At 46.8% G+C, this 56,681-nt stretch overlaps 1 pseudogene across 1 annotated transcript; it reads left to right on the top strand.

The window, feature by feature from the left end:
• The first annotated feature begins 9,881 nt into the window (after positions 1-9,881).
• Positions 9,882-49,104, top strand: LOC308607665 (myosin-13-like; annotated as a pseudogene). The gene is made up of 26 exons: positions 9,882-10,084; positions 12,376-12,517; positions 12,603-12,759; positions 14,580-14,607; positions 15,641-15,748; positions 16,790-16,937; positions 17,772-17,842; positions 19,916-20,055; positions 22,781-22,899; positions 23,611-23,760; positions 23,879-24,049; positions 24,844-25,155; positions 28,964-29,037; positions 29,133-29,220; positions 31,512-31,629; positions 33,233-33,356; positions 34,439-34,575; positions 36,514-36,773; positions 38,862-39,097; positions 41,168-41,293; positions 41,684-41,809; positions 42,452-42,655; positions 44,731-44,829; positions 44,924-45,019; positions 46,652-46,786; positions 48,940-49,104. The product of its transcript is annotated as a myosin-13-like (transcript).
• The last annotated feature ends 7,577 nt before the right edge of the window (positions 49,105-56,681 follow it).

The following is a 56,681-nucleotide window of genomic DNA, read 5'->3' as shown; positions in this document are numbered from 1 at the left end:
ATATATACGTGTGTGTGTGTGTGTGTATATGAATCTCTTTGCTGTACACCTGAAACTAACACAACATTGTAAATCAAATATACTTCAATTAAAAAATAACATTTAGAAACTGAGCTATTTGTAATGAGGTGGATAGACCTAGAGTCTGTCATACAGAGTGAGGTTAGTCAGAAAGAGAAAGACAAATACCGTATGCTAACACATATATACGGAATTTAAAAAAGAAAAAAAAAATGTCATGAAGAACCTATGGGCAGAACGGGAATAAAGACACAGACCTACTTGAGAATGGACTTGAGGATATGGGGAGGGGGAAGGGTAATCTGTGACAAAGCAAAAGAGAGACATGGACATATATACACTACCAAACGTAAGGTAGATAGATAGTGGGAAACAGCCGCAGAGCACAGGGAGATGAGCTTGGTGCTTTGTGTCCGCCTGGAGGGGTGGGATGGGGAGGGTGGGAGGGAGGGAGATGCATGAGGGAAGGGATGTGGGAACAGATGTATATGTATGACTGATTCACTTTGTTATAAAGCAGAAACTAATAAAAAATAAATAAATAAATAAAAATAACGTTTAAAAAAAAAAGAATGGATGTGTTAAATGGCCAATCTTATGTTTTCCGGAGATTTCTGAGCAGAGGCGCACACCACCTCACGTTTACGATGCTGGGTAAAGGAGATGTAGTTAGTATCCATGCTATTGATCACCCATTGCTGGACAATCCACCCTGTGGCTCTGCCCTTCACTGACCTTCTTAGCACAATCTGCCCCAGTTCTGCTCGGCCTCTAGGACTCTCTAAGTCTCAAAGATCTGTGTCCAACGTCAAAATCCCTATGCAGCTGACTTGGCATTTTACAGCCTCCGCTGGTCATTTATCCAAGTAACTTAACAAGAGTGAGAGATCAGGGCTACGACGCATTTACATCTAAGGAGTAAATGGTAATCCCCCAAATACAGCCAAGTTAGAGTGCTGGGCCTGCACATTTGGGAGTGTAAAGGGAGCTGGGGGGGCCACACTTTCAAAACTGCTTCGACCGCAGCATCGCAAGGTAAGTGCTCACAAGTGCCTGCTTTTTTACTCCATGTGGCTGTGATTATACCTGATCAGGTTACCTGGAGAGGAGAGAAGGCAACACAGCAGGCTTTGCTGAGGGCCTACTAAGCGTAAGGAACTGTGTTAAGGGCAATATGGGAGACAAGATGGCAAGGCCTTTCAAGAAGCTTCTACAAAGAGTAAAAAGACAAGAATATAAGCAATTATGACACCAAAAAAAAAAAAAAAAAACTAACCTGCAGGATATAAAGCTGAATATAATGCATACTTACCCCTCTAATTGTTTAGGTCAGTATTATAACTGCAGTTAGCTAATAAACATGCTAATTTGTGATATCTCTTCTGCAATTGCCTTGAAGTATTATTTGAATTTTTTGTGGTTATGTAAATTTTTTTCTTATGTCAGGATTTCTGGGAGATGATTGCGGGAAGAAATCCTCTCATGCATTTTATCCATCTCAGAATGCATCCTAGTTTGCTTATTAATGACCAGTTTCCAGACTGCTCATGCATGGCATGCCTTGTGGACTTTGGGCTGGGTCATGTCTGACACTGCAGGAGCATCCCTCAGAGGGGTTCTACAGCTATAGGAGACTTGCGATGCTTTGATTTCTGGCCACCATCTTCACCAGAACACCTTCTGTCATACATTCACAGGGCTAAGAGAAATCTTGGGGATTTTCTGGTCCATCTGCCTCATTTTACAGAAGGAAACCAAAGCTCAAAGAAATTACAACAGCTACTTTACAGAGCTGGCATTAGAAAACTGAGGTTCTGCCTCCAAGTGTGATTTCATTTGAACCAAGGATTCAGAATATGATACTTAATCATTTAATCTTTTCCTGAGAAGGTTGTGAGAATTTTAGGATATAGCTGGAGATTATTAGAGACTCATAAAAGGAAGAGACCAAGAGTAGGCAACCAAAGTAGGAAAGCAAGTGTTGAAATGTCTCTTCCTGCCTAAATGGTATTTCACGACATGTTCCCCAGGTTCCATAAAAGTACTGTGTGGTAAATGGGAAGTTTAAGTTAAATTTGATATTGAAAATTATTCAGACTCTTATGGTATCCTGAGATCTTCATGTAGGTTACAAACTTCTGGACTGAGATTCCTTAGTCCCAAATAAGTTATCAGCTACCCTACCTTCATCTTCTCCAAGAGAATATAGGATATTTAAGAGAGTGCCCTTCCTAGACCTATTAAAGAAGTCTTGCCCATAATTCACAACTTTTCTCTCATTGCCAAAGAATTCAACCTCTGGTCTAAAAGCATCCAAGTTACAATCCGGATCATCCCCTCCCTCCTTCCTTTGTTTTTTGACCCCTCACAGCCCCCTACCCTCAGCCGGAAGCATCATCTCTCTAAGTCCCCATAACACTTCATTTAGATGCTTACAGAATTTGTATTATTCTTCCTTGTTCAAAGATTTATTTGAGCATTTCTCTTAACTGTTCCTATATTTTGCATTCCTTTAGGGTAGAGACTGTCTTTATCCTTTTTTATACCCCTTAAGGAGCTGACATGGTACTTTGCACACACAGAAGATACTCAAAAAAATTGTTAATCAATGCTGTAATTACCCAATTATTTAAAGAATGATGATTTAACTGAAGGGAAAAATGGAAAATTTATTTCCAGCCCACACCATCCACTGTGTACTATTTAAATGTAGCTAAACTTAAAAAGTACAATTTCTAGATTTACTTAAACTCTTCGTAGTTCATTTGTTCTTTGTTTGGTTTGGTTTTGATTTCTGGAATCACTCTCTCAGAAGCCACTTCATTCCTGAAGGACACTAACCATTGCTTTGGAAACCAAGAAGGTAAGAGTCACTTTCATCTTGACTGGGAGTACAATCATTGAAATTAGCAAACAGTGTTTTACACATTCTCATTCTTGCCACCCTCATAGGAATCTGAAATTGATGAAATTAAAATCCATTACTTAAGTATTTCTAAAGACAGATTACAAAATATGCAGCTAAGGAAGAAGGGCTTCCCAAATTTGCTCATCACGCTAACAGGAAAAAAACACACTGCAGAACTGTGACACACAAGCTCCAGGTCAATATACTTAGGTTGGCCCCAAACATGATGTTCGTAGGCTCAACATTCAGTCTTCACACAAGTCTAACTTTGCTGTTTTTTGAGCAGAGTCCACAACCCTGAATCCACTCAGCTGTGTCTTTACTCACAAATAATGCTGAGAGAATAAAGGGAAATGGATTCAAACCTATGTCCACTGTAGTAATAAAAAAAAATTACTCCCCCACCTCAAAATTTGTGTTTATTGGAAGTAATTCTAGATGAATTAGGACCAAGGAAACCAAAGTATAATTAAGTAATGACCACACCATTGCTGACAAGATGCAGTAGCTGAGAAATTCCTAGGAGAGGGATGAAAGTTGAGAGCAGTGACATAGTGTACTGACAGCAGAAAGAGGGGTTGGGGAGCACTCAGAAGGTGGTGCTGGAGGTTAGGTAGACTGGGATGGCCATCCCCATTGGAAGACCCCTAAAGACAGGAACAGAGGGGATGGCTGGAGGGACACAGCTGTGTAGGGTTGGAAGGAGGTCAAGCTCTCAAAACCAAGAAGAAGATAATTAGGGGACTTTCTGGGGGTAGAGTTTCCAGGGACACCATGAGTCATGTCAAGAGAGTTGGATGAGACCTAACAAGGGGAAGTTTTATCAGCCAAGAATAAATGGTTTTAGCCCTGGGTCCCAGAGTACAGTTGTATAAATATGGGGACAAGATCTGACTTAGCAACCGTATGCACGCAGCGTGCATTGAGGGGCTTTGCTTGACAGTGAGTGGTGAGTCATCGGTGTGATGAGGCTGCCAGAGGGCAGTCACCACCTCGGGCATGACACCTAGGTCAGGAGAGGTGAGGGCACATGCTGATGGAGGACAACATGTGGTCTGGATGTCACCCTTAAGAGATTAACAGGAGTGAGCTCACTGTGATGGTAAAGGAGATGCAGAAGCATATCACAGAAGAAACAGATGAAGACAGCACTGGGGCTACTTAGCCTGGAAAAGAAAAAGCTAAGGAGGGACTTCCCTGGAGGTCCAGTGGTTAAGACTTTGCCTTCCAGGCTCAATCCCTGGTCGGGGAGCTAAGATCCTACATGCCTTGCAGCCAAAAATCCAAAACATAAAACAGAAGCAATACTGTAACAAATTCAATAAAGACTTTAAAAATGGTCCACATTAAAAAAAACAAAACAAAACAAAAAAACAGCTAAGGAGAACCCAGAGCAGCCATCAAATGGGTGAAGAGTTGTCTTGTGGGGAGAAGGTTTGAACTCTTCCTGTTGTTACCAAGAGCCGAAAGGAGGATTAAACATCCTGAAGTCACAGAGAGCCAGATTTCAGTTTAAAGCAAGAAGTATCTTTGGCCTGCAGAGACTACTCCAAATGATTTTCCAAAATTTCCAAAACGGAAAAAAGTCATCTTGAAGGCATTTGAGTAGGCTGGACAACACTTTTGCAAGAATATCACTGAGACAACTCATGCATCATCTAGGCAGTAAAACTAGGAGATACTGGATTCTGAGTCATGGTTAGAGCTGTGGGTGGAAGAAGAAAAATCTCCACCTCAACACACGCAGTGACTTGAATCCCAGATGGAAAGTCTTGTTTTTCTAAGAGACCTAAAGGTATAGTTTGACCATGAGTCACTGTAGTCTTTCCCCAACTTCAGACTTCATTCTTACACTACTATCACAAATTTTGCAAGACCCATTTAAGACCAGTACTGCTAATTCGCTTAATATTTTGATTTACCTTGATTCCTTTTTCTTCTTAGATGTGTTTTTCAAAGTTACCCTATATGCTTGCTATGAAAGTCTGGACCGTCTATCTCAGCATCAGCTGGGACATTTAGATATTCAAAATCTCAAACTCTACTCCAGATCTGCTGAATCAGAATATCTATTTCAACAAGATTCCCAGTTGGATTCCTATGCCCACCAAAGTTTGAGAAACACTGCTTTATATCACTATGATAAACAGATATTTCACTGTCTCTAAGTGGTTAGCACATATTCTTCTATTTTATTCTAACTTTCTTCACATTTTTCACAAAATATTATCTCTAAACTTGGGATGCATCTTAGAATCAATGGAAGGAGTACTGTAATTAGCAGGGTGTTCTCCTTTATTAGTGGGACACAAAATAGTTTATCTTACAATCGATGGCATCTTACATTTTGCTAAAATAAGGTAATAGACTTTAATATAACTATTAAAATTAAGAAACAGTTGCCTAAAATCATTTTGTATTTGACCATTGGGACCATGCCATGGTTTTGGAAAGAGTGGCTTTATAAAAGCAAAATAATGCTCCCAAACTCTGTTTGAGGCCCTTGAGAACAATTCCGTTTCCTCAGTCCCAACCACAGAGATTCTGTTACAGATGATTTTGATGTGGATCAGCTTTCAACACTTTGGGTAGCAGGCTGAACACTAAGTCAAGCTAAATGACATCAGATCATAAACTTGCAGCCTGACGAGATTCCCTCACACTATAGTGCAACCATTCTCCAACTGTGGCCCATGGATCCTTGGAGATTCTTAAGAACTTTTCAAGAGGTACATGAGGTCAAAACAATTTTCATAATAATACCCAGATGCCATGTGCTTTCTTCACTGTGTTGACTTAATGATGCAAAAGCAAGGATGGATAGAAGTTCTGACGCTTTATTACAAATCAAGACATGGCACCAAGCTGTACTAGTAGTCATAGTATGCTTCACAGCCATACACTGAGAGTGAAAAAAAATTTTTTTTAATTTAAAAAGCCAGCTTCGGGACTTCCCTGGTGGCACAGTGGCTAAGAATCCACCTGCCAATGCAGGGGACACGGGTTCAAGTCCTGGTTCGGGAAGATCCCACACGCCGCGGAGCAACTAAGCCCGTGAGCCACAACCACTGAGCCCGCGTGCCACAACTATTGAAGCCCGCACGCCTAGAGCCCATGCTCCGCGACAAGAGAAGCCACCACAATTAGAAGCCCGCGCACCACAACGAAGAGTAGCGCTCGCTGCAACTAGAGAAAGCCCACACACAGCAACGAAGACCCAATGCAGCCAAAAATAAATATAAATAAATAAATAATTTTTTTTAAAAGCCAGCTTCATTGAAAAATGACCTAAAATTTGCAGCAGTGGAAAGTATTAATTTTATTACATCTCAATTTTATCCACATCTTTATAACATTCTACATGATCAAACAGGAAGTCCATGAAAAGCACTCCTTTTGCACACTGGACTTTGACATTTGTCTCAAGGAAAAACACATGTGCAGTTGTCTAAGTTGCAAGATGAACCAGCCACTTGATTCATGAAGCACCATTTTTACTTGAAAGAATGACTAGCGGACAAACTATTGTTTCTCAGACTTGGATATCTGGCAGACAGTTTCTCAAAAGCAGTGAAGTGTGTTTACCCTTTCAAGGAAAACTACTGACAGTATTTTTACTAATGATATAGTTGAGTTTTCAAGCAAAAATTAAAATTTTGGAAGACTTGTATCTACTATCATTAGCTTGACAACTTCCTAATATTTGAATTTTCTAATGAGATCAGTACTGATATTAATGATTGTGATTTTTTATACTGTATAATGAAACGTGCCAATATTTGGAAGTTCTGTATAATTCAGTGAACAATATTTTCCAAATGATCAATGTATGATGTTTACACATGGGTAAAAGTTTCATTCAAAGTTCAACACAGACCAACAGGTCATAATGTTTGTTGATATGGTTTCAGATTCCACATTGTAACTAGTCTTTAAGGAACTACCACAGAAACTACCATGTGTCAAGTTTTGGAATAGTATCTAAAAAGAATATCTGCAATTATTTGAAAGGGCAATTAAAATACACTTTGCTTTTCCAAATTATATATCTGTGAAAGATTTTCTATATCTACTTTAACCAAAAAAAACAAACAAGCAAACAAACAACCATACAGCAACAGACTGAATACAGAAGCAGGCATGAAAATCTATCCATCTTCTACTCAGCAGACATTAAAGCGAGTTGCAAAAATGAAAGACAATGGTAGTCTTGCCACTAATTTTTTTGTTTTGGAAAATATAGTCATTTTCATAAAAATATGTCATTAATGTTAACATGCAATGAATTTGATAGGAATTTTAAATGAATTAGATTTTCTCAATTTTGACTTCTAATATCATAAGTATTGGTAGATATGACCTGGATAAACCAAACTCACTAGGTTCTCAATGATTTTTAAGAGCGTGAAGGGGTTCTGAGAAAACAAAGTTTGAGAACCGCTGCTGTCGTAAAACTCACTTAAGCCACAAAAGTAGGGACTATCTTCACAGATGAGGAAACAATATGGATGAATTCTTCCTCTCCACCAGGCAGTAACTGAGAAAATTTAAACCGCATGAAGCCTGCAAGCCAGAGGTCCTCTTTGTGATGCTATGTTGAGTTCCAGTCTCTTAACTATGAAAACTTAACCACGAGCACACAGATGGTTCAGCAGAGCCGCTGGCCAAAGTAAAATCGAAATGCAACTTATCCTGAATAAGATCCAGAGGGAAGCAGTTGCTCCCCTTTCTGTAGGACTAGATACCCCCAGAATCTCAAGGAGGGATATTGAAACAACAGTCAGTTACCAATGAAGAGTAATTTCATCAAGTGTAAGATTGGGGGAGGGGGAAGTTCCAAGAGACAACTATAAAATGTTCAATTTTCCCACTTTTAATAGGAAACATAAAAGGCCTTATTCAAAACATATGAACTATTTCTTTTTTTTTAAGCTTTCTTCTTTCTTTTCTTTCTTTTTTTTTTTAGAGAGCTAGGTTCAAGTATTGACCTAAACATTCAGCTTATTTATTTATTTATTTATTTAGATGATGGGGGTAAGAGTTTATTAATTAATTTATTTATTTTTGCTGTGTTGGGTCTTCGTTTCTGTGCGAGGGCTTTCTCTAGTTGTGGCAAGCGGGGGCCACTCTTCATCGCGGTGTGCGGGCCTCTCACTATCGCGGCTTCTCTTATTGCAGAGCACAGGCTCCAGACGCGCAGGTTCAGTAGTTGTGGCCCACGGGCCTAGTTGCTCCGCGGCATGTGGGATCCTCCCAGACCAGGGCTCGAACCCGTGTTCCCTGCATTAGCAGGCAGATTCTCAACCACTGCGCCACCAGGGAAGCCCGAAACATATGAACTATTTCTTAAGAGAGATATGGGGATACATGTGTGTAATTGAACTCCATTTTATGGTCACTTACAGAAGAATGTATGGAAAAGAAAAAGCAGAGAAAGAAAGGGAGAAGGGGGAGAGTTATGGGGAAAAGAAGTAGAGGGTCAGGAAGGATGCGGGAAGAGGTCCCGAGGGAACAGGAAAAGCAAACGCAGACGAGGAAAAGGAACCAGAAAAGTCACACAACCTGCAGGGGCCTTAGAAATGAGCTCGGCTTGCTTCTTCATTTTAAGTGAAATTAGTGGCCCAAAGAAGTTAAGTGGTTTGACCAAGTTCAGTGCCGGGACTTTAAGCTGAATTTTCTAGCTTCTAAGCAAGGAAAACACATAAAGAGAAGGTCTGTGAAAGGGGATGGTTTGGAAAGAAGTGACGGGAGGGTGGACAGAGAGAGGCAGAAAGATACATAAACACACCATACACGCACATGCACACACACACACACACACACGCGCGCGCGCTAAGCACTGAGTTCTAAAACAGGGAGGGAGACTCAAGAGGGAGGAGATATGGGAACATATGTATATGTATAACTGATTCACTTTGTTATAAAGCAGAAACTAACACACCATTGTAAAGCAATTATACTCCAATAAAGATGTAAAAAAATAAAATAAAATAAAAATAAAAATAAAGCAGGTATTTAATTAAACACTGTTTGTCACACCCCGACACTGCTACACATAACTAAAGTTTGGAGACCCCTGCCTTCAGCCCAGTACTTCTCAACTCTACAATGCCTAGAAATCACCTGGAGATCTTGTTAAAGTGCAGATTCTGGTTTTGTAATGCTGGGTGGTTCTGAGATTCTGAATGTCTAACAACTCCTCGTGATGCTGATGCAACATGTTCAAGGACCACACTTGGAGTCAGAAGGCCCTACACCAGCAGTTCTCAGAGTGTGGTCCCTGGACCAGCAGCATCAGCACTGCCTAGGAACTTGCTAGAATGCATATTCTCAGGCCCCATCCCATACCTACTGAATCAGAAGCTCTGGGGGTGAAGCCCGGAAATCTGTGTTTTAACAAGCTCTCCAGGTAACTCTGGTGCATATTAAAATTTGGAACCATTGCACTAGGCCATAATGTCTCCTATCACCTTGTTGCCTGTAATTGGCTAAACAAGTGTAGCAGTACTTTATGTTCAAGTCATTACTTTTCACTGGGCTATCTGAACTTTCTACTAGGAATTATCAACATTCCAATAATTCTTTTCAGACACCCTTAAGATTTGGGAATGACACCAAGATCATGAGGCTCAAATGTGATGTGTAATTAAGGAAGTATTTTCTGAGGCCTCCTTTATTAGGCTCAGCTTGGCTTCCTCTAATTGGTTTAGACTTCCACACCTGGAGCTGGACTAAGAGACGTCCCCTCAAACTTTTTTCTTGGAGTAAAATATCCCCGTTAGCTCACCCCCGCTTGCCCACTCTAGGCCCCTATACCAGGTCCTGGATTCCTCAGAACATAGGTTAATCCCAGGAACTTTTGAATCTGGCCCCGTGTCTGAATGGAAATAACAGGATGGAGCTCCCCAAAGCTCCAGACTCAGCGGCCCTGGTCTTCCCAGCCCCTGCAGTCATGAGCTCCGATGTGGAGATGGCCATTTTTGGAGAAGCAGCTCCCTACCTGCGGAAATCAGAGAAGGAGAGAATCGAGGCTCATAATCGCCCATTTGATTCTAAGAAAGCTTGCTTTGCAGTGGATGATAAGGAATTTTATGTGAAAGGTATGATCCAGAGCAAGGAAAATGACAAAGTCACAGTCAAGACCCCGACGACCAGGTAAGTGTTGATCTCAGATATCCTTGCTAACATGGACATCCTCCTTTTCCTTTGGAGTAGAATAGTAGAAATTGCACGCTGGTCCATAGGAATCTGAAGATAGAACAAGACTCACATGGATCTACTCCGAGTGAAGTCACAGGTAAAAACTGCCATGGCACATACCTTTGCTCTGGCTCTTTCCTTCGAGGACTTGGGCTTTGAGAGTTTTTATGATGTTTGCTTTGGAGAAAGGGGAAGGTGGTGGTGGAAGAGTTTGGACTGTTTAAGGGAGAGGTTGATACAGATTGCTGCTGGATGGGCGAATATACCACATAGAACTCTCTAGACTGCAGAGTGACTTACAGAGGGAGCTCCAGAGGCAGTGCCTAATTTAATGCAGAGAATTACAGAGCACCATTCAATTCAATACTTACTGGACACCCATCACGTCTAGGTCACTGTGTCTACCACTTTGCAGATATGAGCAGATCTCAGTCCTGCTTCCCCAAAGTTTATCATCTAGTGTAGGAATCAAGAGTACATGGTGGGTATGGGGACTTCCCTGGTGGCACAGAGGTTAAGAATCTGCCTGCCGATGCAGGGGACATGGGGTCAATCCCTGGTCCCAGAAGATCCCACATGCCACGGAGCAACTAAGCCCGTGCGCCACAACTACTGAGCCTGCGTTCTAGAGCCTGTGCTCTGCAACAAGAGAAGCCATGACAATGAGAAGACCACGCACCGCAATGAAGAGTAGCTCCCGCCGCCACAACTAGAGAAAAGCCCATGTGCAGCAAAGAAGACCCAATGCAGCCAAAAAGAAATAAATAATTTTTTTTTAAAAAGAGTACATGGGGGCCTCCCTGGTGGCGCAGTGGTTGAGAGTCCGCCTGCCGATGCAGGGGATACGGGTTCGTGCCCCGGTCCGGGAGGATCCCATATGCCGCGGAGCAGCTGGGCCCGTGAGCCATGGCCGCTGGGCCTGCGCATCCGGAGCCTGTGCTCCGCAACGGGAGAGGCCACAGCGGTGAGAGGCCCACGTACCGCAAAAAAAAAAAAAAAAAAAAAAAAAAAAAAGTACATGGTAGGTATGAATCGCAGTTCACAAATTCAAGCATACGAGACAGGTGATGGTGATGATGATGAGGATGATGATGAGGATGATGATGATTGTTATTATTAAACTTAACCTCTGGTGTCAGCCTCTTTTCACAGGGCCGGAAATAAATTTTCTGGAGTTACTATTGGGGTCCCCTCCCCAGAGCCATGCCACATTTTCAGTAATACCACATGGGGTGTCACTGCCCCCCTGAGGGATGTGCTAAGAAACAAGCCCCAGTTTCTGAATCTTCAGGACACACAGATTTTTCCGTCTCCCTTATGCATTTTGGATGTCTCTCTCTCTCTCTCTAGTTTAGGGCAGTGGGGCAGAAGGGCTTCCTTTCCTCAAGAGACTTGGTCTATATCAACAAATCTCCTCCCTTTTACCTTTTCGGTAAAACCCTCAAAGCTCTTCTAAGGATTGGGGCTTTTGGAAAACAAACGCTAGAAAGGCTTACAGGCTCTCTCGCTTTTATGCCCTATTTTCTACCTTTCCTGAGTAATGGAATGCCAGTTGTATGCTTAAAGGGAAGGGAAAGCAGAGAGGGGAAAATTAGGTAATAGCCTCAAAATACTGTTCAGCCATGGGCCATGCTTCAAGTCCAAATGTTTTAACTATTAGAGCAGTGGTGCAAGGGATTCTGGAAGCCTTGAAAAGACTGGGGAGAGAAGAGACAGGTCATGGAAGAGGTGGCACTTAAGACGAGCTTTGAAGGTTGCTAGATGTAATTTCAATGTAGATATATTCCAGACAAAGGGACCCACATGAGCAGAGGTATTGAGGTGGAGATGCACAGAATACACTGGAAGAGTTTTTTCCAATATTCCAAGCTTGATCTCATTGCAGCACTCACAGCAAATGGGGTAAACAGAGGCAAGCTGCTGTGGCCTTGGCCATCCTGAGTTCCACCTGGCCACCCTGAAGCTGAAGGGCTCTATAACTTTGCACACCTGTAACCCACTTCTGGCACACAGAATGGCATGCTGACTTGGGGGCATCAGACCAGAATTGGTTATACACTTTGACCAGACTTAGATTTATCAAGAACAGTTATCTATGGAACATCTCTGGGCACAGAAATGATCCATAAAGTTAACCACAGTAATGGGGTAATCTCACCACAGTATCTCACCATTTTCACCACACTGGTAGCTCACCACATCGGCTCTCCCACTCATCATCATGTGATTTTCCTCTCAATATCCAGACACTCACTCTGAAGAGTGACCAGGTGTTCCTCATGAACCCTCCCAAATGACAAGATCGAGGACATGGCCATGATGACCCACCTGCACGAGCCAGCAGTGCTGTACAACCTCAAAGAGCGTTACGCAGCCTGGATGATCTACGTGAGCGCCCTTCAACATCTCTTTATTCCATTTCCTTCTCTGAGTAAAATCAAGATCCATAGGTTGAATTTTCTGATTTTCTCAGACCTACTCAGCCCTCTTCCGTGTCACCATCAACCCCTACAAGTGGCTGCGAGCATACAACCCCGAGGTGGTGGCTGCCTACCGAGGCAAAAAGCGCCAGGAGGCCCCGCCCCACCTCTTCTCCATCTCTGACAACGCCTATCAGTTCATGCTGACTTGTGAGTAATTTCTTTAATCCATATTTTAAAAAATAGTTTTAGTGAAGTATTCAAGTCCTTTAACTGTACTGGTTCTTAGTTAATTACTTGAGCCCTTCACAGGCTTTGGTCATCCAAATGGTGCAATGACCAAAGTGACCTCAGGAGATTCAGAGGATGTCAGGATGGAAAGCCAGGGGCGTAGTATCTTCCATTACCAGTCACGGTTCTTAAGCCAGAGCTTGGGACTGAAGCCACACTGAGTACATGCTTCTCTGGGGGTGGATGTGGAGCACAAGGACATGCGCTGCCCCCACCTCCAAAGAAACCCCCAACATGAACACACTTGGAAGAGAGACTATATTAGTAGCCACTTAGGAATGCAAAGTTGGAGAAACGGGCACAGCAACTTCCCTTCACCTGTCTTCTCAGGTTCCCTCTTTCTCCTCCTTAAATTTCCAGGATAGCAGATGAAATAGCAGAGGTGTGGTAACACTGTCGCCCTGTCATGCCTAACATTACTTCAGTCTGTTCAACTTTCACCTGATTTGACTTGGTGCAGAGAGAAGAAGTAGAAGCCAGCATCTGTGATCTGAAGATGATTAAAAGTCATCCAGGACAATGTTGCCCAAACTTCAGCCGTTCCAATTTCACCGTCGCAATCCCGGCCATTTCTGCATATTCAAAATCTTTCCTTATAGTGACTGAAGTTCCGTCCATTTCAAAAAGGAAGAATAGGGAATTCCCTGGCGGTCCAATGGTTAAGACTCTGTGCTTCCACTGCAGGGGACACAGATTCGATACCTGGTCAGGGAACTAAGATCCCACATGCCACGCGGTGTGGCCAAAAATAAAAATAAAATAGGAACCAAACAAATCTGCCCTTTGATCTGGAGGAAAACTATTTTTTAAGAAAAGGAAGAATAATATCACTATTAATATTAGTTTCTTAGGACTGCCATAACCAAGTACTACACACTGGGTGGCCTAAGCAACAGAAATGCATTGTGTCACAGCTCTGGAGCCTGGGAGTCTGAGATCAAGGTGTCAGCAGGGTTGGTTCCTTCTCAGGGCCGAGAGGGAGAATGTGTTCCAGGCCACGCTCCCAGCTTCCAATGGTTTGCTGGCCAGCTTTGGCATCCCTTGGCTTATAGAATCATCACCTTGATCTGCACTTTCATCTTCACACTGTGTTCTCATCTGTCTCCAAATTTCTCTTTTTATAAGGACACCAGTCATATTGGATTAGGGGCCCACCTACTCCAGTATGACCTCATCTTAACTAATTACATCTGCAATGACCCTATTTCCAAATAAGGTCACATTTTGAGGTACTGGGGGTTAGGGCCTCAACATATTAATTTGTTGGGGGGAACACAATTCAACCTATAACACTCTTGTAAATGGAAAACCACGGTCACTATCCACAAGTAGAAAGTAAAGGTGAAAGAAAAATGCAATGACAACAAACCAGTGTCCATAAATTCTAATTAGAAGCTGTGGCTTCTTACAAGTTCTAAGTCTGAGACTTGCTTTCTTTGTTGAAGAGGGAGATAAGAAAGTGCTAGAGAGGAGGTAAAGATCTGTGAACATGAATAACTTTCACACTGTGGGACTCACCGTTCACTTCCCATGCTGCCCATGTTACACATCCAGCATTTGGGAAATCTGCACAAATTGTCTCAGAGAAGACTAGACATGACCAGATCATCACACCACTAGTTAATGGCAAAGCCAGAACTAGAACTCATGGGCTCTATCTACCCCCAATGTTGCCTGATTTGTATATCCTGCCTATATGTTGTTTATTTACTCTGTCCTGCTTCCTTCTGCATTTCTAGATCGAGACAATGAGTCCATCCTCATCACGTGAGTCACCTGTGTTTTTGCCATGATGACTTGGAAGGGGCTGTCCATTCCTTCTGCTCTCCTTTATCTCACTTACTTTTTTATTTTTTTTTATTTTTTAATTTTTTAAATATTTTTTATTTTGCAGTATGCGGGCCTCTCACTGTTGTGGCCTCTCCCATTTCAGAGCACAGGCTCAGTGGCCATGGCTCACGGGCCCAGCCGCTCCGTGGCCTGTGGGATCCTCCCGGACCGGGGCACGAACCCGTGTCCCCTGCATCGGCAGGCGGACTCTCAACCACTGCGCCACCAGGGAAGCCCTCACTTACTTTTTAAAAAAAATTTATTTTATTGAAGTATAGTTGATTTACAATGTTGTATTAATTTCTGCTGTACAGCAAAGTGATTCAGTTATACATATATATTCCTTTTCATATTCTTTTCCATTATGTTTTATCACAAGGTATTGACTAGAGTTCCCTGTGCAATGCAGTAGGACCTTGGTGGTTATGCATTCTATATATAATAGTTTGCATCTACTAATCCCAAACTCTCAATCCATTTGTCCTCCATTCCTCCTTTCCTTGGTCCCCTTGGCAATTACATGTTCTCTATGTCTGTGTATCTCACTTTATTTTATTTTATTTTACTTTATTTGATTTGATTTAGTTTTGGGTGCGTCGGGTCTTAGTTGCAGCACTCGGGATCTTTTGTTGGGGCACGTGGGCTCTTCATTGTGATGCACAGGCTTCTCTCTAGTTGTGGCGTGCGGGTTTTCTCTTCTCTAGTTGCGGCACGCAGGCTCCAGAGTGCGTGGGCTCTGTAGTTGTGGCACACGGGTACCAGAGCACGTGGGCTCTGTAGTGTGTGGCACGTGGGCTCTAATTGAGGCGCGCAGGCTCAGTAGTTATGGCGTGCGGGCTTGGTTGCCCCGCAGCATGTGGGAACTTAGTTCCCTGACCGGGGATCGAACTCACATCCCTTGCATTGCAAGGCGGATTCTTAACCACTGCACCACCGGGGAAGTCCCTCTCACTTACTTTTAAATCAACAGCCAAGAATCCGGGGCTGGGAAGACAGTGAACACCAAGCGCGTCATCCAGTACTTTGCAACAATTGTGGTCACTGGGGACAAGAGGAAGAGCAGCCGGGCAAGATGTAGGTGAGCAGCTTCCTGCACCTGGAAGGCTTGCTGGAATAACTTAACTCCCAGGTGAGCACCAAGTGTTTGCAGGGCTTTGTGCTCAGCAGAGATGCACAGCATGAGGTCCTGCCCCAGGGGGTGTTTACAGGGCAAGGCAGGAAATGGCTCCACCTTGCAGACTCAGGCTCTAGCACCAGCTCCATCAGCAACAGCCGAGTGACCTTGAACAACTCCACATCCTCCTTTGGAGAAGGAATGGTTTAGGCCAGTGGTTCTCAAACTGGAGTGCGCATCAGAATCACCAGGAGGGTTCGTTAACAACTGATGGCTGGTCCCCAGGCCCAGAATTTCTGACTGAAATTCCTATCTCACATTCAAAATCCTGGCATGTTGCATTTCTGTCACGTTCCCATTGTTTATGCTGCTGGTCCAGGGATCACACTTTGAGAACCACTGGGCTGTCAGTAGTTTCCAAACAGCTCTGAAGTCAGAAAGGCAAGCAATCATGTGGGGAAGGGGGGAAGGTGAAAACTCTGCTTTCCATAAGTGGATTTCTACGTAATAATTCTCACAAAATATTTTATGCAACTTAAAAATTTTTTTGAGAACCACTGTTTCTATCATATGGGTCACTTTCATTGCTCACAGTCTATTTCTACTTCTGAACCCGAATATCTATACAAATGGGTCCTGGTGCATGCAGGAACAGAGGTCTATATTTTACAAATCCATGATTTATAATAAAATGTTATCAGAGAAGAAAGGCCGTCTGGGAGATTGAGATGTAGCGGGTAGTGCTCCAACCTGGAATCTGGTGTGGCCAGAAGCCACTTTGATGCTGTGCTAAGACCCCTTCTACGATGGGACCTTGAAGCTTCCTTGGGTGGGGTGGGGATGGGCCTGTGGGTACTCAGCACAACTGTACCTGCCACCAGCCTGAGCTGGGCGACATCTCTCCCTGGGCCCTTCCCAGAGCATCCGATACACTTTTGAGTCACTGGGAAGTGACTTCAGAAGACGTCCAAGGTCCTCTCTTTTCCTCTTCTCACTTATTATTAGGGAACCCTGGAAGACCAGATCATCCAGGCCAACCCCCTCCTGGAGGCCTTTAGAAATGGCAAGACCATGAGGAATGACAACTCCTCGAGATTCGTAAGACTCAGTCCAATTGTCAATGACGCCCAGAAAGAAAACCCTCTCCTCCAATGCTGAATATGAAAAATGGCCACATAAACTAGCATATACCTGGCCTTAGTTTACCCCCAAGTGCTTCAGATCAAGCTGCCCAACCGGGATATTCTGATAACCCTTCAAAGAACATTGTGTCTTATTCCCAGCCGAAGGAAGATTTAGCCGTCCTTCCCTAACTAATCAGCATCACCTCAGAGCATCCTGAAGTCACAATGGTTCAAGATTCAAATTCCACAAGTACAAAATGACTTCTCTGTGGTAAAATTGGTCTCTTCAGATGGAAGCATTTTAAAATACGTAAGTCCATTGAACAGTATCCACTGACTTATTAGTCATGAAAACCATAGTGTGAAGTTAGTTAGCAGATCTGACCTTCTCCGAGTCAGGAGGTGCTGGGAGGAGGGAAAACCTGGAGGCAGCAGAGCTCAAAAATTGGGAAGAAGCTGATACTGAAGATATTGAAGGATATGTCCCATCCTTCAACGTTTCACTCAGGTTTAGCTCAACCAAGATATTGAAGGATATGTCCCATCCTTCAACGTTTCACTCAGGTTTAGCTCAACCAAGATATTGAAGGATATGTCCCGTCCTTCAACGTTTCACTCAGGTTTAGCTCAACCAAGATATTGAAGGATATGTCCCATCCTTCAACGTTTCACTCAGGTTTAGCTCAACCAAAGGGGCATTTACTTCCGACACTGGCAAATAAACAAGTATCCAGTCTCCTATCTAATTTCACTGGCCAGTAGAGCAAGTACCCAGAGGCACTTCCATTCAGCAGCTAGAACTCCTGAAGAGCGAACACATAATTCACATAAACCTCCACTGGTCCTTCATTAACTCTTCTTAGGCTTCATTCAGAAAATACTGAGAATACAAAACCTCTGGGATCAGCACCACTGTTACCCCCGTTTCATAAAGGTAGAAGCTGAGTCTTAGAAAAAAAACACACAATTTGCTCGAAGACAGTTTGTAAACGACAGTCTGAACCCGGATCTGCCCAACCCCAGAACTTGCATTTTTAACTAAAATACACCGTCTCAGTGCAATTAATCTCTACCCCGCTGGCTCTGCCCTCACGGAAGCTGTAAAAGCTTTTGGCAAGCGGTCTCGCCCAACACCCCAGGGGCTCCTGCCCAGGGCCCAGCTCCCTGGCCTTCATTTTGTGACATTCCCAGGTGATGCTGATTGTTTTAAGGCAAGGAGAAAATGTTCATGTTCAAACAAACTTCATTTTACATTAGTCTGGCTATTATAGATTCTTAACCAGCTTTCCCCAGTCTTTACCAGCTGGGGAGGAGGGCTAGTGACTGATACAAGGTCTCCAGCCACCCTCCCCCACCCCCCGAAAGGCCCTCCTAAAGAATTCTAAAAGTCCCCGAAGTATCTCAGGTCCTCACCAGAGATCCCTGCCACCAGGGCTGCTGTTGCTCCTTCCTCCCACGGAGCTTCTCCAGGGTGATGGTTTATGGCCAGATGGAGGGGGATTGGTGCCTCCAAGTGACTGCACCCCCCAGAAGGCTCCCCGGCAGTCGCGCTCTCACCTGCTTCCTTTCAGCACTTAGCGAAAGAAAGTTCTTTCTCTATTTTCCCGCAGCCGCCCTTCCTAGGACACAGATATGTATCAGCTGGGATGGGATACGGATTCGGAGCCTCAGAATCTCTCCTCCCCTCTGTCAGCTCCTGGCGTGGACTCTCCCTCCCCCACAAGGGGGCGCCACCCCAAGAGTGCCTCACGCTTCAATACCATGGTCTGTCCCGCCCGCTTACCTGACACATCCAGACATGTTTCAACTCCACCCCTGGGCATTGCTTAGGCTTGGGCTGCAAACCCTGCTACACAATCATATGTATACCCCAGAGAAGGATTTTCCAGTTTAAACCATTGTGGTAGAACAAGAGGTTATAAAACCAAATCAGCATCTGCTATAGGCTTTGAAGGGACCCAGCGCTGCTCCAGTCCCCTTTTTATCACATCCTCCCTGCAGGGAGGTCCCTCAGAACCTCAGTGCTTCACCTAGACATTTGGAAAAGTCTGCACACCTATAAGGTTCTCATAGGGACTTAATGACATAACACAGGGATGGTGCTGTCGACTTAAAAAATATTCACAACCTAAAAGTTGAGAGTTATGTTTTATTTGGTGGGGATGTTTAGGACTTCAAGCCCAGGAGGCAGCATCTCAAGTAACCCTGAAAGAAGTGCCCCGAGGAGGCGAGGGGGCAGCCAGGTTATACAGAAGTTTTGCCACAAAGGGCAGGTAGTCTGAACATCAAAAGATTACTGTTGGTTAAAGAAAACCAGCAATCCCAAGTTAAGGAATTCAGCACTTTTCTATGTGTGGGAAGATGCCAGAGTCTGAGCTCACCGAAAGCATTCCTTTGCTTTGCATATGCATATTCCTTTGATATGCACCTCAGCCATCTGGGGCCAGTATCCCGTGTCTTCACATCCTGAGTTTCCTCAGGGCTGCAATCGCTGATGACTGTGACATCCTTTGTTTACTGATATGGCAGGAAATATTCCATTTCTCAGTGCCTAGCCCCCTACCTAGCTCCCTTCTCATTTGAAAAATATCTTCCCTTCCAGTTCTAATAGTCTCCGGTGCTATATTATCTCCATGATGAACTACACTGTAATTCCTGGGTTGCAATGCAAAGTCCGCAAGCTCTGGTATGGTGCCCGTAAAAGTACATCCTCCCAGCATCACACAGTGTTCCCCAGTGTTCTCATCCAGAAAACAGTGCCCACATCTATGCACGGTGGAAAAGGATTCAAATCGGATTATTCACATTTTCTTCCCATAATCTTCACCCACCCACACAAACATGTTCAATTAAGACATGGTTTTTAAGCCCTAACTTGTCATACCCCACCTGTCATCCACTTACTGGGGTAAATGCTGTCTCACGTGCTATACAAAATGCCAGGGAAAAGTAGCATTTGGGTCCCTGAGGCCTGCTGTGACGGCTGTCCTTTTTTTCTAATTCCAAGAATGCCACGGACATCCTGGGCTTCAGCTCAGAGGAGAAAGTTGGGATCTACAAGCTCACAGGCACCGTGACGCACTACGGGAACATGAACTTCAAGCAGAAAACAGCGGGAAGAGCAGGCAGAGCCAGACGGCACCGAAGGTACCACATCTGGGAAGGGGCCAGAGGATTGCCTCTCCCCCTGCGTTCACGTGTGGACTGGGCCACAGGAGATAAACTTTGTGCTCATCTCAAGGGCTGCTCTTAGAAAACCATACAAGCTGAATTTGGGTTGTCCAAAGCTTTTTGAACATGCGCCGGGGAAGTCCATTCACTTGGTCAAGGAATCATTTAGTGGAGATGCCTTAGAAAACAAGAGCATCATCTCATAAGTGAATAATCACTGTGCACTCTCTCTCACCATCTGTTTACCTGGTATCTCAGGGTGGACATTTATGAGAGGTTATGGTTGAGTGAATTTCACTTTCTTTCTGCGCTTACGTATCATCATTAATATCCAGAATATTGTCCTACTCCCTGAGCCTAAAATAAGAACCTTGGTTAGGTAGCTATTAATTTAGGTTAATAAATTAATTAACCTAAATTAATTAGCTGCCAATTTAGGTGGCAGCTGAATTTCTCCCTCCTATCACTTTCTCTTCCGCCTCCTACATCTATTGAACTGACCCTGAACCAAGGACTGGTGAACAAATCTTCCTCCCCGTGACTCTCACCTGGATGATCTCACCACCTGCCTCTGCCTCATCCCAAAGAGGCCTGGAAACAGAGCAGAGGGCAGTGTGGGGGCTGACCGACGGCCAGACCCATCGCCATACACCCTGCATGCCTCATGCCTCTAGTTCTTCATCTTACAAGCTCCCAGAGTAAAAGGCTGGTTTATCCCTAATAATTCTACCTTTTGATAACATCCCCACACTGCATGAAGCAGTGCGTCTGGCACCCCAGATGAGAAAAAGGAACAATAGCCATGAATTAAAAGGCCAGGAAAATATACATGACTTTATCACTGTCCATAAAGGCTCTCCTGATCAGCTTAGGTTTGTCCAGGATGGTCTCCCTTGTTATTAACTCACAGTCAACTGATTAGTAACCTCATCATGGGAGTGATATCTCATTACATTCACAGGTTCCACCCACACTCAAGTGAAGGGGATTATACAGGAAATGTACACCCACGGGTGCATTGTCCTCCCAATGGTGCATGCGAAGTAACAGGAGAAAAATTCAAAGTGTTTAGAGCAGGGAGCACTTCTGACTGGGGGTAATCAGGGAAGACTTCCTGGAGGAGGTGAGGGACATTGACTTGGACTTTGAAAGATGAGAAGGATCCTAAAAGGTGGGGGGGCGGGCAGTCTAAGCAGAAGAAATGATGAGCAAGGGGGCTAAGGAAGGGATGTGATGGGGATAGAGAATAGAGATAGAGAGTGGTCCACTTTGGTTATAGAAGACGATACGTGTAGTGGATTTGTAAGAGATGGGAATTAAAAAGCGATTATTTTGGCATCAGTTTGGAAAGGCCTTGAGTGCCAGGATACATGGTTTAGAATGTATGTGATAGACACCAGAAGCCGCTGACGCTCCAAGCAGCAGCAGAGTATGTGTGACAGCCTGGAATTAATCTGTCTGTAGTCATGCTCACCCAGAGGGTGGAATGTAGGAAAAAAATGTATCAGGCTCCTCAGCACAGGCGGACCATATGGATATGTATCACGGCAAGGTCCCAGACCCTCTTCCAGCACTGGCAGCCACGTGTTCAGTGTTTAGAAGCAGAAAGAGCCCGGCAAAGGGGAAAACGGTGGCTGTAACCGGGGCCTGAGCTCCTCTGATGATGCTACCAACCCAAGTCGGTGTTTGCTGAGTGCTTACTATATACCAGGACTGCTTCACAGCCACCCAGTAACATAAGTACTGTCACTGTCCCCCAGTTGACAAATGGCAAGCCTGAGGCATAAAGGAGCAAAGCCTGAATTTGAATCCAGGCTCTTTGCCACTTTACTATTCTACAGTCTTAGAAACCATAGAGAGGCAAGCTATTTTTAAGGTGAAATGAGCAGGACTTAGATGCCTCTCTCAACACTGCATGTCAGGGGTGAAAAAGAAGGATGCACCACCCCAAGCTTTCAAGTTTAAGTAACCAGAAGAATAATGGTAAATGGGCAAAGTAGGAAGAAGGGATGGTTTGAGCAAAGAGTAAAACACACAATTGGTCTCTTACTAAGTCCTTCACAAACACTTCCCTGGATGTTTATTAACTTGGCTCCCGAACCAGCAATGAGGCGACGGTCCCAACAAAGGAGGAGCTGTCCTTGGGAAGCAGCATTTCTTTACCTTTTCTATGAGCTCAGTGCAGGCAGCCCGGTCCATCCCAAAGTCAACTGAACTAGTGAACTATAGGAAATTGCCCATATTCAACTGAGCTTGACCATCTCCAAACACTTGCAGGTGGGGTGAAGGTTTCGTACTTCTCTCTCAGCTGTTAGCACGGCACTTTGCAGAATTAGGAAGGTGCCTAACTTATATTAACTGTCCAAATGGTGCTTCCTTTACTCATATCCCATGTTGCTGTATTATCAGACTCCAACAATACTACGTAACCATATGTTTTTTAATGAAATTTAAATATCAGTCAGTCAAGATCAACCTATTTCTAAAGATTGTATCTAGAAGGCAAAGTGAAAGTTCTTGAAAACCCAGGACCCTGGATTATGGGGTTGAAACTCCATTCGTCAAGTCCAGGCCTGGGGCGTGTAGGAAAACATAAAAACATCCAAAAGGATTATAGGAAATACTTCTAGGAGGACCCAGGGCCTAACTGGCTGTTTTAGCAGCTGCTGACTGTGTGACACCATTTCTCCTCCTCCTTCAGTGGCTGACAAAGCTGGGTACCTGATGGGTCTGAATTCTGCAGAAATGCTGAAAGGCCTGTGCTGTCCAAGGGTGAAGGTTGGGAACGAATATGCCACGAAAGGGCAAAATGTCCAGCAGGTAATGGAGATGCTCTGAATCCGAATGACTCACGTATTTTGCTATTTTAACCGCCATCCTAAAGTTCTTTCGGTTGCAGGAATCAGAAACACATATGAAACTGGCTTCACCATGAAGGGGGAATTCATTCTTAGGCCTCAGGGGTAACTCAAGGAGTGCCTTGGGTGCCATGAGGGTCTGGAGCCAGGAAGTGAAGAGCCGTCCAGAGCCAGGCAGCCTCTCTCCAGCTCCTTCTTGGGGCACCGTGGGCTGTCTTCTGTCTCCTGCTCTGTTGTGTTCTCACTAGGTGGATAAGCTTTCTCCATCTCTCCTGCCCGTGGCCACCCCAGAACTCCCAAGTTTACATCTCCGTGGTTCCAGCCTCACCCTGAGACTGAGACCAGCATCTTTTGATCCCAATTCCAAATTCTCAGGAGAGACACTCCGTTTAGCCCAACTTGGACCAAATGTCCACCTCTGGTTCAATTAGGTGTGGCCGGGGCTAGAGTCACGTGTTATAACCAAGGTTGGTAGAAAACGATCTTTGTAAATGGGATACACCTCATGGAACTGAGCAGATGTCTCAAGTAGATTTAATATTAGACTGAAATATATGAAATTGCCAATCTCCAGCTGCTTTTGACTTTCAAGACGTGAACTTTGTATGTTTCAACTTAATACAATCATAAAAACATTAATTTGAGGGTTGAGTGGGTGTTCTTTTTTTTCAAGGTGACCAATTCGGTGGGCGCTCTGACCAAAGCCGTCTACGAGAAAATGTTCCTGTGGATGGTCACCCACATCAACCAGCAGCTGGACACCAAGCGGCCCAGGCAGTACTTCATCGGGGTCTTGGACATCGCTGGCTTTGAGATCTTTGGTGTGAGTTGTTTGCATCAATGACAAGCCTCAAAGCACCCTTCCACTTTGTGTCTGCTTTGCTGAGTCTCCACTGGATCTTCCAAACTCACTCAAACTCTTTGGTATTCGAAATACCCAGTTCAACAGCCTGGAGCAGCTGTGCATCAACTTCACCAACGAGAAGCTGCAGCAGTTCTTCAACCACCACATGTCCGTGCTGGAGCAGGAGGAGTACAAGAAGGAGGGCACTGAGTGGGAGTTCATCGACTTTGGGATGGAACTGGCCGCCTGCATTGAGCTCATTGAGAAGGTCTGCTTCCTTTTCTCAGATCACAGATCACACTGCTGACCCATATTTAAAAGAAAATCATAACACTCACTGTATACTCTGGTAAGAGATTTCTACTGTAACTAAAATCAGGAAAATTCCTTTGCCAACTCCAAGGTAGGTATTCTGGTAAAAGGAGACTGAATCTTTTCTAGAGAGTCCAGAACTCTACATTTCCCCACAGTATGCAATGCAAGCCTGATACTTAAGCCATCTTTCCTTATAAAAGAGCTCTGAGGAGAGTATGTTTTACTTCTTATTTCTTTGTCAGCCTTGAAGTCATCACTGCTGGCATTTGAAATTGGAATTTCTAGTGCTTTAAAGAAGAGGCTCTCAGTTGTGTCAAAGACTTGCCACAAGTACTTTTAGTAAAACTGCACATTTCCCTAATCTCACTCCTAGAAATACTTTTGGGTAAGTGTGGGGTGGAGCCTTGGAATATCTGCATTTTTACCAAGTGCTTCTGACACAACCCATCTGCAAGTCACACCTGGAGAAATATTGCTCTAAGGCCTTTGGGGCAAAGACACAAACTCCACCAGAACTCCTTCCTTGTTTATCTTACTCTCCATCATACCCCGGAGCCCAACACCACACCCGGATCTTGATAGGTACCTGATAAATATTTGTGATTTAACAACTTCTGACCAAAGAAATGAGTTTTCACTAACAGTAAAGAATGAAATGATGAATTTACTCAAATAGGATCATTGTGTTCCACATTATTTCTACAGGCAGACAAAATTCAAGTGTCATGTTTCTTTTCATTCTCTCAGCCTATGGGCATCTTCTCCATCCTGGAAGAGGAGTGCATGTTCCCCAAGGCCACAGACACCTCCTGCAAGAACAAGCTGTATGACCAGCATCTTGGAAGTCTGCCTACTTCCAGAAGCCCAAGTGGTTAAAGGCAGGGCTGAGGCCCACTTCTCCCTGGTGCACTATGCAGGCACCGTGGACTACAACATTGCCGGCTGGCTGGACAAGAACAAGGACCCCCTGAACGAGACCATGGTTGGCCTGTACCAGAAGGAAGTCTTTGCTGAAGCTGCTGTCCTTCCTTTTTGCCAACTATGCTGGTGCAGAAGCAGGTGAAATTTTTTTTTAATTCCCCCTGTGGAAACTCTGTGTAATTACTCATAACTCGTGGAGAACCAGTAGTTGGACATGAGCTTCATGTTGAGCTTGATTTATTTGTCTGTCTCTGATCTCTGTTTTTCTTTTTCCTACTTCTATTCTTCCTGTTCCTTAAGAGATTAAGCTCTAACCATATGACCCAGCAATTCCACTCCTGGGTATATATCCAAAAAAAACCCCAAAAACACTAATTGGAAAAGATACGTGCACTCCAATATTCATAGCAGCATTATTTACAATTGCCAAGGTATGGAAGCAACCTAAGTGTCCATCACCAGATAAATGGATAAAGAAGATGTGAGATATATATATATATATATAAATATATATATATAATGGAATATTACTCAGCCATAGAAAAGAATGAAATTTTGCCATTTGCAGCAACATGGATGGACTTGGAGGGCATAATGCTAAGTGAAATAAGTCAGACAGAGAAAGATAAATACTGTATGATATTACTTATATGTGGAATCTAAAAAATACAACCAACTGGTGAATAAGACAAATAAGAAGCAGACTCACAGATATAGAGAACAAGCTAGTGGTTACCAGTGGGGAGAGGGAAAGGGGAGGGGCAATACAAGGGTGGGAGGGAAAAGGGTTATTATGGGATTATATGAAATCATGTTGTGAAACTTGTGAAAATTGTAAAGCACTGTAGAATTTAAAGAAACTTTCATTCAATAAAAAATAAATTAATTTTTTTAAGTCAAAAAAAAATTTTTTTTAAGAGATTGAGTTCTATGGAGGTGAACAGGGCCTCCCAGTGGACACAATAGCCAATACCACATTCTTTAATAGTTTTTTTTTTTTACTGAGATATAATTCATATAGCATAAAATTCACCCTTTAAAAAATTCAGTGGTGGGACTTCCCTGATGGCGCAGTGGTTAAGAATCCGTCTGCCAATGCAGGGTACACGGGTTTGAGCCCTGGTCCAGGAAGATCCCACATGCTGCAGAGCAACTAAGCCCCTGCACCACAGCTACTGAGCCTGCGCTCTAGAGCCCGTGCTCCGCAAGGAGAGAAGCCACCGCAATGAGAAGCCCGCGCACCACAATGAAGAGTAGCCCCCACTCACCACAGCTAGAGAAAGCCCGTGCACAGCAACGAAGACCCAACACAGCCAAAAATAAAATAAATAAATAAATTTATCAAAAAAAATATTCAGCGGTTTTTGGTATATTTATGGGTTGTGCAACCATTACCACTACGTAATTCCAGAACATTTTCATCACACCAGTAACCCTTTAGCAGTCACTTTCCACCTGCCTCCTCCCCAGCTTGTGGCAGCTGCCAAATTACTTTCTGTCTCTATGAATTTGCCTATTCTGGATGTTTCATATAAGTGGAATCATACACTATATGGTCTTTTGTGTGTCTGGCTTCTTTCACTTAGCTTAACGTTCTTCAGGTGTCCATGTTGCAGCAAGTGTCAGCAATTCATTTCTTTTTATAGGTGAATAATATTCCACTGTGTGGATCTTACACGATTTTGTCTATCCACTCATCAGTTGATGGATCTTTACGTTTTCTCCACTTTTGGGTACTATGAATAATGCTGCTATGAACATTTTATAGAAGTTTCTATGTGGACATTGTTAATGCTTTTGGGTACATACCTAGGAATGGAACTACTGAATCATATGGTAACTCTATCTATGTTTAACTTTTTGAGGAACTTCCAGACCATTTTCCCAAATGGCTGCACAAGCCAGTATCACTTGTTAAGATTACCTATATATTTTTTAAGTAATTTCCAGAATAAGGTTTAAAAATTATGGACTATTTTAAATGCATTAATTTAACAAATTAATGTTTTTAATTCATGCAATATTATCATTCATTAGATAATTTTTTACAATTAATGTCTAGTGTATTGGGCAGTATAATATAAAAATGGGGGCTTCCCTGGTGGCACAGTGGTTGAGAGTCCACCTGCCGATGCAGGGGACACGGGTTCGTGCCCCGGTCTGGAAAGATCCCACATGCCGCGGAGCGGCTGGGCCTGTGAGCCATGGCCGCTGAGCCTGCGCGTCCAGAGCCTGTGCTCCCCAACGGGAGAGGCCACAACACTGAGAGGCCCTCGTACCACACACACAAAAAAATTAAATAAATAAATATAAAAATGGGCATAACTTTAAACTTGAATGATGAACACCATCTTCAAATCTAATTAGGGCCTCTCTGTAACTGTATTGCATAACCTCACTTAGCAATGATGCCAGGACTCTAAACATAAGCTCCTGTGTAGGCATGAACCTGGAGAAGTGGCTTTCCTGCCTCTCCTCCCCACCCAAACACATGGTCATGCTAGACCCTGGGGACAAAGAGGGTGGAGTGAGAGGAGGGTGGGGGAAATGAAATTTCCCCAAGGGCTGAATCTTGATCACATATCAGAAGCTAAATCTGAAATTGAGCCATTCAGAAAAAGTAGACCCAATATCACTGATGTCACATTAAGCTGGGTTGTTCCTTCTAGACAAGAAAAAAACTGACTTGTAGAATATTCTGAGAAACTTCAGTTGTATTACTTTCAGTTACTTCCTCATGAAGAGATAAACAGGGACTCAAGAATTTTTAAAAGGGACACTCATGAAAGAAACCACACTCACCAAGAGGAAGACCTCAATCTTGTCAACTATTCAGCTGGATTTCATGTCTGATGTCTAAAAGAAAAGATTCTCCTTGGATACCGAGAGTCTAAATTATACTCCCAGTTAAATGCCACCCATATCCCACCCCACTCCGTTCCCACAGTGATAAAAATCAGTGTTCCCAAATCTGAGTAGTTTGGAGGAATTTTAAGAATCAGAATACAGAAATGAACAAACCAAAAAACCCTCAGCTCTCCGATGTCAAAAGAAAACCAAACTCTCACTTCAGGGTTTGGAGGAAGTGGTTTAGAAAGGCCACCACTGACAAAACGGGGCACTGTTAGTGGATATGTAAATTTGCGCAGCCACTACAGAAAACAGTATGGAGATTCCTTTAAAAATTAAAAATAAAACTACCATATGATCCAGCAATTCCACTTCTGGGTATATACCCAAAGGAAATGAAATTACTATCCCAAAGAGATACCCCCATGTTCATTGCAGCATTATTTAGAATAGCCAAGACATGGAAACGATCTAAGTGTCCATTGATGGATAAATGGATAAAGAAGAGGTCATATATAATGGAATATTATTCAGCCATAGAAAAGAATGAAATCTTGCCATTGGCAACAATGGACCTTGAGGGCATTATGCTCTGTGAAATAAATCAGACACAGAAAGACAGATCCTGTATAATCTCACATGTATGGGGAATCTTAAAAAACCAAACTCATAGAAACAGAGATCAGATCTGCGGTTGCCAGAGGTGGCAGGTGAGAGGTGGGAAAATTGGGTGAAAGGGGTTAAAAGGTACAGACTTCTAGTTATGACATAAATAAGTTCTGTGGTTGTAAAGTACAGCATGGTAACTGTAGTTAATTTCACTGTGTTGTATATTTGAAAGTTGTTAAGAGAGTAGAGCTTAAAAGCTCTCATCACAAGAAACTGTAACTAAGTCAAGGGATAGAGGTTAAGTAGCCTTAATGCTGTGTTCATTTTGCAATATATACATATATCAAATCGTTATGTTGTACACCTTAAACATATACAGTGTTATATGTCAGTTACATCTCAATAAAACTGGTGGGGCAGGTGGGTAGGAAAGGCCACCCCTGTGTCCTCAGGACTCACCGGACACACCCTCTGTGTCCGTCTCCAGGCGACGCCGGGGTGAGCAAGAAGGGTGGGAAGAAGAAGGGCTCCTCTTTCCAGACCGTGTCCGCTGTGTTCAGGGTTTGTTTTTTGGCAACTTCCACATTTGGTTGTATTTCTGCCCAGTGCAACGGCGTTTGCTGAGGTAAATGTGCTTCTTCTGGTTTGTGTCCCAGGAAAATGTAAACAAACTGAGGGCCAGTTTAAGAAGCACTCATCCTCACTTTGTGCGACGTCTGATTCCCAATGAGACCAAGACTCCTGGTGAGTAAGAATCCATCAGAACAGGACTCCCTGAAATGTATGCAAAATTCTGTGGGTGTGGGTATGGGTGCACACGTGAGTATGTACATGTGTCTGTGTGCACGTGAATGTGTGTTTCCCTGAGGACAGGATTACGATAGCCTTTATCACTTCTCAGTCTATGAAATAGGGCTGCCAGATTTAGCAAATTAAAACCACGAGACGCCCCATTAAATTAGAATTTCAGGTGAGACAATGAAAAATTTCTTAGTATAAATATGACCCATGCAATATTTGGGATGTACTTATACTAAAAAAAAAAAAAAAGTATTTACTGTTTCTCTGAAATTCAAATTCAACTGGGCATCCTGGGCATATTTTATCTGGCAACCCTACTATGAAATTATATCCAAAATATTATCTACATATATAGGTACATTAAATCCATACCTTTCATAAGATTCTTAAAAACCTTTCCCCCCAAAGTGAAGAGCCACTACATTTGGCAAATAATCAGCTTAGGTGTTCCATAATAAAAACAGCATCAATAACAACGGTTTTCTGAGCCTAATGCAGTCCCATTATGAGGTTATCTCTACTGTTTACAGCAGCTCACTGCAAGATAAGCATAATCATCTCCATTTTATAAATGAGAAAACTAAGAGTCTGAGACCAGATATATAGACATAGAACACCATGTGGTACAGTAGACCTTTAACCATCAACAATCCTGGATTCACAAGTATGGCTGAGTTTCAGGGCCATCTGCCACAAAGGAAAGAACAAACCATCACACAGACTGTGGCTACGAGGCAGCTCTCTGACCAGCCAAGCTGTTGAATCCCAAAGGCTGGGCTTCTGGCATCAAGGTCCTGCTTCAGCAATGTTACAGGACAGCAGAGGAATTAGATGATCAAGGAAAAGATCCCAGCTCCACCTATTACTGCCCAAGGGACCAAGCTGAGTCCTTTAGCTTTCTGGTCTATAAAAGGAGGATTAAAACGGCATTTTCTTTATGCATTCACTTAGTTATTAATTCATTTATTTATTGAGTGAGCGCTTATAAAGTGTTGACGCATTTTGTAAATATTAACTCATTTAACCCGCCTTAGAGGGCTGTTGTGAGAATTAAATAAGCCAGGACACTTAAAGCATTTGAAACAGGTCCCATCACAAGAACAAAAAAACTGTAACTATGTATGTTGACGGAGGTTAACCAGACTTATCATGGTGATCATCTCACAATATATACACATACTGAATCAACATGTTGTACACCTGAAACTAGTAAAATGTTATATGCCAATTACACCTCAATGTCTTTTATTTTATTTTATTTTTTTTTAAATTTATTTATTTATTTATTTTTGCCTGTGTTGGGTCTTCGTTTCTGCGCGAGGGCTTTCTCTAGTTGTGGCGGGCGGGGGCCACTCTTCATCGCGGTGTGCGGGCCTCTCACTATCGCGGCCTCTCTTGTTGCAGAGCAAGGCTCCAGACGCGCAGGCTCAGTAGTTGTGGCTCACGGGCCCAGCCGCTCCGCGGCATGTGGGATCTTCCCGGACCGGGGCACGAACCCTTGTCCCCTGCATTGGCAGGCGGACTCTCAACCACTGCGCCACCAGGGAAGCCCCTCAATGTCTTTTAAATGCTGGTAGATAGCAGTACAGCAATAGTCGTAGGTGAATTTAAATAAACTCTGTCAGTTCATGATTAATGAGGTAGACAAAATATGTCAGAGTGCATGCAATATAACAAATTATATGGTCAGTTTGATCGATAGATCTCAAACACAATACTCTCATGATAGAGAAGACTTCTTTGTGTATTCCCATGAAACTCTTACAACTGATTATTTATTAGGCCACCAAGGGACTAATAAAATAAAATGAAAGAAAACAAAATGAAAGAAAATAGGGCCAAACACAGTGTGAACACTCAGTAAATGGTGGCGGTCAATTATAGTAATAATATGACTATTATAATCTTAAGAATAATAATAATTATGAGACGCATTTCTAGATGGAGACAACCATTCCATCTTCATCACAGTCAAGGGCCATGAACAGGGCAAAGATTAATATTTTGGTTTTTAGTCCCATGGTTACGGGGTGCTAGAGTCTCCCCAAGGCATTGAGACTATTTCTACTGTGGGATTGTAGGCAGGGTCCAGCCTCCATCCCCATCCCTCTGGAAAGGAACTGGCCTCAAACCTTGCCACTCAAGTCTGGGCATGTTGGGGTGTCTCATCGTGCCCAGACAGCCAAAGGAAACAAGGAAAAAGCCAAACACGCCCCGGGCCATTCTCTCCCCAGGCGTGATGGACCACCACTTGGTCCTGCACCAGCTGTGCTGTAACGGGGTCCTGGAGGGCATGCTGATTTGCAGGAAAGGGTTCCCCAGCCGGATCCTCTATGTTGACTTCAAACAGCAGTAGGTCACCTGTCTTTGAAGCTCTCTCCTTTTGAGGGTACCTCTTGCATTCTCCACAGGCACTCCTGGAGCTGGGTGTTTGGTGAGCTCACAAGCCTCCCAGGGTTTCCCTGGGATTCTTGACTTTTTTTTTTTTTTAATAACCTTAGTGAGATCTTTTATTTCTTCGTTTTTTCGGTTATATTTTTTTAACTTTTTATTTCATATTGGAGCATGGGTAATTAACAATGTGGTGTTAGTTTCAGGTGTACAGCAAAGTGATTCAGTTATACATGTATCTGTTCTTTTTCAAATTCTTTTCCCATTTAGGTTGTTTCATAATATTGAGCAGAGTTCCCTGTGCTATACAGTAGGTCCTTGTTGGTTATCTGTTTTATATATAGCAGTGTGTACGTGTCAATCCCAAACTCCCTAACTATCCCTGCCCACTCCCGACCCTAAGCTGGGATTCTTTCGCTGGGGAGATGACCCTATGCAGAGGGCTAGGCCGGCCCCAAGTGATTCCAAGGTCAGCTCCCAGACCACTCTCGCCTGACTGTGACTCCAGACCAGGGCTTCTCAGCCCCTACACTATGGACATTTGGGGTTAAACGATCCTTTACTATGGGGGCTGTCCCGTGTATTCAACCATTTTAGCAGCATCCCTGGCTTCTGCCCACAGTTGCCCGTAGCAACCATACCTCCACAACCCCCAGACATTGCCCAGTGTCCCCTGGGGGCCAAATTGCCCCCAGCTGAGACCCCTTGCTCTAGACCAGGGCTCTCTTCCCAGCTGCCATCTGGGCCCATAGGTCCAGGCCTGGTCCAGGGGAGTGGCGGGAAGAGGACCCTCTAGAATGACCGTTAACCTGCAGGTCACAGCTGATTTCAAGGCTCTTTTAAGTCAGGTAAGAACCATTTCCTCTGAAAGCACCATTCCAGCCATGCACCCAGCAGGCCTTCCTTCCATTCTGTTTCTCTCCCTCCTGCCACAGCCCGCTTGCCTAAAATCAACCCCTAGATTCCCCTCTGCCAGACTAGTCGCTGTATAATATTCCATTTCCTCCTAAGGCTAAAGCAGGAGAAGGTTCTAGAAGCCCTGGTCTCACGTGTGGAGCCTTTCTCAGGAGATGAATCCATCTGGGAAGTGTTGTCCCTCAGCTGAAACCTCTACCGTCGCCAGCACTGCCAAGCCAGTGGGGGGATCTAGGTAGATGCCAGTCCTGACCTGGCCGCCCAGTGCAGGGAGCCAGTGAGGGTCAGGCATCTCCTTGGCTCCCGTGTGCTGGGCCAGCTGCTGGCACAGCCCTTCCCCTCAGCTGCCTCCCAGGCTCCATCCCGGGTCCAAGGGATGCCACCTCCTCCCGCCCCAGGCTTACCCGTGCGACAGGGGAGGCTGCGGCCTCTCCGGCCTGGGTCACCGCAGAGTGACTGGGCTGGGCCCCCTCAGGGCTCTGAGGCCCCTGGGCGGGAGCAGGGAGAAGCAGGAAAAGGCAGCACCTCAGGGAACCGCAGGGCTGAGGACCCTCCTGGCTCTGCCCAGGGCTATGCGGCCAGAGGCCCTCCTCCAGACCGCTCACACCCAGGCCCCAAAACTGAACTGAACCCCACCCTCCCTCATCAGGCACCGGATCCTCAATGCCAGCGCCATCCCAGAAGGGCAGTTCATTGATAGCAAAAACGCTTCCGAGAAGCTTCTGAACTCCATCAATGTGGACCGAGAGCAGTACAGGTTCAGCTACACCAAGGTGAGCACAGGTGGGGCTGGGACAACCCCCACCCCGGGTAACCCCCAGCCCTGGGCCGCTCGTGAGCTGATGGGAGGAAATGGGTCTCTTTCCCATTCCGGTCAGCCTGACCATCTCTTGCCCAGTAGCCCCGGCCAATGGAACTCTGTGTCCAGGTATAGGAAGCTCTGTGTCTGTGCTGGTTTTAAGGGTCTAGAGGCTTAATTGGAAGCCAGAGCCCTACCAGCAACAGAAGAAAGCAATGGGGAGCAGAGAAAGAGCGCTCCTAAAGGGGAGAAGGAGCCCAAGAGATCAGAAAGTGTAGGGAAGAGTTCCAGGGACAGAGAGGACTTGAGAAGAATTATAACCAATAAACATGATTGCCATTTTTGAGCACATGTGCGTTGAGGCCTGTCGCATGCCTTCTATACACATTTCACCGAATCCACCCAATAACCTGATGGTGATAAGGGTGGTACTTACTTCATGGGGTTACTGGGAGGCCCCCAGAGGACAAGAAACTTGCTCAAGGTCACGTGGATAGTGGGTGACAAAGGCCAGCTGCAAATCCTGGCCTGACTCCAAAGCTGTATGTCCAGAAGAGGGCCAGGCTGGGGTCGGGGAACATCATTGCCTCAGGAAAGATCCTGCTGCCCCCAAGGGTGCCCTGTTTCCTTGAAACACCACAGGGGCAGAGGAAGCCCTGCAGGTGTGAGCAGTGCGGGGAAGGGCCCCAAGGGTGGGACCAGCCTCCTCAGATGGGCAGAGACAGGAGGACAGGGTGGCAGAGGTGTCTGTGAGTCTCTCCCCATCTGGGCCCAGCTGCACCTGTAGTTACTTTCCCGCCTCATCCTTGCTTCCTGCACGTGAACTCCATCAGAATCAGTCTACATGGGCTGGGGGGGGCCTGGAACATACTTGGAACAGGACCCAAGAGGGGCTCCTGTGGAGAGCAGAGCCTCCAAAAACCAAGTCCTGAGTGCCAGATGGCTGCTGGTGCCAACCCAGGGCTCTGAAGGCCACGGGCTGGGGTTGGGCAGAGACAGCCTCCCTCGAGGGCCCCTGCTGAGGATGAAGCAGGGCTCATCTCTCCTCTAACACAGGTGTTTTTCAAAGCTGGGTTCCTGGGACTCTTGGAGGAAATGAGGGATGAGAAGCTGGTGACCCTGATGGCACACACGCAGGCCTTGTGCCAGAGGTACCTGATGCGGGTGGAGTTCAAGAAGATGATGGAGAGGAGATGACGCAGACTCTCACCTCCCCGCCCTTTTCCTTGGAGCAGACTATGGCTTCCTGCTCTTGTCTGGGGATATTAATTTACTCGGTCACCCCTTTAACCCACATTTACTGAGCTGCAGTTCTGTGCTGGGGCCTCTGCTTGGCACTGGGGATGCAGAAATGAGCCCTGGCCTCCAGGAACCCGTGGAGGAGCAGGAAGCAGACACGTGCGTGGCTAGTTTTAACGCCTATGACAAGCGCAATGTCAGTTATATTCGGGGCGGGCGGGACTCGTTGGGGTTGGCATGAAGGGGTCAGCAAGAAAGAACTTTCTGAAGGAGGCTTTGCATGGCCTGAGAAAAGGTGGCCTGGGGGGAAGGAGACCGACAAGCAGGTCACGTGACTGGGGCGAGGAATGGAGGTCCCCACATGCCACATTAAAGAGCCCAGGTTAAATCTTGTAGTTGATGGGGAGCCATGGAGGAGACGAGTGAGAGGATCAGGTTTATAGCTCAGAGCGGTCACTCTGGAGGACTTCCCTGGTGGTCCAGTGGTTAAGACTCCGCACTTCCACTGCAGGGACCATGGGTTCAATCCCTGGTCGGGGAACTAAGATCCCGTGTGCTGCACGGCGCGGCCAAACACACACACACACACACACACACACACACAGGTTGCTCTGGCAGCTACAAGAAGAGCAGGCCTGAGGGCACAAGAGGGGCCAAGACCAGGCTGTAGCAGAAGTCCAAATAAAAGATGACAAGGACCTGAATTAGGAAACAGATCATGGGGGACAGGAGGGGAGGCACTGAAGAAAGCCTGAAGGGCCTTATTCCTTCAGTAATTCAACAGGAGGAACAGCAGCTCTGGTGGCTGGTCCTGTGTGGGAATGTCAGGAAGAGGGGAAATTGATGGAAGTACCTTCTCCCGATTCCCCGATATCCCACAAAGCTCTACCGCTGTCGTTGCCATAACGCGCCACCATTACAGATTAGTCAAGAATACCTCCCAGGCATCTGTCCCGGTGAAGGGAAAGGAAGCCAGCATGGAAACGAAAAAAATCTCAGAGAAGGGACCAGTTTAATGGAAAGAAAAGCAAGTTTTCAGGTTCACGTGCATTTGATACAAAGCTGTGGAGGATGAAGATTAGGAAACAGTGTCGGTGTCACTGGGACGTAGGCTACAGTCTAAGTTCGGAAAAAAGATCAGTCCTAGAAAGGCAAGAGTCTGGGAGGTGACCAGTGGGCTGGAGACAGGTCCTAGGTAGACACCAACACTTCAGCAGGAAGCAGGAGCCCATATGGCAAAACATAGTGAAACAGGAAAACTGTCTTATCAGGGAATCAAGGGCAGAAGGATTGGGATTGACATATACACACTACTATGTATTATAAAATAGATAACTAATAAGAACCTACTGTATAGCATGGGGAACTCTACTCAGTACTCTATAATGACCTATATGGGAAAAGAATCTAAAAAAGAGTGGATATATGTATATGTATAACTGATTCACTTTGCTATACAGCAGAAACTAACACAACATTGTAAATCAACTATACTCCGATAAAAATTCATTAAAAAAAAAAGGTGAGAGTTAACAACTCAAATGTGGGAGAAAGACCCAATTACACAGGAATGAAAGAAGCTCATCACATTGTAATTAGAGGCCACTGACAACCTTAGGCTGAGCATTTTCAGCAGGGTAGTGGGGGTGGAAGCCAGGTGGATGGGAGACCCTCAGTGGCCCTGGACCCTTGCTCACCTCCCAAATTTGCATGTGCTGTTTCCTCTGCTCTTCATTTGCAGAAGGGACTCTGGAGTCCATAGGATCTGCACAGCTTGGCTGTACCTCCTTCCCACCTGGCCGGGAAGGGTGAAGGTCATGGAGCCTGGGGGGCAGGGGAGTGGAGACTGGGTCTTGCTATGGTCCATTAACCCCAGTCCTAATGATGCACAGGGACTCCATCTTCTGCATCCAGTACGACATCCGATCTTTTATGAACGTCAAGCACTGGCCCTGGATGAACCTGTTCTTCAAGATCAAGCCCCTGCTGAAGAGGGCAGAGGCCGAGAAGGAGATGGCCACCGTGAAGGAAAAGTTTGAGAGGGCCAAGGAAGAACTGGCCACATCTGAGGCTCATCGGAAGGAACTGGAGGAGAAAATGGTGTCCCTGCGGCAGGAAAATAATGACCTCCAGCTGCACGTCCAGTCTGGAAGTATCTCCCTGAGACCAGGAGGCCCCACCAGTGTCTATTCAAGAGACAGTGGTGCCACTCAGTGGGCCTACAGAGTATTGCATGACTACCCTGCCAGGGAAGGAGGCCAGCCCGGCTTAGTGGACCCAGAATACTGTGGAAAACACATCTGCAAAGTGATTTCTGCTCACTCTGATTTCTCCCTTGCTTCCATAGTGGAGCAAGATGTATTTTGCTGTGAGCATGAGGGGTTGTGTCTGTCATCAGCATAAAAAGCTGTCAAGAATGCACCAGGTCTTTTTAAAAACTAAATAAAAAGAAATCACTGGAAGTTCCCTGGTTGCCTAGTGGTTAGGATTCCGGGCTTTCAATGCCGTAGCCTGGGTTCGATCGCTGGTCGGGGAACTGAGATCCTGCAAGCTGCACAGTGTGGCTTGCAGTAAATAAATAAATAAAATTTTAAAATTAAGTCATTCAATTCAATGTAGAAAGAGTAATTTTCTATACAAGATTTTCAAGAAAATAATTATACTCTAAAAATGCTTTATATATATGTAATTCATAAATTACTGTTCATTTCCTTTACAACAAATATAAAATAAAATAAAAATGCTTTAAAGATATGCGTTTTTTATCAAAGAAATAGGGAAAATGAAACCATACAACCAGTAGGTAACACTCTGGCAGCATAATGGTCTCTTTTCACAGAGTTAAGACATTTAACGTTTGCCCTTTTTAATAAACCCCCAACATTTTACTGCTTGTCTTTTACTGCTCCCCTTTTCACTTTCCCAGTCAGTACGTGCAGCTGTTAGGAACCCTTTCCCAAGCACAGCAGGCAGGAAACAGTTTTGGAATCAGATCTCTGGGTTTACATCCCAGATCCCCCACTTGGGAGCTGTGTGACCTTCGGCAGGTGACATCCTTTTTGTGCCTCAGTTTTCTATAAAATGGGCACAGCAATAGTAGCCACCTTGCAGCGTTGTTGGGAAGATCAGGTGAGTTCATGCTTGTACAATGCCAGCACACAGCACACGTTCAACAAACACAGAGGCTATTCTCGCCAGACTCTTTTCATCCTTTACCTCGAAATGTGTGTCCAGTTCTTACAATACTCTGGTAGGAGAAGACACAGTCCCATTACGTTTAAGAGCACAATCAGCTAATCCTGGCCACTCCAAGAGACTCATTACAGAGTCTTCTGGGACATGTATGTATTAAGTGATGACAAAATCACCTAGTTTTGTCTATTTGGAGTTTTCAGTTCTGTGGCTTGAGGAGGCAGGGCTGAGGAGACACAGGGTGCACTTTTCTGCTGAGAGTCTAAAAAGGTAGTCATGTGTGGGAACTATTAGTTAGCTTGTGAAAGCACAGGGCAGATGAGTTGTTTTTCAACTCCTGGCAGAAGGAAGAGTAAAATGGCTGGGGGTCCAAACGTGGCAAATTTGCAGAGGCTTTATGAATGCCATGAACGCCTTTGCTTGAGATTAGCTTAGGTGATTTTCTATTAAGTAGATGACATCCTTAGTGGTTAATAAAAAAAGGACTTGGGGGCTTCCCGGGTGGTGCAGTGGTTGAGAGTCCGCCTGCCGATGCAGGGGACACGGGTTCATGCCCCGGTCCGGGAGGATCCCACATGCCGCGGAGCGGCTGGGCCCGTGAGCCATGGCTGCTGAGCCTGCGCGTCCTTAGCCTGTGCTCTGCAACGGGAGAGGCCACAACAGTGAGAGGCCCGCGTACCGCAAAAAAAAAAAAAAAAAGGACTTGGATGATATATATGTGCAAGTGTGTGTGTGGCCATGACTCATTCCTTGACTTGGGTACAGATAATGGCCTTTTGGAGGGCAAAGCCCTTCCCTTCTGGGGTTGGTCAAGAGGCTGATCAAAAAATAACAATCTGTAAACAACAAGGCCCTACTGTATAGCACAGGGAACTATATTCAATATCCGGTAATAAACCATAACGGAAAAGAATATGAAAAAGAATATACATGTATAACTGAATCACTTTGCTGTACAGCAGACACTAACATGACACTGTAAATCAACTATACGTCAATAAATTCAATTTTTTAAAAGACATAACGATCTGGTTCTTTCAGGAAACAGAAAGCCTGATGGATGCCGAGGAACGGTGCGAGGGGCTCATCAAAAGCAAGATTCAGCTGGAGGCCAAAGTGAAGGAGCTAAACGAGAGGCTGGAAGAGGAGTGGGGAATGAATTCTGAACTGGTTGCCAAGAAGAGGAACCTGGAAGATAAATGCTCCTCCCTCAAAAGAGACACTGACGACCTGGAGCTGACCCTGACCGAGGTGGAGAAGGAGAAGCACGCCACAGAGAACAAGGTGAGCACGCCCAGCCCCCGCCAGGACCAGACAGGCGGGGAAGGAGCCCGTTCACCCAACATTGTCCAGAAGTGAGAGGGGAGCCAGTGGACGGGTGGTTACTTCCCAACGAGTCCGCCTCTGCCCTGTTCTCGACCCCATGGGCTCTTCCCCACTCTGGCTGCCTGCCTGGTTGCACCACAAACTTCTAGCCCTAACCCTTCCTCCACAAGCCAAGAGATGCTTCAGGAGAAGCATGTGGCACAGGGGGAGTCGACAAATGTGCCTACAGGGCCAGGCAGATGATAAGGGAAGCAGGTGGTGAAGAAGGCAGAAAGCTGGACCACACCAGGGATTGGCAGGGAGGTTAGAGGCACAGGGACCCTCGTGCATTACTGGCAGAGTGTAGACTGATGCAGCCTTCGGGAACGCCGTCTGGAAATTCTTAGTCGAATTAAGAATCCACACATCCAGACTTCCCTGGTGGTGCAGTGGTTACGAATCCACCTGCCAATGCAGGGGACACAGGTTCGAGCCCTGGTCTGGGAAGATCCCACAGGCCGCGGAGCAACTAAGCCCGTGCGCCACAACTACTGAGCCTGCGCTCTACAGTCCGCAAGCCACAACTACTGAAGCCCGCGTGCCACAACTACTGAGTCCGCATGCCACAACTACTGTACCCCTGCACCTGGAGTCTGTGCTCTGCAACAAAGAGAAGCCACCGCAATGAGAAGCCCGTGCACCACAACAAAGAGTAGCCCCTGCAAGCCGCAACTAGAGAAAGCCCGTGCACAGCAATGAAGACCCGACGCAGCCAAAAATAAATAACTAAATAAATTTAATTAAAAAAACTAATCCACACATCCTTCAACCCAGTGATTCTGCTCCTGGGTATACAGACCAGGGAATTCTTCTGCCAGGTCCACGAGGGGACATGTATGAGGATGTCCGTGGCAGTGTGGCTTGTGGTGGGGGGTGCTGGAGGCAAGATTGGGGTCCACCCTGGAGGGATGGAGAGGTGCGGGGCAGAGGACACATGGCAGGGTACATTACACAGTCATCAGGGCAACAAGATGGATGTAAAAGAGGACAAAGGAAGAAAAAGAAATATACAGCATGGTACCATTTATGTAGACTAAAATCACACGCACACAAAATAACACACACTTCACAAAAATAAATGAAAAACACAATCCACGATTCACATCATAATGGTTGCCAGTGAGACAGAGGCAAGGATGAGCTTGGCCAGGTGTGAGATGACCCGCGTCATTGTGGGACAGACAGTCGGGCGTTGATAGGGAGGTGATAGGGAGGGGTGGGGACTGCGGCGAACTGGAGAGCACTTGCCCTGCCCCCAGGTGGCAGCCAGGGCCCAGCGCCAGCCAGATAGTGCCCGGTGGCAATGTGACTCCAGCACTGCCAGAGCTTCCAATTTTCCTTGAGAAACCAGACATCCCAGATTTTATGTGAAATCTCATGTTCTTTCAACTTTTATTCAAAAGTTGTAAACTATTATGTGGCCAGATTCGGCCCATAGGTCAGAAATTACCAAGCTCTGATCTGGCAGAGTGTCATACATGGAAAATAGTTCAATTTAATGCCTTAAAGTCTCTGCGGTTGGTGCCGTTGTCCTGCTTCCTGACACACAGGACTCCTGTTCTGGATCTTCCTGCACAGCACCTCATGCCTGTCCTTCCCCTTCCTGCCTCATTCTAAACCCCGGGTCAGCTAATAAACAAATCCCCATGGATGTACTGCGATGAATACAGACTGTTGTGTTCCTTCCAGAGGCCGCATATTTGCATTTATCAGTGTCCTTCCTTGTACCTTATAACACCCTCTTTAAAGGAATCCGCCTTATGGGGAGGGTTTGAGGCTCTGTGATAGGCCAGTGAGGATTGAAAAAACCCAGAGGCTGCCAATTTCAGGATGGTGCAGCCAACACAGTGAGCACCTGCTGGGGAGGCAAAGAAGCAGTAGCCAAAAAACAAAAAAGTCAAAGAAAAGGAAAAAAAAGAATCAATAGCCTTTGCCAGAAGCTTCTGGTTTAATTGTTTGAACTTTCAATTGGTGTTGATATTCTCTTAGGCAAAGAATCTTTCAGAAATAATGACAGCGCTTGAAGAAAACATTTCCAAACTGACCAAAGAGAAGAAATCTCTGCAGGAAGCCCAACAGCAAACATTGGATGATCTTCAGGTTGAAGAAGACAAAGTCAGTGTGCACATTGCAGATGTTTTCTCGTTTGTCATCGTCCTAAGAACTCTATGTACAATGTTTTGATCATGAGAATTATTTTTCATTTCACAGTTATGTCAACAATTTCCTTGTTCTAGCACCTTTAACTAAATAATCTATCCTTCCTCAAATATTTGAATGTCCACATTTATCATTTACTCAGTTCTTTTATGTACAATTCCTGGGCCTGTTTTGGGATATCTGTCCTATCAAAAATGAAAGTCTTTTTAATTTTTTTTCACCTGTGTGAAAAATAAGAAATGGAACATTCTCAAGATTGACTTCTTTCCCCACCCAACCCTCTCCCTTCCAATCGTTGTCAGTGTCCAAATGTAGCCCGAACCTCTTATCTAATTTTTCTTGTAGAACATGTGCCTGATAAATAGCAAGAAAAAACTGGAAGCTGACATAGCCCAATGCCAGGCAGAGGTGGAGAACTCTCCCCAGGAGTCCAAAAATGCAGAGGAGAAGGCCAAGAAGGCCATCACGGATGTGAGCTCCATTCTTTCTTATCAGAGATGCTGTCTGGAGATAAGAAAGGGGCTTCTAGGGGCTTCTAGGGGCTTCCCTGGTGGCGCAGTGGTTGAGAATCTGCCTGCCAATGCAGGGGACATGGGTTCTAGCCCTGGTCTGGGAGGGCCCCACATGCCACGGAGCAGCTAGGCCCGTGAGCCACAGCTACTGAGCCTGTGCGTCTGGAGCCTGTGCTCTGCAACAAGAGAGGCCGTGATAGCGAGAGGCCCGCGCACCACGATGAAGAGTGGCCCCTGCTTGCCACAACTAGAGAAAGCCCTCGCACAGAAACGAAGACGCAACACAGCAAAAATAAATTAATTAATTAAAAAAAGAGTTAATTACCAAAAAAAAAAAAAAAGAAAGAAAGGGGCTTCAGCCAGGACCTGCAAGTAGGTTTCCTCTCCTCACCCCTGCATTCAGTGAGTGGTGGCTTCCTGGAGAGACGGAAGGAGATGGAGCCTCGGCAAAGGCCAAGTGGGAGGGGAGCCATGCAGAATCAGTGGTGGCTGCGGGAAGGAGGAAAGCATCAGCATGCCTAGTACCAGCCTCACAGCATCCTCCGTGTGCCCGCATAGGAGGGCTGGGTGGCCCACTGATGCCTCCTGTGAACTTAACCAGGCGGCCATGATGGCCGAGGAGCTGAAGAAGGAGCAGGACACCAGCGCGCACCTGGAGCGGATGAAGGAGAACCTGGAGCAGACGGTGAAGGACCTGCAGCACCGCCTGGACGAGGCTGAGCAGCTGGCCCTGAAGGGCGGGAAGAAGCAGATCCAGAAGCTGGAGGCGCGGGTAGGGTGGCGGGAGAGGACTCTCCCTCCCAGAGTGACACCAGGTCAGCTGCCTCTGGCAGAACCACAGTCCAGAAACTTAGGTGGCGGGGATTTGGGCACTGAGTCGACTCTGGTTCAGTTTGAGGACCACTTGTGAAACTCCCTGTGAGCCACATGTCCCCCCTACTTCTCCCTCTCCGGTCCCTACGCCCCAAGACACACACAAACCCACTTTCGAATGCGTATCCCTCGATACCTACAACGTAATGACATTTCAAATGTTCACATTCTGTTTTTATACAGATTCAGATCTACATAAATGGAGGGGGAAACATACTTTACAATCATGAGATTACACATTTTGGTGTAATTTACATTTTGGACCAAGCTCCACTTTGATAAACAATGGCCCATCCTACATAAGATATGCAGTCTCCCTTGCCTTCCCATTCCGGGATCTCATTCCCTTCCCAGATTTCCTAATGCCGAAACACAACTTGCAATTCTGCTGCCTTTCTCACTCCACCCTAAATGCAGGGTGATTGGCGCTTCCCCCAGGCTAACTCGCCAGCAAAGTGCGATCCACACGCAGAACAGTCCTGATTTTTCTTTACCTGGGAGCGTATTTTGTAGTTTTTAGTTTCTTTGCTGGTGGTTCCCTTTGTTTCCTATACCCCTTGCTTTTCCCGTTAGACCCTGGATGGTTTGTTTTAGTTGTTTTTTTAAACAGGCTGCATTACCCATTTGCAGTTTGGAGAAGGGCTCGGAGGAGGAGGATGTTAAACTGTCTTTGTTGTCCCCCAGAGAAGGGGCATGAAAGAGGGAAAGAGGATGAAGGGGAGGAGAAGAGAAGGAAACAACTTCTCCCGGCAGGAAAGACCCAAACACATTCTTCACGCCAGCCTCCCAGGGATGTGGTCACCGGCACTTGTACACTTTAAATGTGAAACAATTATTTGGCTAAAAACTACAAGGCTGTAGACACATGAGTAACAAAAGTAAAAACCAGGGAAGTCAGAGCTCCTCCCCAAATTCTTTAAATGCTTATTTTAAATTATTCCCAGTCCTCTTCTATTAAAACAAACTTGGGCTTGTCCTTCACACGAACCCCTCGCTGGACGGAGGAATTAGATCCCACGCCACCCCCTTTGATACTCTGATTCCTGGGTTGGCAGGGAACCCTCCGCCAACCTCCCCTCTGTCGTGGTGAGGCACCTTGACTGTCCTCCAACCCCCGGCTGCCCAGTTATCTTAGTTCCATTAAACTTGCAGAGGCCTAGAGAGAATTCCCAGAGAAGCTGATGGAAGACAGCTTCCCGGGGCCGGTGGGTGGGGTCTTCTCTGGAACAGTGCCCAGAGCTGCCTGTTCCACTGGTAGATTTCAAGGTTGATCCAGTGAGTCTGCAGGCCCAGAGCCGCCCTCTCTGTGGCTACTGGGATGCCCAGTGACTGGCTGCCACCTCCACCACTGGGCTCTCTCTGGATTGAGGAATCGGGCCCCAGGTGGTGACCTGCACTCTCAGTGGCTGTCCTGCCCCCTCACAACTTCAGGAAAGGCAGACACACCTATGAAATCAACAATACCTGTGTAGTGCTTTATCATCAAAAAATACTTGCACAGACGTTGTCTCATTTGATCCCCACAGTCAAGGCAGTTTGGGCAGGAATTATCATCACCATTCTAAATACACAGAAACTCACTCAGTGATGACAACGGACTTACTTTGGATCGATCAGCTGGACCGGGGGGCCGAAACACACCTTTGACTTTACCTGGCCCAGGTTCTCTCCATGACCCCTGCCACCTTCCTTGATCAAAAAGCCCTCACCGAGCTTCATGGCCCCAGAGGAGGCGTCACTTTTTTGCAAAGCCTAGTCCACTAGGCAAGGCGCGTGCACCCGGGGCTGCTCTTGCCCAAAGACGGCGTCTCGTTGTCATTTGCACAAAGCCACGGCACGGACTAGTGGCGGCCTTGGGAACCACATGTGTTCCTGAGCCCTACGAGGAGACATCTGCGCAAAACATAAGTAGAGCATCTTGAGTTTACCCTAAAACCACCGGCACATGAGTGGGTGAGAAAAGCCTGGGAGGCGTAACCTGACCTCTGTGTTCTCTTCTGGGTGCAGGAGTTAGATAGCGGGTTAGAGGCTGAGCAGAAGAGGGGAGCCGAGGCCCTGAAGGGCGCGCACAGATACGAACGGAAGGTCAAGGAAATGACTTACCAGGTAGGCAACGGCTCTCCTGCATCCCTTGGATCAGACCCGGCAGAAGCAGCGGGGGAGGGGGTCTGGGGCCCTGGCACCGACGCTGTGTTGGCAGGCCGAGGAGGACCGCAAGAACATACTCAGGCTCCAGGACCTGGTGGGCAAGCTGCAGGCCAAAGTGAAGGCTTCCAGGAAGCAGGCGGAGGAGGCCGTGAGTAGGGGGTCCTGGGTTGGGGGGGCGTCCCGGCCCTGAGCAGGAGTCCGTCAGCTGTTTCACAGCGCCCGTGCCGCTGAGGCCTGAGTTTTCATTTGCAGGCTATAAACCCAAGCTCAGGACGCCCGCCCTGTCTGCGTTATGCAAACCTGCCCCACCTCCCCCTTCCCTGGGCCTCCTGCCTCATTAGTCCTGGCCCCGCCCCTCCATCCCTTCCCTCAGCCCACCTGGCTTTAATCCCACCCACTGGCTGACTCCACCCACCCCCAATTTACTCAGAATTCCCTGCCCCTGTGAGCTAACCTTGAACACCTGGCCTTAATTCACATGATCCCATCTCAGCCCTGGCCCTGGCTTCTACCACCTCCATCCTTCCCTGGCCTCCCTAGCTCCCCCCTTCCAGTTCATCCTTTTTTTTTTTTTTTTTCCGGTACGCGGGCCTGTCACTGTTGTGGCTTCTCCCATTGCGGAGCACAGGCTCGGGACGTGCAGACTCAGCGGCGATGGCTCACAGGCCCAGCCGCTCTGCGGCATGTGGGAGCTTCCCGGACCGGGGCACGAACCCGTGTCCCGTGCATTGGCAGGCGGACTCTCAACCTCTGCACCACCAGGGAAGCCCCCAGTTCATCCTTTCTGATCCGCCCTTGAGCAAACAGGTGAAACCAACAGTGAGGAAATAGTTTGGGCTGAAACCAACATTTCCCAAATATCTTCTGGAGACACTAGGTCTGGAGGATGTTAATAGCAGGAAGCTGGGGCAGCAGGTGTGGGGACTGTGAGGTATTTTACAGAAAAGAAATCGTTTGGGAAACTCTGGGTTACGCAAAGTTGGACGACGGGTGGCTTTACTTCAAGGATTTCTCAGATTTTGCAGGTAATACGGGATGGACTCCATAGTGGAAAAGGCGTTCTGGATTGTAGCATTTCCTACCCTGTGTTGGACCTTGGCATCTTTGTACTGGAGGCAGAGCCTCCACCAGGACTAGTGTCCTGAGGAACAAAACCTGCGGGATTCTGGCCTGGATAAATGACTGAGGATGTGGCTTCTCCCCTGTCCTTTTTACTCCCCGCCCAAGAGCCTGGTGCTTCTGTCCTGACCTCTGGGAAGCAGATCTGAACTGGTTAAGTTGGGGGAGGATCAGTACAGTTGCAGCAGGACTGGCCAGGCTGGAGGGGCCCCGGGAGGCCACCTTCATCAGAAACCCTTGGATGGACCTCAGACTTATACAATGCCTGGGCTGCAGGCAGACAGTACGGGGAGCAGGTCATGGGTGGCATTAGGGGTGGGGGCTGGACCTTTGGTCTCTGACAGCTCCACATGCCTTGGGACACTTGGATTTCCTCCCAAGAGCTCCGGGGTTGGGGGGATGGCAGAGAGGTGGGGTGCAGGGGAGCATGCAGGCATCCTGGGGGGCAGCAGACCCGCAAGGTAACCAGGCAGTGCACACAGGAGCCAGGGGGCATCGTCTTCACCGCTGCAGAGCTCAGCTTTCCCTCCGCTGCCGCCAGGGAATTGGGGGCCCAAGCTCTCCTGGTTCCGCAGTTCCCCAGAGGCCATCAGGGACCAGGGGCCTCAGCGCCAGAATGAGGGATTTCCTCAGCCTCCTGCCCCCTCCACCTTCCGTTCAGGAAGAGAAGGCCAACATGCAGCTGTCCAGGTGCCGGAGGGTCCAGCACGGGCTGGAGGAGGCCGAGGAACGGGCAGACATCGCCGAGTCCCACGTCAACAAGCTGCGGGCCAAGAGCCGGGACATGGGGGCCCAGGTGAGAACAGACTTCCTCCCCAGACGTCCTAGGACCCAGGACCAGGCAGCACCCAGCAGAGTTTGGAGGGTGCCTGTCAGTACACCTTTCCCGCTGCTGGTCGTGCATCCACAAAAGTCACTGCTTTAGCCTGGACCCCGTGGTTCCAGGCTCACAGGAGCAGTGCGGGACCAGGGGCCAGACCACCCTATCATCCCCGCCCCTCCATGTTGCAAGAGGCGCTGCCCAAGAAGCCCCTGCTTTTGGGGGGATTCACCCCAACTCTGGGAGCTTGACTGGTTTGTTTTCACAACGCGTGAAGGGAGATAAAGCCACACCTGAATATTTTTCTGAGGCTCCAGCATCTCCAGCTGCCCCCACTTGCAGACAGTGCCCAGCCTCACCTTTGGTTTGACTCATTTCCTGTGTACAATTCTTTTTCTCCCCCAGAAGATGGAAGAATGAGCCCTTCCCAATGCCCGTCGCCATGGGACACCTCGGGAAAACGGAGAGAAGGTGTGAGAAATAAGTTCTGCTGGCTACTCGGATCCCTGGCTCTGCCGTGTTTATCATCACGGTCCATTCCTCCTCCGTGGGGTGGTTTTCAGATTCGTCTCTTTGTAAACTGGAAAGAAAGTAAGGGATCTGAAAGCAGACCCTCCTGGCCCCGAGAAGGAAAAAGGTGGAAATCCAACCCGTAGCGAGATATGTCACCAGCTCCCCAGCAGGTAAAAAGAAAAACCCTTTCAGATAATCATACCCCTTTTTCCGCCTACGAACTCAGAAGTCTGTCCAGTTCAGTTCCCCTAAATTTACAGACAGGGAAACTGGACCCAGGTAGACGAAGCACCCTGACTGTAGTTGTCCAGGGTGGTGGGAGACTAGACCCCAAGATCCCAGGCCCCCCAAGCAGGGCTCTTTCCACCAAGCAGCTCTGCTTTTCCATCCCGTCCCCCCCCCCACCCCAGCGGCCATGTCTCCACTCCTCTCACACCACCCACAGCTCCCAGAACGTCTTTGGAGGCTGTAGGCTCTCCTGAGCCTGGGATGCATTCCTGGGAGGACAGATGCTTCGGGAAGGACTGCCTAGGGGCTGGCCTATCCTGCAAGCCCTGCCCCTCCTTCGGGTCCCTCCTCTCCACGCACATGGATCCTCCCCGTGGTGCTTGAGCCAAGGGTGAGGGGCGCAGCTAGTCTCAGGGTCACTCCCAGATCCCAACCAGGTCTTGCTGAGTGTGATTATGTTGGTTTGCGTACCCTGAAGGGTAGTAAAGCAGCAGGACAAACAAGGACAGGATCAGAAGCCAAGACTAAATCTGAGCCTCGGCCTGACCACTCAGTAGCAACAGCTGTGTGGCCTGGGTTGGCCGCATACATTCTCTGAACCTGAGTTGCCTCAATGGTCAGACTGACCCGTGTGGTCAGGGGCATGGACTTTGGGTTCCAGCAAACCTGGATGGAATCCCAATATTATCACATACCAACTGTGTGGCCTTGGGCAACTTAAGACTAACGGTCTGGGGGCTTCCCTGGTGGCGCAGTGGTTAAGAATCCGCCTGCCAATGCAGGGGACACGGGTTCAATCCCTGGTCCGGGAAGATCCCACATGCCGCGGAGCAACTAAGCCCGTGCACCACAGCTACTGAGCCTGTGCTCTAGAGCCCACGAGCCACAACTACTGAAGCCCACGCGCCTAGAGCCCATGTTCCACAACAAGAGAAGCCACCGCAATGAGAAGATAACGCACCGCAACGAAGAGCAGCCCCTGCTCACCGCAACTAGAGGAAGCCCATGCACCGCAATGGAGACCCAGTGCAACCAAAAATAAATAAATAAATAAATTTATTTAAAAAAAAAAAAAGACTAACGGTCTGAGCCTCAATTTCCTTATTCTGTAAGGCAGAGATACCAATAAACATCACAGCTTCCCTGGGACAGGTGGGGGGTTGGGGTGTTGGCAAGGGGTGCAGGGTTTCTGGCTTACTATGTACCAGGCACTGAGATGCACTCTCCTCTTACATCTTAGATCGTCCCTTCTCTTCGGCCTTCTAGATCCTCCTTTCCATCTCATCACCAGCCCAACCCTGTGCCTTTGACACAGTGGGGCTGGAAGTTAAGGATGGGTGGAACCAGTAGTGGTGGCAGGAAATGATTCTGAGGTCGGGTGATCTCAGGTGTCTGACGTCACCATCACCATCATCACCATCATCATCACTAACATGATCTTCACCATGCTTATCATCAGCGCTATCATCAACATCCTCCTCATCGTCATCCTCACCATCATCACCCCTATCATCACCACACTCACCATCATCATGGCTAAACTTGAGGACTGAAAGAGTCATTGAAAATGATCTCTTCGGGCTTCCCTGGTGGTGCAGTGGTTGAGAATCTGCCTGCCAATGCAGGGACAGGGGTTCGGGCCCTGGTCCAGGAAGATCCCACATGCCGCGGAGCAACTAAGCCCGTGAGCCACAACTACTGAGCCTGCATGTCTGGAGCCTGTGCTCCACAACAAGAGAGGCCGCGACAGTGAGAGGCCTGCGCACTGTGATAAAGAGTGGCCCCTGGGCTTCCCTGGTGGCGCAGTGGTTGAGAGTCCGCCTGCCGATGCAGGGGACACGGGTTCGTGCCCTGGTCCAGGAGGATCCCACATGCTGTGGAGCGGCTGGACCGGTGAGCCATGGTCGCTGAGCCTGTGTGTCCGGAGCCTGTGCGTCCGGAGCCTGTGCTCTGCAGCAGGAGAGGTCACAACAGTGAGAGGCCCGTGTACCGCAAAAAAAAAAAAAAAAAAGACTGGCCCCCCGCTCGCCGCAACTAGAGAAAGCCCTTGCACAGAAACAAAGACCCAACACAGACAAAAATAAAATAAATAAATAAATAAATAAATAAATAATTTTTAAAAGCTAAAAAAAAAAATGATCTCTTCAATCTCCTCAATTTTACAGACAAGAAAACCAAGGCTGTTCTCAAAGTCCCCAGATACCAGATCCTAATCCTACATCTCTGCCACCCTACTGCATCGCCCTCCCAATAAAAGTAATACAATTTCAAATACATGAACAATTTTGTATGATGCTGAGTATTTATGGGACTGTCTTCCTCTTTTCCATCCTGGCCTCCCAACAAGCCCGTCAGGAGGTCAGGCAGATATTAATACCTTCATTTTCTAATGGGGTTGCAGGTGGACGGTGGCTTTTCCAAGGCTGAGGAGGAGCTGACATGGCAGCTCTTCAGACTCACCGTACAGCACAGCATCTCACACAGGGGCCTTTCCCTCTGTGTGGGCGTGGGCTTTCGTGGTGAGAGCCCTGGGGCCAACCTTCCGGGGTCCCAGTCTTGCCCTGCCATTCATAGCTGTGTGATTTGGAACAAGTTACTTCATGACTTTAAGCCTCAGCTTCCTCACGTATAAAACGGGATGGAACAATGTACTTTAGAGGGTTATACTGAGAAGTTAAGTAAGAATATGTAAGGAACACCCTTGGTCTGGAGCCAGACACACAGTTTGTACCCTGGTAGCCTGTCATCATGGTGGGCAGAGGTAACACATGGCCTAAGGGCACAGGTGGAGTGTAAGACAGGGGTCCAGATGGGCTGGGGCTTTCACGGTGTCTCTAAGGAGCTTCCTCTGGTTTGAGGAGCTGACACACCATGCATTTGAGGGTCATCAAAAAAATTTCCTGTGGAATCACCCCTTCCTGACACCCCAACGAAAGCAGATCTGAATTCCATCTGCTCAAACACTCTCCAGGTCACCTGGAGCTGCCTAGCATCTCTGCGCTTACCTGGTCCCCCACCTCCCCACCCTGGGCCCCCAGGCCTCCAGAACATCATACTTTCCAGAAGGCCTTGGGCAAGTAAGGGAATGTCTCTGAGCCTCAACATGGGGTAGGAAGTCCTAGAACTTCCTACCTCAGGATGAAGTTGTTGAAAGATTCCCGCGTGATGCTGTGCAAGACATTTCCCCAGAAACGCAGTGCTGCGCAAACTGGAGATGTTTTACTCACAAGAATGATAATAATAATGATATCGTTGTTGTTTTTGTTGTTATTGTCATTCAGCAGTGAAACCTAGACACCAAACCTGGGCTTCGAGCTCTGGCGCCTGGGAGAACAGAACCCACCCTGACCCACAGGCCTCTTCAAAACGGAGCTTTGCTGCCACCTCCTGGCTATGGAAAGACAGGCTTTTCATTTTGCAAATGACCTAGAGATTGCGCCCCTGAAGTCTTGACATTAGATGTTCAGAGTCAGAGGTGTCCTTGGGAATCAGGATCATCCCACCCAGGCCCCTGGTTTTGAAGATGAGAAAATTCAGATTCGTGATAGGATCTGCTAACCCCATAGGATGAAGTGTCAGAGCCAGATGCCCAGGTCTTGGGGCTCCCAGACCAGAGCCCCCACAACTGAGTGTCTGTAGAAGAGGACCCTGAAGAATCTGAGATGGAGGCCTAGGACCTGGACAGGCAGCGAGCGGGCCCCAGTGATGGCCCTGGCAGCAGAGGGTGGGACCATGGCCAAAGGTCTTCTCCCAGACATCACTCTCCTCATTCCAGGAACCACCAGGCTGGAGGAGAAGTGTTGGCCCCAGAGTGGAAGGCAGTGGACCTCCACAAACAGCCCTCTGCCCCTAGCAGGGGTGGGTGATCAGACCCCGGGTTTCTCTGGGATGAAGGTGGCCCGTGGAGGTTCCAAAAGTGAGTCTCTTGGCCCTTTTCCTAGGCCCAAGACAAAGAATCAGGGCGTCCACTCCACAGTGAGATACCCAAGTCAAGACCTTTGCCATCTGATCCTTCACACCCCTCCCAGCTTTCTCCTGTCCCAAAAGGGGTCGAAACAATGGGTTTCCTTGCCCTCTGGCCTTTGGGTGGATCCAGCCAACAGGGAGCTGAGACAGAAAAGCAGAGGGGAAGAGGAGAGAGAGGCCCTTTATTCCCTGCATCCCTCCCTGCAAGCAAAGGTCCCATTTCCTTGAGGCATCACACTCCCCAGCCCTCTCTGTGTCCACCTCCAGTGACCGGTCCCCTCACCCTGCTTGCACCTGGAGCTCTGCCCTACCCCTGTGGCCTCCCTAAACCTGCCCACACCTCTCAAAAGAGTCTCTCCCTCAAACACCCACACATTATGCTGACCTGAGTGTGTCGCCTGCTTCCTGCCGGAGCCCTGGCTGATACACACCCTGACCTGCATATCTATTTCCCTGCTCCACGGCCCTCCTATGAAGCAGGGCCAGCTGACCATGCAAAGCACCACTACCTCGCTGCGGCCAGCGTACATCTCCAGGTCAAAAATCCCATTCGGGGGGCTTCCCTGGTGGCGCAGTGGTTAAGAATCTGCCTGCCAATGCAAGGGACACGGGTTCGAGCCCTGGTCTGGGAAGATCCCACATGCCGCGGAGCAACTAAGCCCGTGCGCCACAACTACTGAGCCTGCGCATCTGGAGCCTGCGCTCCGCAACAGGAGAGGCCGCGACAGTGAGAGGCCTGCGCACCGCGATGAAGAGTGGCCCCCGCTCGCCGCAACTAGAGAAAGCCCTCGCACAGAAACGAAGACCCAACACAGCCATAAATAAATAAATAAATAAATAATAAATTTATTTAAAAAAAAAAAATCCCATTCGGATCGCTAATGACCCATTAAGTTTCACTGCACACTTCCACTTGACGCAGACATCCCCTCAAATCAAGCTTTTAGGATTGCATCCAGGTCCCTTCTTTTCATTTAAGCTCATAGCTCTTTTTTTTTTTTTTTTTTTTTTTGCGGTACGCGGGCCTCTCACTGTTGTGGCCTCTCCCATTGTGGAGCACAGGCTCCAGACGCACAGGCTCAGCGGCCATGGCTCACGGGTCCAGCCGCTCCGCGGCATGTGGGATCTTCCCGGACCGGGGCACGAACCCGTGTCCCCTGCATCAGCAGGCGGACTCTCAACCACTGCGCCAACAGGGAAGCCCTAAACTCATAGCTCTTAAACCCAGGAAGAAGCAGTCCTTTCCTGCTGAGATCTAAGTGGCATCGGTGGTGTCCTGGAACCAGCCCGTACCAGTTTGCAAGAGCCAATTATAAAAATTTTTAGGAATTCTGTGAACCAGTTCTTACAATTAAATTTCATAATTTACTTACTATGAAAATTAAATTTTGTAATATTACAATGAGATAAATTACAGATCTTCCTCGACTTAACGATGGAGTCACATCACAGTAAACCCACTGTAAATTGAAAACATTGTTAAGTCAGAAATGCATTTAATACATCAAACCTACCAAACATTGTAGCTTAGCCCAGCCCGCCTTGAACGCAGTCAGAACCCTTATATTAGGCTACAGTTGGGCAAAATCATCTAACACAAAGCCTATTTGATAGTAAAGTGTTGACTGTCTCGTGTAATGTATTGAATACGGTACTGAAAGTGAAAAATACAATAGTCGTCTGGGTGCAGAATGGCTGTATCAGTTGTTTCCCCTTGTGACTGCATTGCTGCCTGGGAGCTGTGGCTGCTGCCCTGCCAGCACCACCAGAGGATCAGACCGCATTCCCTAGGCCAGGGGAAAGATCAAAATTCAAAGCACAGTTTCTACTAAATGCATATTGCTTTCATAAAGTTGAAAAATTGTGAGTCGAACCATCGTAAGTCAGGTATACTAAAAACAAAGGTACTAAAAATCAATACATATAACTAATTTACTACATTTTGTTATGATCTATGATTTATGACTATTAAATCTGTGTGGTAGAAATACTCTCCAATGGAGTGCTACTTACATCTCTTCCTGTCTCCTCATTCAGTGATGTCACGGGGGATCCTGAACCTGGCCCTGGTGGAAATATTTACACCACGGAAACTGGCAAACACGTCAATGCAGGGCTTTTTTATTTGTTAGCTTGTTAAACATTTACCAGCACACCACTAACTGGAGCCCATGAAACCCAAGTAAAAACAAATGTGCAATTCTGTATATAAAGATATTGGAGTACATAGGGCCAAGCCCACCCTCCATATTCCCACAAGTCCTACCAGGTCAACTGATTCAAGGCAGCAAATTGAGAGGATTTCTCAGGGCTAAGAACTGCATCCTGCAGAGTGTAGGGAAGGTGGGGAGGACGGGAGGGAAATGTGGACCATGCCATCCAAGTCCCAATTCCATGGCTAGGGCATAGGAACTCATGCAGCTGTGACGGAAGTTCAGCTTCAATGGCTAGGCAAAAAAGAAGATATATTGGTTCACCTAAATGGAAATTTCAAGGGTAGTCAATCTTCAGGCTGACTGGGCCCACAGACGTGTTGTTGGATCTAGGTTTTCAGATGATTTCTTATTTTTCTCTTTCCATCTCTCCGTTCTGCTTTCCTCTAAATTAACTTTATTCCCAGGAAGGCTGCCCCTCTGTGATTACAAAATGGCCAGGCTTATATCCTGTATCTTACCATCTTATGCCAGAGCTTCTCTTTCCCAGGAGTTCCTGCAAAAGCCGAAGGGCTGGTTTTCATTGGCTGTAATTGCCCGGATGGCCAGGCCCCTGGTCGGGAGATGGTAGGAGGATGTGAGGCTTTGACTGGTTAGTTCTCAGTCATGGGGGACCAGCTGCACCCAAACCCCATGAACCCAGGGTCAGGAGGGGTGTTTCCTATTCCTCCTACTAGGTCAAGCTCCTATTCCCAGAAGCAGTGTCGGGGGAAAAAGGGCACCAATTCTTCATTACGAGGGCTCACGAGCACAGGGCTTTGCTGAGTCTGCTTTCTGCTTTTGGAACTGGGCTGCCTTCCCACAGGGTCACTGTGTGGACAAATCCATACGACAGCTGTAAACCCCCTGGCACAAAGTGCGCTTCTAAAATGCCAGTTGGCATTTTCCTTTCTTCCTTACTTATCTCGTTCCCACCAAAGAGGCACCACTGCTGACACCAGTTTCTCAGTCATGGGGTATGTACAGGATCTCTCTTCGCTCACTGTGGACCCAGCTGGCACGGCAGACACCCCTCGTCCTTCAACACTCTGCTAGAGTGCAACTTCTCGTAACATCACATCATTTCCTCCCCCACCAGTGACCTGAATTCCACATAGGGCCTCTCACTGCTGATGGGAGAAGGAAAAGCCCGTAGCTCCGAGGCACTGTCCCAAGGCCAGGAGCTTCCTGTCTGACGAGTCAGGAGGGAGAGGTCCGGGTGGAGCCAGACAAAACATCTGGACCCAGATCAGGACACGGCTGGAATCTGTACACAGGGCCAGCCCACAGCAGGCTGGTGGCACTGCCAGGGCATTGCTCCTTCTAGGGTGCAAGCAGACAACGCATCCAGCCAACAGTGGATTGACGGAGGGCCTATGACATGCCAGGAGCTGTTCTAAGCTCTGGGAGCAAAGTGGGGAAATAAATAACAAGCCTTAGAAGTGCCTTCCTCCCAAAGGTATTACAAGTTCATCTCAAACCTCCAGTGCTCCACTGAGCGGCTCCTGACTCTCACCTGCCCCACTTGCCCTCTCCCATCCCTCTCTGGTCCCTTGGATTATTGTAATCATCCACTTCCTGGTTTCTCAGCATCACTAAACTGCCATCTCTTCAAGGGCCAGCACCCTCTTCATCATCTTAGAAACCTCTAGTGCAGGTGAGGCAGTCCATAGAGGTTGCTGGAAAGGATGAACTTTCATAACAGCATTTTCACAATAATAAAATAATTGCAGATAACCTAAAACGCTTAGTAATCGAGGGCTCCCTGAATACCTTATGGTAATAGTTATAACAGCAGCTGACATTAATTGAGCACTTTTTATGTGCTAGACGCTGTTTTAAGAACTTGACATGCGTCTTCTCATTTAATACCTACAAAACTTCTCTGCTACTGGCTCCTATTTTCTCCTCATTTTACAAGTGTGGTTCAGAGAGGTTAAGAATTTGCTTAATGTCACACAGCTAGTAAGTGGTAAGGCCCGAGCTTGCAGTCACCACGCTAGTCTAGGATTACTTGGAAGGTTATGTATCCTTTAAAAGGCAACAGCACAAACAGCATTTGACTACATGAAGATGTAGATATTAGTATATTTACTAAAAGAAGTTAAATGAGAGAAGCTTAAGTTAATATATACATGCTGATGACAGCCCTGTGTCAGACAAGCCCACAGTCAGGGTGATGAAATGGAGTTTCTCATATCTTTGAGGTTTCATTTCTCTGTAAAGCTGTGTATAATTTTTTAAAGTTACCTACCTGTGAGTTTTATGCCCTGGGGGCTGGGTAACCGATTCCCTAATTTGATATGTTAGAACATGAGACTGACTCAATTCTGCTCCTTCCCAGCAAACGCATTTTATAAGGATCTTCTGAAACAAAGCCCTGGCTGAAGGCTGGCTTTGGGGGGGGGGGTGGTCCTGAGAGATGGAGGAGGGGCTTCCGGATGGTGGGCGTGGGGGATCCTTGTAGAGAGGGTCACAAAAGTGTAAACTTAGTCACAAAGGCGTCCCCTGGGTGCTCAGAAATGCAGAATCCCAGGCCTCCCAGATGCAATGGATCCAAATGTGCCCCTGAACAGGATCTCCAGGTGATCTCTAAGCACATTCAATTTGAGAAGCACAGATCTGGAGCGATTCTACTCACGTTGTGGTTCAGAGGCCAGTGCCCATCTCTGAACTGTTTGTTAACAGTCTCCCGCAGGATAAGTACAGAAGTTGAGAGTGTTTGGAGGCTTCTAAAGCCATGTGACAACTGCAGTGATATCTAATCTCCTGATCCGTGGACCACACTCTGACCATCTTTGGTGTTGCAGAACCGGGGCCATGAGTTGCATCTGGTGTGAGTGGAGGACTCGTCCCAACCGGTAGGGCTCAGAATCACCAGGAGGGCTTGTTAAAGTGCAGCCGGCTGAGCCCCATTCCCAGCATTTCTGATTCATTAGCTCCGGGGTGAGGCCTGGGAGTCTGCATTTCTA

The sequence above is a fragment of the Mesoplodon bidens genome (assembly GCF_964165515.1).
Source record: "Mesoplodon bidens genome assembly, chromosome: 19".
In the NCBI taxonomy this organism is placed as follows: Eukaryota; Metazoa; Chordata; class Mammalia; order Artiodactyla; family Ziphiidae; genus Mesoplodon; species Mesoplodon bidens.
This window is presented reverse-complemented; position numbering and strand designations above follow the sequence as displayed.